Source organism: Amblyomma mixtum, chromosome 10, assembly GCF_055824585.1.
Source record: "Amblyomma mixtum isolate Tamu chromosome 10, ASM5582458v1, whole genome shotgun sequence".
NCBI lineage: Eukaryota > Metazoa > Arthropoda > Arachnida > Ixodida > Ixodidae > Amblyomma > Amblyomma mixtum.
Genome location: NC_143021.1, coordinates 88,162,509 through 88,229,370, shown reverse-complemented (window position 1 = coordinate 88,229,370; position 66,862 = coordinate 88,162,509). Strand labels below are relative to the sequence as shown.

At 46.2% G+C, this 66,862-nt stretch overlaps 1 protein-coding gene across 1 annotated transcript; it reads right to left on the bottom strand.

Annotated features, from left to right (window-relative positions):
* Positions 1–13,151: 13,151 nt before the first annotated feature.
* LOC149326388 (uncharacterized) lies at positions 13,152–62,318 on the bottom strand. Its single transcript, XM_089564559.1, has 4 exons — positions 62,259–62,318; positions 33,671–34,903; positions 21,435–21,729; positions 13,152–13,282 (listed from the first exon to the last, which is right to left on the bottom strand). The coding sequence occupies exons 1-4, from the start codon at positions 62,316–62,318 to the stop codon at positions 13,152–13,154; spliced, it is 1,719 nt and encodes a 572-aa protein (XP_089420685.1).
* Between the last annotated feature and the right edge of the window lie 4,544 nt (positions 62,319–66,862).

Genomic DNA, 66,862 nt, shown 5'->3' with positions numbered 1-66,862 from the left:
TTGGTGGTCGGCACTCGTGTCTTCTTTCTTCGTTCTCGTGTCGGGTGTCGCGCTGAAGCGTCGCGGCGTTCAGCAGTTTATTTTTCCCGCCAAGCAGCACCTGACGCTGACGTCACGTATATGACGTCACTAAAACACGTGACTTTGACGTCGCGTTTTTGTTTTAATTATGACGTCAGTTTTTAGTTGTCCACGCATTTCGAAGACGGCGCTGGCTGCGCACCACAAGCCGCCATGTTTTGAACGTATGGGCTTCTATGGAGCCTACGCTACCATAGTACATCTACCTTGCCCGAACCGCCATGAGGGTTATACAGAAAAACAGCTACCGGCAGCCACCTGGCGGTGACAACCAGTTTCTGTTTCGGTTTCGTTGTGAAAAAGCTTGTATCCTACTTTTTATTTTATTTTTGGTATTTTTATTGCGTATTCAGCCGTATCGGCATCCACAGAATTTGCAGCGATTGCGAGCAATTACCACTGGTAGAAACGCGCGAATTAACGACCTGTTGCTTGCGCTGCGGTTGAAAAATGCATGAGTTCTCACGGGAGTATCGCTTGCTGCTTTGCTCATTCACGAAATTACATGCCGATTTCTGTTTGTATGGGGAAGTTTTTTTTTATATTGATGGGAGATCAGCAAGGCTAACAAAGTACCCAACGTAGCAGTCGTAGAGAGTAGGTTGTCGTAAAAACATGGTGACGCTGTTTGATCGGCAGCACGACGTGAGAGGCGGCAGCGTTGAAACGCGCGTCGAGAGAACAACCTCCATGGTATATGCTTTCTTGAGACTACAGTGAAGGTGTGCATTTTTTATAGTGGAGTTCTCTCATCCAACGTGAAAACCAAATCAATTCTTAGTATGAAATATTCTGTGTAATTTATATCCTCATATTGTGTTTATATATATCTGCATTTCTATTTTGAAAAACAGTGTTGTACTGGTAATTGTGTACCAAGGTGCATGTATAAGAGTGCAGCCTTGTCGAAATATTCTGTGTATATATTTGTATTCGTAACCCTTCTACAAAGAAGCTGTGTGGCCAGCTATGTGGTTAACAATTTGTTAATTGAATTAGTAATGTCTTGAAATGCACGCTCAATAAAATTTTCTGAATGAAATTGAGTGTTCGGATTCAGGCATGCAGGGCTCTGCAAACCTGCAATTTGTTATTTTGTGAACAATGAAGTTAAACTTTTTCTCAAATATTTTGCTAATGATAATCTGAGCCCAAGTATATAAGTCGTTACTTTTTAAAAAAATTTTCTGAAACTGTCAACTCAACAAATGCACGTGTAAAAAAGAGAAATTTGTCTTGCAGTTTTTATTCTAACAGCATAAAGTGCCAAGTGTACAGTCTTTGTCAAAAGTAACTAGGCTGTATGGTTTGCTTCTAGCTTGTATAGTGGAGCCCTTGTGTTATTCCTAAGGATCAAAACGTGTTGGAAGGTAATAAGACCCTCAGTCCTTACCTTTAGCTACCATTCCAGCTTTAGGGAAGCTGTGAGGGATCCACTGTACGAGCTAGAAGCAAACCATGCAGCCTGGTTACTTTTGACAAAGACTGTACGTTTGATGGATTTGACCCACTGAGATTGTTAGTACATTGATGAGTTTCATTTTGTCAACCATATAGGCACATGCATGCAGTATCTGCTGCCCAGCATCGGCCATTCAAATGCAGCCATGGTTTGTGCCATGCCAAACAAGTAGGTACAGTCGTGGGTAAAAAAGATTAGCACACATGACGGAACACCAGAGTGCCGGAATGACAACGCCTGGCACTGCGGGTGGCGGAGAGGCTGATAACGGGAGTGCCGGGCCGTTCCCATTCTACAGTATTAAGGGGGTCTGCCACGGACAGTAAAATTACTGCGGACTGCCACGGACAGCAAAATTGCTGACTAAAAGCAGCGCTATCATCTATTGTTCCCACGAGTTCCTTTTGACAAACCATCGCGGACATAAAAAAACAGTAATAAAAAGAAGCCATCTTTGCTCATGATAACCGAGCCAAAATAAATTCCGCAAGCACAGTCACGTAGGGTCGGCACTTCAACGCTCGGGCGGTGCACGCTTGATAAAGCTTACTTCCTGCCGTCCCCCCCCCCCCCCCCCCCCCTAGGCTGCAAACATGGAAACGGCCCGTTAGGCAGTTCTGCGTACCGCAGCGCCGCGTGGTGAGATATACTAATTCTGATCGCCAGTGATCTGTGCTAATATTTTTTGCTCGCGACTGCACACATCCATAAGCTCCCACCGTGGTTTCCACATAGTCCAGTGTTGCCTGCCAGGCCCACCGAGATAATCACGATGGATACCACCAAGCCCATCCCGTCCCATCGTGTTCACTGAAGTGTCCAGCGTGGTTTCCATTCAGCCCAATATTGTTTACTGAAAGTGCCAGTGCAGCCACCACAATTTCCACTCAATCCAGGGTGGCCCAAAGTCGCCATTAGTGCATCCAGCATCTCTCCCATTCGCGCCACCAGCACCCAACATGGAAACCAACACTTCCAATCAGCCCACCGTTTTCTCCAACTTGGAAACCAACACTTCCATTCGGCCCACCGTTTTCTCCAACATGACTTTTGCTGGAATTTTCAACAGGGAATTCCTCAAATTTGGTTTTAACCGCACTGTGCGTTTTGAAGCACCACTTCACTAGTATCATCAGCTTATCAGAACCATCATCATCGTCATATCATCTTAATCAGCCTGACTACGCCCACTGCAGGGCAAAGACCTCTCCCATGTGTCTCAGATTAACCCTGTCCTTTGCCAGTTGCGGCTACCGTATCCCCGCAGACTTCATAATCTCATCCGCCAACCTAACTTTCTGCCTTCCCTTGCTACGCTCGCCTTCTTATGGAATCCACTCCGTTACCGTTAAGGACCTGCTGTTATCTTGCCATAACTTCATTAATGAGATTTTGCGTGGCATGCAAGGGCACTACCAGTGCTTGTAACCGCAACAAGCCACCATAAACTCGAAAGTATGCGCAAGCGTGGCGAAAAAGTGCCATGTTCTGGCTCCTCCAACGGTTCCTGGCTCCTGCAACGACTCCTGCAACTCCGAGACTGTTTTTATGAAGCGTTTGCTGCTTTCACAGTTCTGCCATGGACTGAAAAATGAAGGAGTATGGTATACGCAACAAATACACCTGCATTGATCAGAGCCAGATAAAGCCATTCAGACACAGAGACCAGAAATAATGGCCTGTTTTCACGTCCCTAAGCAAAGAAAGCGTATGTGTGTGTAGCTACGCTGTTGCTTTCCCCTACTGATGGCCCAGTGGTTTTTCCGTCCACCTCGCCTACGGGAGTTGCGGATGCGTATCTGCAGAACCGCCGAGTGCCACCGGGGGTACAATGGCTACAAGCTTTCCACTGGTCTGGTGCTCAGCATCTTTGGGATAAGACGCTTAGTTATTGGGTCTTTGACTCCACATTCTGTGAAGGATACAGTGAGCTTTGCCAGCACCAGGGGGATTTCGGTCCCTCGCAGCTTGACTTTCCGCATAGGGCGGGGAGGTTGGCCAAAGACATTTTTTTTCCTTTATTTGTTTCTTAGAACGTGTCTAAGGGGGGGCCGAAGCTAAAGGCGTAACAACGCCTGACGGGGCCTCGGCCCCCCAATACAAATTCAGCACAAAAAAAAATATTAATTAATACATTTCGGCAAGCGGCACTGCACTTGTGAATCAAACAAAACATTTGCACATCTGATAATGAAATGTAAATAAATGCATAAAAACACGGTAGTAGCAAGGCTAAAATAATGAACTTTGGAACAGAGAAAGCACAAAATATTTTTTTTTTCTATCTGACTTCCTTCTTTCTAGTTGATAATACGCATGCAAAAACACGCAATGTATTTACAAAGCAAAGGAAAAACCGCTTGAAACCAAAACATTTTTACACTCTTTTTTGAATACAGGAAATCTTTTGTAGAAATCTACATTGAAATCGGTTCTGTTCAACATCTTAATTGTTTGAAAGTTTAATGTTTGTCGTCCATAGTTTGTTCTTATAGCTGGTAGTCTAAGTGTAGGGTTTCGGATTGAATAGCGAGATGAATTACCTGAGGAAGTTGGATAGAGTTTGTATTTATGAATCCATAGAAGTAACTTGAAATAGTACACGTGGTCGGCCCGGAGCATAGAATATTTTGTGAAAAGTGGTTGTGTGGGTAAGTTTCTGATGTTTCCATGGAAGTTTTCGCACATTCTTAACATTCTTTTTTGTAGGACCAATAACCTGTTGTAGTTAGAATGTGTCGTTGTGCCCCATGTTAAGATGCCATAACATAACCTGGAGTAGAATAAAGAGTGATACAATTTTATTTTCAGCCACGTTGGTAATAGACTCTGTATTCTGCATATGCAACCCACTACTCGGGAGAGATCAGTGGTGAGCTTAAGAATATGGCACGTCCATGAAAGATCCTCAGAGAACCAGACTCCCAGAAATTTTTGGTCACTTACTTGGCTGATCAGCGTGTTTTCAAACTTTATATTCATTGCATAGGAGTCTTTTTTATTGATTGGCTTAAAAACGACATTTAGTTTTACTAGTATTTAGTCCTAGCCGATTCATTCGTAACCATTAGAGAGATTAGAAAGGTGAGTGTTAACTGCTTCTTCCAGGGATTCATTTGACTGGGCCTTGAAGAACACATTTGTATCATCGGCGTACATTATTAATTCGGGAGAACTGGGTATTCTTGTTATATCATTAATGTACACCAGGAATAGCAGCGGCCCTAAAATGGATCCCTGGGGAACGCCATTCAGAACTGTCAATCTGCTAGATAACATTTCGTTAGCAGATACACACTGATACCGGCTGTGAAGATATGTTCTGATCAATTCCAGTGGGACTCCTCTTATTCCATATGTTTGTAATTTATTAAGCAGTATATTGTGCTGTACTGTGTCAAAAGCTTTCCTTAAGTCTAGAAACAGACCAAGTGTCAGGCGCTTGTCTTCAATGTTTTCAATTATTTTATCTTTTATATTGATGAGTGCCTGTTCTGCAGACTTATTCTTCTGAAACCCATACTGAGCACTGCTAAATATATGATGTTTTTCAAAGAAGCTCGACAGCCTGACATATATGGCACGTTCGAATACTTTTGAAAACACTGGTAGAACCGAAATAGGTCTGTAGTTGTTAACATCGGTTTCTCCGCCACCCTTATACACAGGAGTTACTTTAGCAATTTTTAGTTCCTCGGGAAATTCTTCAGACTGAAGCATCTTATTTATAATGTCACTCAATATCAGGCTAAGTGTGTTTGCAACATATTTTATGGGTGGAACTTTTATGCCATCGACTCCAGCAGCGACACTATTCGACAGACTTTGAATTATGTTATATATTTCAGTAGGTGTCGTTGGTACAAGCATAATAGATTCGAGTTGCTGCTCTGATACCAGACTGCATATCTCATCACGAGCCTCTTCACACGAGCCTATGGTAATGAAATGTCTGTTCATTTCTTCAGCAACTTCCGTTACGGGAACTCTAACGCCGTCTTTGTAAATGTCTATTATGTCTTGTTGGCGGCGCTTTCTACCCATTACTTCGTTTACGATGTCCCATACTTTCCTAGAATCATTTTGTACATTCATGAACCTATTTTCAAAATATGTGTTCTTGGCCTTTCTTAAATCGGAATTTAATTGATTTCTAAGCTTCTTGAACTCCACAAGTACGCTTGCATCTTTGCATCTTATAAATTCGTGGTACTTTTTGTTCTTTTGCGTTATCCTATTATATAATTCACGAGTGATCCATGGCTTCTTTATTTTCTTGCTCCTTGCTTCATACTCCTGCAAAGGGAAGGCCGAGTTGTAACATCTAGAAAACTTCTTCAAGAAGGCGTTATAGGCCAGATTGGCGTTGGTTGCTTCATATACATCTTCCCACGATTCTAGGTCGATAAGTGCTCTAAATCTCTGAAGGCCCTCCTGGTTGATTACACGGGACATAAACTTTCTAGGACGTAAGTCGCTTTCTATTGGTGAAGAAGTGAGGCAAAAAATTGGCATGTGATCACTAATATCATTGATTATAACTCCAGAAGTGACATGGCTGCAATACGTGTTCGTGATGCAAACATCTATCGAGGTAGCGGAGCCGCAAGCAATCCGAGTGGGCAGTCGTATGGCATTAGTACAGGCATGAAGATTCAGGACATTTTGAAATTCTTGTGCTTCTGCAGTTGTTGATATTGTATTTATATTTACATCACCAAGGATTAGGATGGACGAAGTTGAAGACTGAAGCAAAACGAGTGCATCATCTAGGAAATTTAAAAATTTTGATATATTACTCGCTGGCGGTCTGTACAAAACGCCAATTGCAAAATTTGACACCCTGACAAAAAGGCTTTCAACGTCGTCATCCATCCTTGTCAATTCATGCATAGTTTGGAAATGCAAACTGTTCAACAGATAGAGCGCAACACCCCCACCTCTCTTCCCCTCTCTACTTAAGCTCATAGATTTGTAGCCATCTATGTGGGGCGGTACATCTGTTTCAGACAGCCAGGTTTCAGTGAGTGCTAAGGCATGAAATTTCATTCCGAGTGAACCACGAAGTAATTCGAAGTCATCTATCTTGTTTTTGACACTTCTAGTGTTTAAATGTAGTGCTGTGAATTTTCCCCTGAAATTTTGAAATTTTGATTTGAAATTTTCTGTGTCATAATAACAGCAGTGTATATCGGTATCCTCATCCATGGATAGCCCCATTGCAGATGCCTTTCTTTATGCCTTGATTCAGTTTGAAATTTTTTCAACATCGGACAAGCTGGCGATGCGTATCACATCAGCTTCTTCGTCCTTCCTTGCAAGTATTCTTCCGCCACGAGTGCACACAAACTTCCATCCCATTTTCTTCTTTTGAACGATTGCAGCTCGAAGCAGTTCCTTGTTGAAGGTGGTTAAATGCTCATTTATGAATATTTGTTTGCTGTCTCCAGCGTATTCCAAATCTTCTGTGGTGAGCTGCTTTTTCCTTGCCTTTTGCAGGATTTTGTCCTTCTTTGTTCGTTGCACAAAGCGCACGACAATGTTCTTCTCATGTGGTTTAAACGTAGGCACTCGGTGGCAAATGTCTATGTCTGAATCTGCAATAGGCTCGTCCAGTAAGGTCCCGATTCTCTTAACAACGTCACATACATCTCCGCTTTCTGGAACACCCAGTATCTCTAGATTATTCGACCTCTGGTATTCTTCCAGTTCTTCCAGCTTCTCACTAAGTCGGTGGTTTTCTGCTCTTAGTTCTTTATTCTCTTTGTGCAAATCTTGAAGCTCTTTGCGCAGCTCTTTCATTTCTTTCCGGAGTTCATTTACTCCATCGCAGGCGTCGCTACAATATTTGACGCTTTCCTTTAATGCCCTCAGGTCAGCTCTGAGCTCGCGTTTCATATCTTCCACAGATTTCGTGAGATCTTTCACTTCCTTACTCATGACGGAACGTTTTCGCGGCACAATGACTTAATGGCACACCTAAACGTCAGCGAGAAAAGCAATGCACAAAATATAGCAGTAAGGTTGCTGTGTTCGGCAGCAGTGCGCAAGCAGTAACTTGTTTACAGAATTATCAGAAACATGACACTTTCTCACCTGCACAGAATACAGAGCTGTTAGGTCCGTCGCTTATGCGCACCGCAGCCGAACTGAAGCTCGATGATTTGGGCAGGGTCCTTTTATAGATGAAGCCGGCACCGTCGTGTTCACGTGTCCACTCGACGCTTGTTGTTCATGACAATGCATGGTGTTGTCTGGTCGATGTGCTCGCTGACCATCAGTGATATCCAGGCACAGCTGAAGCTTGATGCTGATGCTGCCAGATCCGGTGGACAGCGCCGCGCTTGCGCAGTGGAACCTCGTATCCCAGGGGCTGCACAGAATACAGAGCTGTTAGGTCCGTCGCTTATGCGCACCGCAGCCGAACTGAACAAGATCCCGAGCTCCAGTGTGGGGGAAACCTTGTGCCTATTAAAAAGCCCGTGGGTACCCGCCGGCGCTAGGGATAGAGCCCAGGCCCTGCTGATTGCGAGCCGGATACTCTACAAGGACATAGCTTTGGTTAAGAGACGGCCACCCTAAGCACATGGCTGTCTTTCCGGGCGATGAGGCCCAATAATATTGGAGCACCAGGCCAGGAGCAGCGGTGCAACGGAGGGCAAGGGGCGGGGGGGGGGGGGGGGGGAGGGGGAAGCGACCACCTTTGTGGGAGGGAGCGTCATAGACACCCCTTTCCAGATGAAGCGCCCTCAGTGGCCGAGCGCCTGGCCGGAGGACATCTGTATCCATTTATGCCGGTGAGTTCTCATCACAGGCCAGGTCGGATGTTTGGAGACTTGCGAGCCTCCTGTGGTGCGGCTTGAGGGTGTTCCGAGTGTTGCATCCTTACACGAAAGGCCGAGCGTCAGGACGGTGGGCTCGCTCGTACCTATTTTACCTGCAGCTGCCCGGTGGCACCCATGACAGGCGTCTCCCATGACCGCGCCAGAAGTACCAAGATTATACCGCCCGTTGTCAGGTGGGGCGCCCAGTACCCTTGTTTGCAACCGTATTGAGAGCCAGTATAGAGCCCCATTCGAGAAGCGACCCCTTATATGGCTGTGCAGAAAGCCAGGGGACGTCTCTATCTATTCGAAAAGCCGGTGGGTTTCCGGCAGCCCTGGCGACCGAACCCGGCACGTCCCAAATGTGAGGCGGATGCTCAACCACAACACCACAATTTGTATTTCATGCGCTAGCACTGACAGTACCCATTCTCCGCATTTATTCGTTGTGTGTTTGTTTCTCTGAAGCCTGCTTCGCGGCAGGCTGTCCATGTGCCCAGTGGGCAACCTGCCGCCTGCCCACTGGACTGTGGCCAAACTGCCGATGTGTACATATAAGGGTGTCCTAGGTAACTTTAGCCAGGGTTTAAAATTGTGCCGAGGCACTCTAAAACTGCGCCACAAAATGCATGTCGCTGGCATTTGTATGGCGAAAGTCGCACTAAATTTTGTATTATGATTAATTGAACAATTAGTCGAGAATAACAACTAACATCGCAAGCAAAGAAGTCAGGAAAAATATGCAATTAGAAAGTTCTAGAACGCAAATGCCCGATTGAACAGTTTCGAACTTTCCATCTAGTACGTGTTATTTTTTCCCGCTCACTGCAGCTGCCCACGAAACAAAAACAAACCACGTGACATGCCAGCTTGTGCGCCGCGATTGCAGTGCTCTCAAATGTTCGCGTACGAAACGAAGAGAGCATTAGGGTGGTGTGCTGTCGCTGAAAAGGTGGAAACCGACGGAGGGGCTGGCTGTGAGATTTACGCAATCGATATGCCTCGCTCGCGCCGGTTTATGATAGCGCCAAGCAGACGCAGCCCTTATGCGCTGGCGTTAAGCGCAGAGCCAGTGCCTGTGCCGCTGACCTGGCACCGTTTAAGCGGCAACACACCCGCCAAATGATCTCTTCGTTGGTACGCGGAACGTTTGTCAGCACTGCAAGAGCTTCGCTCAAGCGCGTATGTCACGTGGTATTTTTTTTTTTGTTTTTGAGGCTGCTGCAGTGAGCGAAAAAAAAACTAATACGTAAGAGATTGAAAGATAGAAACTGTTCAATCAGACGTTTTGCGCACCGTAGTACAACTTTCTGATTGAAAGTTTTTGCATAACCTGGTTGCTTTCGAAGTAGGTTAATTATGCTCAAATCAATTCAATTCTTTATTAGTATCATTTCTTCAGCACAGCACTCGATTAATTATGCAATTAAGCAGTATAAGAAAAGCAGTGTGATTTCCTCCAAACAAGAGCCAGAAACATGCCTTCGTGCATGTGGCCTTAGAGTCCAGAGACATATTTTTAAAGCCTGGCTAAAGTTACCTGGGGTGTCCTGTATATATCTGTACACGTGGCAGACTGCCGACTAGATTGTAAGCAAACTGCCCACCGTAGCTGGAAGCCGTTCGGTTAATCACTGATTGCAAGGTGTTGCTCGATAAAATCAACGTGGCTCTCAAACGCCCCACCGATGGCAGCAGCTACTATCGCAGGGCAGCGGTGCATCGCTTAACCGCTGTGCCACTGTGCCACGAGTGGTATGAGCACTCCCACGAGTCTGTCTGTGAGCATTAGCCAATTATCACTGTCCGAATAACTTCCAACTGTTTGCAATAGATCCGGACACGGGAACTGAAGTGCAAACCGAGTGCTAGTGCAATAGTGCACCTAACCCACATTTGCCCTAGCCACGCTAAATCCTCCGCTATTTTTTTCATGTTGTTTTTTGCGCAACCCAACTTTTAGAAAGAAATCGTGTCTTCCGATTAAATCTCATAACTTTACGCTGTTACTTTTTAACTCGATTGCCTTAAATGTACCATTCGCCTGAAAATACAGCGTCAGCGTTGAGCTACAAATCGGAGGCATGGCTGTGGCAGGTGCCATGCCTGCGATAAATAAATAACGAAATAAACGTTGCCTGGACTCGGATTTGCACCTGCAGCGCCCCGAACACATCAGCTTCGCTGGCCACTGCACGAGCGCACTGCGATATCGCCGCTTTCCTTTTCTTTATTGACTAAGGCTATCGCCGCAGCCGATCACGCCTCGTATTAAACTGCAACACACTCTTGCGCTGCGCATTGCACATCGCCGTGGTCGTCTGCTGATAGTGCTATCAAACTACTCTGCATCGCACCTTCATCAACTAAAGGTTTACTCGATTTGGCTGCACTTTCTGAACTAGTTCAGAGAGTGCAGCACCTCTGTACTCGTTTTTTTTTCAGTGCAGCGCGCGCCCCCTGCACCTCGCTAATTCTTTTGCAAAGGTGCAGGTCTACAAAAGGGTGGAAATTTGGGCTGGTTGGTGCATGATCTTAGGATAAAAAACAGCGCAAACGGGGACGAAGCAGAGAGAGGGACACGACGCTACAGCGTCGTGTCCCTCTCTCTGCTTCGTCCCCGTTTGCGCTGTTTTTTATACTAAGGTGCAGGTCTAGTTCATCGCGAGTTCACAAATTTTCTGAACTGCTTGGCGAGGAAGTGCAGTGAAAGTGCAGCGATGGGCTCTTGCATGCCAAATTCCGAGCAGACGACGATGGTCATTCGTGGTACCGACGGCAGAGAAAAAGACGCTACGATTGTCTTAAATCCTGACGGATCATTCCTGCGGAACGGCAGCGGCTACGTTTATCAGACAGCAGGTGAGTACCGAGGCGCGACTGCCTTGAGCACGGTGTCACCGCTTGAAAAGACAAAAAAGAATAATAATAAACAGCACGCGCGCAGTTTTGAGCGCTATTTATATGTATATTTTCTCTTCGGTGCTCATTTTAAAGTCTCGTATTGCACTACGAAATGTGGTCCCTTGTGTTTTAAGGTCGGTCATGTGCGGTTATAGTGCGCACGTGTGTGTGGTGCGTGCGCGCGCTGTGCAGACATAATTTTGATTACACAAGTGCATCTTTGAGCGGCATTAGTCGCCTCTTTCGATGTTACCAGTTTTTGAGCGACAGCAGACGCTTTTTGTGCTTTATTTAGGAAATAAATTTTTACTTACACACAAACACAAAGCAGTCTCGGTGATTCTGGGCGCGCATAAATGTTGGCGCTCGTCAAGGCAGCTGTAGTCTGAAAAGCTCTGCTGTCAAAATGTGCTGTGAACGAATTTCATTTTTCTTCTGCAGACGGGGAGCGTTACACGCTGGTATTCTCCCAAGAGGCTGCCGGAACACCCCCCTGCCAGGCACCGCCTGCCAGCCCCCCTGCCTTTGAAGCCCCCCTATCTGCTTCGGCCGACCATCCAGATTCTGAGCTGCAAACTGGAGGCCATCAAGAAATCGATTACGACCTTTGGAGCACCCGGAAAACAAAATTTCTTATCAGTAAATATTCCGAGTTAATAGACCTTGTAGGCAAGAAAGGGGGATTTCGGTTAGTTGTACGATTGCACTTTTTGTTTACCTTGCATACCATCCATGTATTGTAGATCAGCGCCTTGAACTTAATTATTTGCTTCATACTCAGAACCAAAAACTTGATGTGGCGGTGGATCACTGACCTTATCAGCGCGGAGTTTGGTGGGAGCCTGACGCTGACACAGGCGGAAAATAAATGGAAATCCCTTGAACGGGCCTACAAAAATGCAAAGGAAAAAAAACAATTCCTCGGGTCATAACCGTGTGATGTGCGACTTTGAAGAGTAAGTTACAGCTATTATATTTTGTCCTATTTTGCTCTTAGCGCTGCTCTGACTTACTGTGACATGCAGGGAGCTATCGGGCCTCCTCGAGAAGGAGCATCACATAAGCCCTCCAGTTGTTCTCGTGCATGAAAGGGCACCACTTTTGTCGCAACCAGGAAATTCGGAGTAAGTGCTGGTTAGTGTGTGATAAAGCGTTCATTATTGAGCATTTGTGAATATGTACTTCTAGCAACACCACCGGTGACCCAACCGAGGACACCGAGGAACCGCCGCTTTCGCTGCCAGCTGCGGTTGAAAGGCCAGCACAGCCACAAAGGAAGCGACGTATTGTGTCGGCTGCACAGAACCTAAGCCGCACTTTGGAAAGGATGGAGGACGGCCGGCAGAAGTGCCACAATGAAAAAATGATGCGGCTGGACCGCCTTATTGATTTGTTTGAGAAGCAAGTTCAGGGCCACAAACCGCAGTGAAGTGAGCGCCAGCGCTACAAGTATAGTACTGTCAGGAGACACCTCCTGTAGAAATTACCGGTATGAAATAAACTTTTTTTCAAAGAGCTCAGGTTCATTCTTGCCATGGTGGTATTCTTGTCAGATTCCTTCGCACTCATTCCGAAGCACTAACAAAAGGACATGCAGATTGCTAAATTCCGCTTGTTACCGGGCCAAATCAACTCCACTCATGACTGAATAATAGTAATGTGTCAAGCAACTAGCCAGGAATGTAGTAGCAGTAATATCCCTCACCTTAACTTCTGCAAAACTTCAGTGTGAACATTCGTTATCGACCAACTAATATAGCATATTCATAGGCAATTTGTTCACCAAAATACTCAACACTTTTGCAACCATCAAGATGACAATGAACACACCATTTGGTAGGGAAACGGAAGTACATTTATTGTTCACTTTAGCACACATCTTAGTACTGCTGCATCGCAATGGCATATCTCTTGGCTTCGGCGGTGTCTACCAAAGTGCGGTCGACATCGTGCTGCACATCTTCATTGCCCACGTCTACCTGCTGTGGCACAGATGCTTCTTGCAGAAAATCTGTCCTCATTGCACAGGTTGTGCAAAACACATCTTGCCATAACTACGAAGCATGCCTGCATTACTGTCTTTCAATCTGCAAGGTACAGCCTTCTGAAACGCTGTTTCAGGAGGCCAAACGAGTTTTCAATGGTAACTCGCTATTGGCTGAGCCTCCTATTGAACCTTTTTTTCCACGACGGAAACGTGGCCTCATTATCGCTATATGGGGTGAGCAGCCAAGGCATTAGCGGATACGCACTATCCCCCAATATGTATCCATCGCTGCACAGCGCAGCAGCATTCCCATAAAATGGGCCCTCTCTCAAAACACGGGCGTCATGCACAGATCCCGGAAATCCGATACACACGCCAAGAAATTTGTTTGCATGATCACAAATGTCCTGAAGAATTATCGAGGGCCATTTCTTCCTGTTATAGTAGGAGTGTGTCGACACATCTGGCCTCCAAATTTCTATGTGGGAGCCATCAATGCATCCCACTGTGTTGCGTGGCCCTTTTCCAGAACTTTTGGCTAAAAAGCCAGCCTTAATGCGGGCGATCTCGGCACCTGTGGGCCAGCGTATGACTTCTCCGCTGATGGAATGTAGAAACTGCACGACTCTCTGCACGCATGCGTTCACCGATGAGTCAGTCACATCAAACTTATCTGCAATAGAAAACATTGACGTCTGCGAACCAAGGTAGGCCAGCGTAATAAGGCACGTCTTGTCTGCGAGGATTTGCGGCCGTCCTCGTGCAGCACTTGGGAAAAAAGACGACGTTTTAAACCGCGAATACAGGCCTTCAAAAGTTTCCCGTGAAAGCCGGAAATGCCTCTTAAATTCCTGATTGTAATATCTAGTCAAAACACCCTCACAGTACATCGGCACACGATTGCGCTGTTCTCTCGAAAGTACACAAGCCACAGCCACGAGCACATCGTCGTCGTCTAGCTGTCCGTCTCCATAAGCTGTATTGCTGCCTCCACATACATGCCTACATTTGGCACGCGCGCCATTCTCTTCGACAGCACGCAGCACTGCAGCAGTAAAAGTATCGCGAACCACAGGTCACCGCAGCCCAACACCTCGACAACGCATGGAAATGTGCGCTCCCCTTTGTTTGTGGCGCGCAATGCAGACGACAAGGCCTGCACTGTATGCATTCGTTTTAAGTAGCAAGTGAGGAGCGTTGGTGGCGCTGGCGTCGTGCTGCACTTGAACCAGCTGAACTGTAGCTGCTCGCCATCTGCACGTAGTCAGAACCTTCTTGGAACTTACCAGAACTAGTGCAAACAGTGCAGCCAAATCGAGTAAACCTTAATATTACTGTTTAAGTGCCGTCGACAGACTTTCCGACGACCCAGAAAAGCAAAACTATGAGCCTACAGCGTCTGAGGCGTCTAGAGAGCTGCGCTTAAATTGCGCATTAGGGAGTATCGTAATCATCTTCAGAATTATTTCATCTTTGAGGACGCGCCATAGTCGTCCCATGTGGTTGGCTTTCCCGCGATGAATCTGCAAACGGCCGGTCACGAGGAGAGGCTCACCCCGGGACTATCCCTGGCTAGTTTCCTTAACTAACAAGAGAGGGCGCATGTGTCGCCGTAGCATGAACGCCACGGACGGCGTGATTGCTACGCGCGCGCGGGAGAGCACACTCTCTCTTGGGCTGGGGATCTCGTCGTGTACTACGTGCCGGCGCAGCTCTCCGTTCTTCACAGGCGGGGCGAAGCCTCGTCGGAAGGAAAGTTCTCCCGCATCTCGTCCCGTACGCCGCGCAGTATCCCCTGCCGTAGCTTGGGCGAACATTCGCTCATAACCGTGCTGGCGAGTCGGACGCCCTCGATTCCTTAGCGCATTTTGGTTGCTGGCTGGTGTTATTGCGGTTGCAGCAATAAATGTCTTCATTGTGTCAGTCAGAGTGCCGTTCCTTGGTTCCCTCAGAGCAAGGCCCGCCGTGGTCGGCGTGCGCTCGGTAGCGTACGCAATCACGAGGTGGAGTCCGGTGGGTTTGAGCAGTGTCAGCCGCGCTTAAGCAGGGAGAACATATCTATCCACCTTTATTAAAACCCCGCATCTGGCAGCCCAACGAGGGTTCTGCTATTGGAACATTGGATGACTGTTCCGTTTTTTTTTTGTCCTCGCTATTATTCCGTACTTCGCAAGTGCTTGGCCTTGTGAAGTTTTATCTCCAGGACCTGCGGCATGCTTTCTTCAGTGCGAGGTGTGTTGCGCTGCAGCATGTCTGAACTTTTCGACATACTCAGCGCATTTTTCGTCAAGTTTTCCGTGAAGTTCCTTCAGCACGTGAACCACATGGTACGCATCGAGGGAACGCGAGGCCTAGCGTCCGTGGAGTTTCCCAGCCCGAAGCGAGCACGGAAGCCGCGTGGGTTGTCCGAGTTTCTGTACATATTTTTCTATGCTGTCTCTTTTTCGACTGGGAGCCGCAGCTCCAGCAGCCGGGTGGCCTTGCGCCACGGGTGCCGCTACGAGCTCGCTGGTATTGCAGCTCGGCACCGGGCGCTCAGACAACGTCTGATACGGTGGGCGCCGACCGCTCAGAAGTTTCTTCGTGCAGTGAGCGGGATAGGACCATCCCGCAGAGTTAACTTCTTCTCGCGGCGGCGCGCACCGCGCCCGCACGTACCGCTGTCTCTTTTCGGGTCTTTTTTTTTGTTGATCGTCGTTGTCACAATGGTAGTGAGGCCTACGGCTTTGCAGAGCTGCCTGCACCTTGTCGGAAGAGAGGCGACCTCCGAGACTCTGGCGCTAAGAGGGGGGGTGGAAATTGCTCCGCACATCTTTTTTTATCCTCGCATGAACTGAGAAGTCTCGTTCTGCTCAAGAAAGGGCTTGGTGCACTCGATCTTTCTCCAGAGACTTCTCATCTTACGTGATCGGAACGTTCTCCCGCATGTCGTCCCTTCCGGCCGTGCAGTATTCCCTGCCCTGGCGTGAGGAACGTTCGCTCCTGACCTTGTTGGTGAGTCGGACGTCCTCGATTTCCCCATTACATTTTGCTGCTAGCTGGCGTTATTGTTTTTGCAGCAATAAATGTCTTGTTTGTGTCAGCCAGAGTGTCGTTCCTTTGTTCCCTCAGAGCAAGGCCCGCCGTGGTCGGCGTGCGCTCGGTAGCGTAAGCCATCACGGAGTGGGTTCCTGGCGGTGTTGAACTGTCTCGGCCTGGAATAAGCGGGGCAGACGTAATTTTCTTCTATTGAAAGCCACCACCCATCCTACGTAATCGCACAATGCTCCAAGAGCCCAGGGGTCGTCGTCTGTTCACGAAGAATACGCCAAATAGCCCGCTTTTTCATTTCTTGAAATGTAACCCGAACAAACGCATGATCCGTATAAGGCTTGTTATATGTTACCAACATGCGCTGCAGTGACAAACCTCAAGAGTGCAGTCTGCACCAGTGAATTTCTGACAACTGCCTATGCTGCGAGAGCAAAACGAACTTTCTCTATGGGGCTCCGCAAGCACTGGCAAGAACTGCGTGAGTGTAAAAGAAATTATTGACGAAACGCATATATGGTCAAAAGTTATTCATGGACAGTAAACAAAAAAGTATGCGTACTACATTTCCCAATGGCAGCCCTTAACCTGGAAATAAATGGAGGAAAAATTCACAACCCCAAAACCGTAGCTAAACAATGTTTAATATCGAAGTGGAGATTTTTGCGTGCACAAAAAGCACTATCGGTCATGGCACGCTCCGGTGAGGAGAGCTTCGGAATAATTTCAGCCAGATTGGCATCGTTCATCTGCTGTAAATCACAACTGAAATAGCATGTCAGAATAAATTTAGTTATAAGCTATTATCTAAATTACATCGGATGGAAGCATTGTCTTACATTTTACCTACACTTCATAGCAACTTAAATACATCAGGAATTGATTTAGGTCGCACTACGGTTTGTAAACTAGGGCACTTTGTATTGCACGAATATAAACAATTAAGATTTTTTCTTTCTTACACTCCTGTATTGTTTAAAAAAAGCAGTTTTGCATTTTCTATTTGCAAAAAAATGTCTAAATCCACATGTCTGCTCCTGTTTTTCCTTGAGGGGGCGACCGTTCGGCTCTGGTCAAGCTGTCTTGAAGCTTTTGCCCACGGCCGCCTCCATCGTTCCTGACGGGAAAATAGAGATTATTTTTATTATTTTGTGGCAGTGTGCGTATACTGCATGGTGATGAATCCGTATAATGTGTTATGAATGATTTCAAGAAGAAAAACTGCGACCAAACTTTGGTGTCTACACTTCTTGAACAGCACAAATAAAATACAAGAGCTGCAGGAGGAGTTTTTTTAAATAAAGCCACGCATGCTAAACGGTTCTATTTCAAATCTACCTCTTGAAATAATGAAACAAGCAAGGAATAGCACAGTGAGAAAAACCACTTGTCATTTATTTGAACTTCATAAGACTTGAAAAAAACAAACATCACTTCAAGTTTGGCAATTTTCCCCGTTTTGTGTTCACCAAATCAAAACGCCCATCTGTACGAACTGCGCTTAGTTCCGTGCGTAACTTCTCCCGCTGCTTGCACATTCGCTCGACTACATCAGGGCGCATCTTCAGCGGCTCTCCCTCCAGCCCACTGGCCTTGTTGCCTGGCAAGGCATTGCCGGCAACAGAGCCCCGAGCGGACGTATTGACGGGCGCGGTTTTGGTGCTTTTCCGCGGCTTGCAGCGCATGGGGGATTCCCCTAAACATTTGACCAACACTGTTCCCACTTCGAGTTATTGATCAATTCGCTCTCGCCCTACTATAAGCTTGCCGTCCCGGTTAGCTCAATTGGTAGAGCGACTGCTCCGGTGAAGCGGTGGTCCCGGGTTCGAACCCTTGACCAGGACGAATTTTTCTTTAACTACGAAGTTTCTGAGAAAGCTGTATAGCTTTCCTTTGTAGCCGTATGGCTGCGCTCGGGTGGATGCCATTGAGTAATTACTCCCTTATTACAAATCTACTCCACCTTCGGGGATTCCCCTAAACATTTGACCAACACTGTTCCCACATCGAGTTATTGATCAATTCGCCCTCGCCCTACCATAAGCTTGCCGTCCCGGTTAGCTCAGTTGGTAGAGCGTCTGCTCCGGTGAAGCGGTGGTCCCGGGTTCGAACCCTTGACCAGGACGAATTTTTCTTTAACTACGAAGTTTCTGAGAAAGCTGTATAGCTTTCCTTTGTAGCCGTATGGCTGCGCTCGGGTGGATGCCATTGAGTAATTACTCCCTTATTACAAATCTACTCCACCTTCGGGGATTCCCCTAAACATTTGACCAACACTGTTCCCACATCGAGTTATTGATCAATTCGCCCTCGCCCTACCATAAGCTTGCCGTCCCGGTTAGCTCAGTTGGTAGAGCGTCTGCTCCGGTGAAGCGGTGGTCCCGGGTTCAAACCCCGGACCAGGACGAATTTTTCTTTAACTACGAAGTTTCTGAGAAAGCTGTATAGCTTTCCTTTGTAGCCGTATGGCTGCGCTCGGGTGAATGCTATTGAGTACTTGCTCCCTTATCACAAATAGACTTCATTTCCTGAAACTCCTTTTCGTGGAGTCGCTCGAAGTTGGGAGGTCTCTTGGCTTTCGAGGGCGGTTTTTTGGCAGGCGTGTGAAGTTGTATGTTGTCTTGTGATTAAGGCTGTCCTGTGTGACTTCCTTCAGGAACTGGCTCGATGTGGTCGCTGGTTTCAATGCGAGCCTGTGTTCCTTCGGGACAACCTGGAAGGAGAAGGTAAGGTTTTTGAGAATGTTGAACTTGGTTGTAGATGAGATTTTGAATCAAGTGTGACACTGTGGGCAGCCCGTAGAATCCAACTTGCTACTCTCGAGTGCAGCACACGAGCAATGCTCTACTGAGCAAGCATAAGCGTGGTCTGACACATCCACCGAGGATCGAGCACAACGCTTGTGTGAAGGTGTAGCTACACAGGCGAATGCCGCACTTTAAACGCCCCACTGCTGCTACGGTTCAGAGTTCTTCAGACGCAATCCAGTCGACTCCGGTAGCAGTTTCCAGATCTTTAGAGGTTTATGCCCTGCCTGTAGCTTCATAGGAGGTAATTTGGGTGCCACAGGCGAAGCAGATATATGCCTCCAAACTATGCTCGATCACTGTGCTGGATTTGTACTGAGAATTACGAGTTAGTCGAATTTCATTGCGCTCGCTCTGGAACGTACACCCTGGAGAGGGGCGACTCGGTGTCTAGAAAAATCATACAGAGGACTCCGCGTGGCTCCAGAAATTATCAGACAGGGCGGTGGGGCTCTGGTGGTGCAAATTTGGCATTTTGCAGTCGTTGACAAAGGCCGAAAAATCAGATAGCCTACACTAGAGGACGCAACACGTAATCTATTCACGACACGCAGTCGTCTGCGTACGCTATGGGCGTCACTTCTAAGGGCAGATCGAAGTTGAAATCTGGTAATACCTGAGGAAAGCCTGCGCGTTATTTTGCAGTCCGCGGAACCACACCTCCCGCGAGGGTAGGAAAGTGCTCTTGTATTTGTTGAAAGCCTGGACACACTGACGTTGGCCTGCATCAGTAGATCACCTCGCTCTAATGCCAAATGCGTTACTTTCGGGTAAAACAGTTTTTTATAAGGTAGGAAAGTTCCTATAAATAAATACAGGCATCGCGACCACCGCCCGTTTTTGCTAGCAGACTGCATTGGGTCAAGTTCTGGAGTGTGGATTCTTCAGGCTAGGCTACGCCGGTATTCACTTTCAAACAGTGATCACTGATTCACTTTTTAAAGCGAAAGCTACCAGGCTCGGGCCAAGCTCATCGGCGCTGTAAATTTGACCTTCATGTGGAGGTGTGTCAGCCATGCGACGTGTCACGTGACTCGCCGCAGGTGCAGCCACGAGCCGCCGCCGCCTCGCCGACCGCCGCCACGCCAGCTGTGTCTACGTGACTAACTACGTGAATCGCCGTAGTCACGTAGTTAGCGGCAGAGATTGACGAAGACGGGAGCGTCGACTGGATCAACGGCGGTTGAAGAATGCCGAAAGGCGGCAGCGAAGAGGTTTAGAGGCAGCCGCTGCAGCTTCGGCCTCCGCCACGACTTCGGCTTCGGCATGGACGAAGAGGTTAAGTCTAACCTGACTTACCAACACGGCATAACGGCGTATAAAAGCTTTCGCTTACATAACCGGGCTTAGCCGTGCTAAGCAGCAGCCATTTTCCATCTTGGCGTCGTGGCTTTGATTCGAGGGGAGCGAAAAAGATTTTAAACTCCTTTTCAGCAATAAATGCGTATTTTCCTGCCGCACAAACACCAACATGGCCATACAATTACCATCGTTAACCTGCAGAGCAACCAATTTTAACAAGCCTCAACAGCGGAGAAAGGGTGTACGAAAACCCAAGTAAAGCGCGGCGCTCGGCAACACGCAGCAGGCGGGCAGCAATAAATCTGCCTACATGCCTTAGAAGGCCAGATTTTGGAACAGTCCATACGTGAAGCAAACGCCTGGCGAAAGCCCTTCTCGCCTGCCTGTTTCAATCGTCCGCTGTAATGGAGAGTAGACAGACGTAGCCAGCACCAAGACGGTGGGCTAACTTCATCTTCAGGCGTATCGTAGCGCAAAGTTGTTGCATAAACCTGCTAATCGAAAGGGCACTATGGTTTTTCGCAGTGCCTATCGCGGCGCACTCAAAACATATAAAGCGCAAATTGCAGGAATGTCGCCGCCGGATCGCTACAGGTCACATTGAACGCCAGAGGCCGTGTCGCCCGTGAACTTAATTTTCTACTTGTGCTTGTGGAGAGGAAGCAGCATACAGTCGCACGTCATCAGAGCGAACTGCCAGCCCCTAACTTTGCCTCTGCTTCTAACACATCTCACTACCCTTGTCACTACGCCTGCCAAGATCTTACAGGCACCGGGAAATTTAGCTCTGAGAAAAAAGCAGAAATAATGCACTTACTGAGGCCTGCTAACTTTGCTCAGTATGGACGGGCATAACAGTGCCTCTGAGCTACCACTGCGTGCAAATTGAATCCTCTATTTATTGACTTGGCCAGAGAATAGTTTAACGCAATGCGAGACACGGAAATTTTCAGCAGGATCATCTGGTGCTCAAAAGCACTGAGAAGAGAAGGATCTGTGGCTAAGTTATCCTTCAGGTCGCTGGCGGGACGGCTTACGGCTCTTCCTGAGAGGTGGACTCCCGCGCGGACGCTCCTCGAAGGTCAGGCAACCCTTGGCTTTGACCGCGATGGTGCTGGTGGTCGCCATCGCCTTGTGCCCCGTGGGTTCCGCTGGACCGAGGCGAACAGAGGCTACCCAGATGACCGCGCTGCCGGACTCGCGAGGTGCACGCAGCTCTTGTGGCAGTAGCCGGACCCTTCTCCGAGATGAATCCGCAGCGCTTGTTGGATTGTGCAGCCACTGCCAGGTCGGTCGCGAGGACCTTGGTGGTGGCACAGAGAGCGGCCTTCCCTGCAGTCAGAAGGATTCGTGAAGATGGCGCTCACTCGATGCCACGGGCAGCACGAGCAGCAGAGCGGAGATGATGATGATGATGATGTCCTCGGGCTGAATGGCACATACCCACGGCGGGGGATTGGCCAGGGTGCATAGCGGATACAAACGCACTGAAGTACAGGGAATGGAGTATAATTAAATCTAAAATTTGGGACACAGAGCTAGAATTTGTACAATACAAAAAATACGGAGAAAGAAAAGTTGTGAATTCACATTCTAGCAGAGGAATCTACCAGATGAAATTATATAATTGTGAATAGAATCGAACACTGGTTTCAGGGCATATCCCTTGGCGCTTGCCCCGAAGGATAAGAGAATTGGAATAGATAGAGGAAGCCCAAGCCGAGCGAGGGGGACCTCGAAGCAAATTCTACGGAGAGCAGCGAGCCGCCTGCAGGAGAGGAAAAAATGTTCTATAGACTCAATTTCGCCACAAGACTCACAAAGGTTGGATATCGAAAGCCCCGATCGGCATGAATAAAGATTTAGCCGCGGTATCCTGCAGCGCAAAAGGGTCATGGACACCTCACATTGCCTCGAACTGCACATCCGCACACTCCAAGGAAATGCCAGGTGTTGAAAATCCGCTGCAGCGAGGAGAGGCTCATGGCTCAAGGTGTGGAAACGCTGGAATCGCTGAAAGCGTGCTAGAGTCAAGTAAATAGTACTTGGGACGAAAGGGACAATAGGACCATCAAGGGCAGACTTAGCTAGAAATCAGCCCTCTCATTAGAAACAATGCCACAGTGCCCAGGGACCCAGTGAAAGCGAACTTCTGAAACATGTGGAGGAATAAAAAATTGAAGGGAACGGCTCATAGGAGTATCACTCGAGGTTTCGAGCGCTGCCAAAACAGAAAGGTTGTCTGAGAGTATAATAACCCGAGTGACACTGCAGGGAATCCTTATTAAGGCCAACTTAATGGCCAGAAACTCAGCTACAAAAATAGGGGTATAGTCAGGGGCCCGAAATGAGTAACTCCAATCAAGAGCCCTTGAGTAAATACCAATAGCGGCCTTTTCATTTTGCTGGGAGGCATCTGTATAGACGGCAATATGGTTAGGAAAATTGTCTACGTACTCCTCTATGAGCCCATTTAACATATTGGCGGGCAGGTTCTTAGCATTCCTTGGGAGGGTGTTGTCAAAGAAGACCGCCGTGTCAGCCCGCCTGTGGTTGACCAGTACTAAAGATCTCACTGATACAGAAATATTTGACAGCAGGGAGTTAGTGAACACCACCTGAGGGAGCTTATACCGAGGCCAGGGAGTACCAAAGAAGAGAGTTGGGTTCGTTGTAAATATAGGGTTAGCCAATCCAGGAACAGGCTCCGAAGACCTTAAAAATGTCCGCACAGTGATTAGCTCAAACCGGGAATTGAGATCAGGTATCCGCGCCTCCAAGTACAGCACAGCATTAGCTACTGATTTAGGCAGACCTAAGCAAAGGCGCAGAGCGGGTCGCTCGATAACAAACAGGGGTTCACGCTTGTACTTTGGGCACCCAGAAAAGAGAACGGAGCCGAATTCAAGGATTGGCCGTACATAGGTCTTATAAAGAAGTAGTAGAGTGTCTCGTCGCATACCGAATTTTTTGTTGCTGATCCTCACCAACCGGCCGAGGGCACGCTCACCCTTAAGCGCAATGCTTCTAATGTGTGGCCGCCAGTCTAAATGCGGGTCATATATTATACCCAAGTATTTTGTTGAATCAACTTGCGGGATGAGGATAGAGTGATACGACAGAGAGATGTAAAGAGGGGTTGCTTGTGGGAAAACAAGGACGGCACACTTGTTCACATTTAAAGTTAACTTTATGCTGTCTAGCCAAACTTCCAGAGCATTTAAATACTTTTGCAGTAATTGGTACAGGATATGAATGTCTTTGGCAGAAGCGAAAAAAGCAATATCATCCGCATACACATAAACTTTGACGGCAGGGTGAATAGGGATATCACGCATTAGTATGCTAAACAATAACGGTGAAAGAACGGAACCTTGTGGGACACCTCTAGACTGGGCGTATGTTGTAGAAGTTAACGTACCCTTAGAACAAAAGAACGCTCTATTCTTCAAGAACTCTCCTATCCACGCAAATAGGTACAAAGGAGGTTGTACATTAGCCAGTTTATGAAGCAAAATGCTGTGTTCAACGCTGTCGTAAGCCTTTGCAATATCTAAAGTAACCAGAGCTGATACCTCATTTTGCCTCATAGCAACCTTAATACGGCTCTCCAAGTCTATGTGCGCGGTCCAAATCGAACACCTTCCGCGAAAGACAATCTGAGCCTCACTGAAACCTTGAAGACTCAGAATATGACTCGTGAGGCGGCTGAAGACTACCCGCTCTACAAGCTTAACCAAATTTGATGTGAGAGCAATCGGCCGAATATTGTCGAGATCAAAACCCTTCCCCTGCTCTTTCAGCAGTAAAATAATTTTCGCTGTTTTCCAATTTTGTGGAATCCAGGCTTTTTCCAAAGACCAGTTCACAATCTGCAAGAGGTACGGGGCAAAATCTTGCATTAGGATTTTAAGCATGCCAACTGTTACTCCGTCAATCCCAGGGGCAGCAGATTGCAAGCAATTAACTACGGACGCTAAATCAGAGGCAGATACCTTAGTGAAGTCTCCACCCAAATGAAACGGGGTTGATGGAAAGGTAGTGCGAGCTTGAAAACGCACAGCAAGGCCTTGAGCTATGGACTCTAGTATATCTTTTTCGTCCCGAGGTGGCAATACTGTGGACTGAGAGATGTGAGAAGAGGGCAGCACATGAGTATGTTCCATGAATCTATAAAGAGACTTCCGATTGACAGGATTAGACAGATAGGTGTTCAGGCTGGCATTGAAATCATCCTTAGCCTTAGATATTGTTCTTTTAAAAGAGGCTGCAAAGAATTTGTAATTTATCCAGTTCTTTGGGCGCTGGTTGTGCGTTAGACTCTTCCATGCAGCTTTCCTTCGACGATAGGCTTTTTCGCAGTCGTCATTCCACCAACTGGAAGGAGTCTTATTTACAACGCCTGACCGGACTGTAAAGACTGCTCGCCGAGAGGCGTCTAACACTGAATTTAATACCAGAGGGCCCCCGTCAGACTTATCGGAGGGGGAAACAGACGAGAGGGCCTCACCTAGGAGGTTCTTGAACAGTGTAGTATTTATAAATTTTTGTGGCGAACCAGTCGCCCTGACTGGACTGCACGCAATAGTGAAAGTGATTGGGGAGTGGTCACTGGACGTACCGCAGTCAACTGTACACCACGAAGATACCGCTGTACTATTAACTGCTAGCGTTAAATCAATTGCTGATCGAGAATTAGCCCTCATGTAAGTTATGGTGCGACTATTGTAACAGCACACGCCGTTTGCTGACATCCAAGACCAAAGTAATTTCCCGCTAAAGTCTGATCTGAAACCCCAAATTACATGATGAGAATTGAAGTCCCCAGCTAGAACTACTCGTCTGCTGATGCGCAGTAACGCATCGAGCTCATCCGTCCTACGGACTCCTGCGGGGAAGTAGATATTTGCCACCGTAACAGGGGCGCACTGCGGAATTATGATTTCAACGGCAAGTATCTCACAATCAGGTCTCATAATTTTGTGAGACACTTTAGCACGATGATACAGTTTCGTTGAAATCAATGTTAGTAAGCCCCCACCCCTGCCGTTTGGGCGATCATTTCTAAAAACGGAGAAATTTTTAATTGCAAATGGGCGATTAGGATTGAGCCACGACTCCTGTATTAAAATAATGTCTGGACTATGTTTTAGTATAAGCTGCTGTAAATCGGGGAATGAAGATGATATAGAGCGACAATTCCACTGTAGAACAGATATTCCCGCCATGATTATTGCTTTAAAAACGTAGCCGCAACAGCCTCTTTCAACACATCTGTTTTCTTTGAAATTCCAGGCGAACTTTTCTTAGTCTTACCATGATGATGGTCAGATTTCGATGGAGAAGAGGAAGCACGACGCTTCTGAGATGGAGTAGTCATTTCAACATCTGACTCACAAGCGTTAGAGAGGGGGACTTGGTCAGAGTCATTTACATCCACGGACGTGGAGGTAGAAGGGGTGGTGTGCTGAATAGCAGCAGTGGCAGAGGAGGAAGGACAGGTAGACGAGTTGAGGTTACTTAAAGCCGATGAAGCAGCCTGCGCGGAAATGACCTGGGACAAGGCGTCGCTGAACGTACTGATCATGCGGTCAAGTACGCCAGCAACAGCCTTCTCCACCGCAGCAACAACGGACTTAGTTAAGGCTGCCTCCACATCAGCAGTGGACGTGCGGGCAATACTTGCGTATGAGCACTGCCGTCTGTCAAGGCGGGCGTATGCATCAGCGCGCGAGCACCTGTCACGCTGAATAATGTCCAAGACGTTCTGCTCATCGGCACGCTTGGGGCAGGTGGGGTCGCCAGCTGTGTGATCAGAGTGGCAAAGACAGCAGCTAAGCGACTCAGAAGTGCAAATATCGTGTGCATGATCACCGCCACAAACGCGACAGCGCGTTGCGGACTTGCAAGATTTGGCACTGTGACCGAACCGCCAGCAATTCTTACATTGTAAAGGACGGGGCTGCAGTGGGTCTACACGGTACACAATAGGCCAAACTTTGATCTCGGACGGACAAGAGTACCCTGCGAATGTGGCAATAACCGACTCCGTTGGTGTTCGAGAGCCTCCAGCCTCTCTGCTGCAGCGGTAAACTGAAAGGATGCCAACACCGGCGTCATGAAAGTCTGCAAGAATTTCCCCTGGTGTAGCGGAAGGATCCACACCGCGTATAATTCCTTTTACGCAGGCTAGCTGCTCTGGAATGAATACCTTCACCGGTAGTGAGGCGAAAGAGGTGCACTGCAGCAAATCAGCAACGCAATCCAAGTGAGCCGATTTGCATAGAATTCCTCTCTTGCCAAATGGTCGCACCTCCGAAATCTCAAGATAGTGGCTGGTAGCTGCCTTCAGCTGCTCCTGGATCAATCGAGAGTTTTTTATTTTAATTACTCCATCTCCTACAGGGACCAGCGCCACAGGGATTAGCTTTACACCGTTTTGACTAAAAGATGGTAACGGCAGATTTTCAGCCGGTAAACTGGCGAACCAGGTTACCGGACCTGAGCCCGGGGAAGACATAGCCATGGCGGAAAACCTACAAATCCTTCGAACCTACATCGAAAGGGGGAAAGACCTGGCCAAATCCCCCACTCGCGGAACGGCCTCACCAAAATTTGAAGACGGCCAGAAGACGCAGAGGCAGTCCGTGGCAGAGCAGCACCAACGGGGAGGAGAGGGAACAGCAGGACTCCGTGCTTGATGTGCGGCTGGCACAGACAAAGATCGCCACTTCTCGGGTGCTTTTCGGGAGCGTTCTGATGGCGTTCCGATGGCGCCTGCCGGCAGCGCGTCTCCGTCGACGGATCAATGAGCTATCGCAGAGCACCTCTTCTTGAGGAAAACGAAAGGCGGTGAGTTTCTTTTTCCTCCCTTGCTTCCTCTTATTCTCCGCGCGCCGCCACAAAGAAAAACATCCATTTTGGTGCGAGCTCACACACAGACAACACTTTAAAACTGCCCGAGAAAGTATGGCTTTTATTAATTCGGGCTTAAATATGGAACACGGAAACGCAAATTTGGTGCTTTTATGCGTTGCAGACGACGCTGAACATCAAAAGCAGAAGCTTCATAAGCCCGCGCAACCAGTTTCCTATATGTTTGCCGCGATGAATATCGACAAGGAATGTCCTTGAACGTGGGCGCTCAGTGTTCATGTTTCTCCGCAGTGCATAGGGAGAGAGAAAAACGTTTAATGCATAAAATGGTTGGTTGCGCCCTTATTCCAGAAGTCCAATGTCTTTTGCCGCCGCTGTTGCCCGGTTCACTAGCGGAAGCTCTCCTTCAGAGTGTGAGCTGGAACGCACAACTTCAAGTCATCAGTTGTTGGGTTACTGATTCTTTGTGTAGCTGGGATTTTCTGGCATGCCCATATCATATGGTATAAGTCAGCAACTTCACCGTACAAGGCTCAATGCGGATCGTACTAATTTGGAGAAATATAGTCGAACTTTACAGGATATATATAAGTATTGTAGTGCAATTTCCACAAAATGAACCCATTCTTCCTCTTCAGATTTTTCCCTGCGCGCCCTGTTCAGATCAAATGAGCACGTCCTTGCAGTGGACAAAACAACGGCGCTCATGAAGCAGTCGACCACCCTGATCGTTGAAGCTCTTCGGCCTCGGCATGGCTAGTGCACCGTCTCTTGTGGTGCAATGGAACTGCGGTTCCTTTGCTAATAAGTCATCGCAAGTGAACACCCGCCTGCGTGGCGGAAAACTCAAGGCGTGGGCCTTCCTTCTTCAAGAGCACAATTCCCTTCCTCGCCTCTCTGGTTTCTGCGCGTACCATTCTCTTTCCATCCCAGATCGTCGCTGCATCGTTTCCTCCCTCCATACCGGTAAATCTGCAATTTATGTTCATCGTTCTATACACCGTACACCGATCGATCTTTCACGGTGGTGCAACACTCTCCAGGAGGTCGTTGGCCTTCTTGTAAAACCTGCACATCTTTCTATGGCTGTCCGGGAACAGTATATCCCAACCTAGGTTGGATTCATTTCCTTCGTAATAACTACTCGGGGGCCCCAATTTTAGTTGGCGAACATTTCAACGATGCTCACACTTCGTGGGGCTACCCTTTCTATTCCTGTCGGGGTGCTCACATTCATGGCACCTTTCTAGACCATTCATTTCAACTAGTAATTCAACCGCGAACTTCAACGCGGCCATGGGGTGGTCCGCATTCGCCTGATTTGTCTTGGTGGTTGGGCCCCGGCAACCCTCGTTGGTCTGCTTAACGAGATACTTGGGGCAGTGATGAGAGCTCTATTTTTACCTCCATCACAACTTCGCGTCTCCGGAAAATACGCCGTAGCATACGCTTTACATCATGGGATTGCGTAAGCGCAGATAATCGGTCGTACATTGAGCCCATGTACTGTTCTGTCCACACTCTCAGCTGCTCTGTCCACTCACATTCCCATCTACTGTCAATGAAGATGATGCGAACCCGGACATGCCCCTTCTTAATCTCTGGCCTCTTCCTTGCCGGATGGATCATTATGCCTCTCGTAATTCCGATGACCCTTCAGCTTCTCCAGCCCTTCATCGGGATACTGTACGTGCGCGGCGCTACTCAAAGCGACGTAGCAGCAACGCTGGGCTGCATGGTGTGCCCGCCTCTCCTTTAAACAGGGTAGCAGACATCTTTGGCGGGTATTTCACGCCATGGAACGCACTTCTCAAGTAGCTGGTTATGCCGAAAGCATTCGCATGGCTATGAATGTTGATTAAGATTCATTTTCACAGCAAGCAGCCCCTCAGTTTTTCACACATCATGACTGACTTCCTACCCTTTCGCCCATATTATCGATTGCTAGGCCCCCGATGAGGTTACTACAGATTTTATCATGACAGAATTGCTGGCCTCCATAGGTCGCCTCAAAACTAGCACTGCTCCCAACTCGTTCTTTCGCAATTTGGAAGGACCTGCTCTACAGTCCCTCCTTGGTACATTCAATGAGGTGTGGCATTCTGGAGTTATTCCTGCAGAGTGGAAACATTCTATCATTGTCCCAATGCCCAAATCAGGTTAGCCGCCGGCTTCTTTTTTGGCCCTCCGCCCTATTTCACTTACGTCTACTATCTGCAAGCTTTAAGAACACATTCTAGCCGCTCGCTTGTCATGGTGGCTGCAATGGAATGATTGTTATCCGGAATCTCAAACTGGGTTCCTCCCTCAAATTGGAACTGAAGACGGTCTTGCTGTTTTGGCTACGGACGTACTTAACCATTCTCCCCATAGTCACCTTGTTCGAACGGCGATCGCTACTCACATCACAAAGGCCTATGACAACGTCCTTCCCTCGGCAATTCTTGGCACCTTTGAATATTTCGGTCTCCTACGTCGGTTTCTCCTTTCAATTCACCCATTTTTAACAAACACAACCTTCAGTGTATGTGTCCATGGGAAGCCTTTTGGTCCCTTTACCTCCTACCGCGGTGTACCCCAGGGCTCCGTCCTCGCCCTCACATTATTTAAAGTAACTTTTATAGCTGTCGTCCGAGCGTGAGGCAAACAGAGCACGCAAGATGTCGCTTCAGCTTCATCGTTTACAGAATCTTCCTCCATGGTCATACTGTCAACTCACAGACAATCGCTACTCAGCTTCGACGCCGATATCAGCGCGCATCTGCCTTCAGGGTGCATAATATACACCCATGCATGACACACAGCACTACAGGGATTTACCGGTGTTTACGGTCCCTCCCATCCTCATTTTACTTCCCGCGCTACATATAGCGCGGATATTTCCTCCCCCCTTGCCTTCGAGCTTCAAGCGATACACAATGCCATTGCCTCCCTTCCACTCGTACCAACTTTCGATATTATTCACATTTACACCGACTCGCTTTCCGCCCTTAAGCAGCTGATGGCTGTCCGGTGCTCATTCCAATTTACACAATCCATTCACCAACTTTGCACAAAATACCCCTGTCTTGTGCGTATACACTTGATTCTTGGCCATGCCCAAGATGCGCATAATATTCACGTGGATGCAATGACACACCTTGACACATCAGACATCCCGCCACCTTCCCATCTTAATTCCCCCAGATCCGTTCCTGTCCCTTCTTTCCGAGAAATAGTCTTTGCACCAGCGAACACGCGCTCTAATTCCTCTTTGTCCGTACCCTCTCCCTGTGATGTCACTCGGGAGGAGGAGGTATCTATGCGCCGGATTCGGAGCGCCTGTGACTCCTGCTGTGCGACATCGGTGCAGCATAACCATGGCGCAGTACGGATTCTTTGGCTTCGGGCTTTCCTTCTGGGCATTCGTTTTGTGCAGTGAATTATTTTAGTTCCTTTTTTATTCATGCATTTTCATTTCCCAGCTAAATCTTAGCAGGGACTGTGCGGATGTTGAAATTTCCGGTTACGAAACAAAAAATTGCTTTAGATGTCTAATATCTTTTCAGTATGAAACAATATTTCAATTAAAACCTAGTTGTCTTTCAGTTGTATACGTCAATATTAGAAGCGTCATCCCAAAGCGTGATTCTCTTATCAGTCTCATTGCCACCACCGATAGTAATAGTGTATTAACTGAAACATGGTTAAACTCTTCAGTTTGCAATTCAGAATTACTTTCTCCCTTAACTAACTTTGATGTATTCCGGCGTGATCGTTCAGGTAAATGTGGTGGCGGTGTCCTTATCGCCGCACATAGCAACCTACAGTGCACTAGCCTTGACACCTCCTGTCCACTTGAGGCTGTTTTTATCTCCTTTTCCGCCACTTTCCCAACCACAACTACAGCAGCATTTTACCGACCGTCAGATACTGACAGTTCCTTCAATGAGCATTTTCATAACGCACTCGAGGATTTAACTAGGTTACGCCCCCATGCCCCGATAATAATTGTTGGAGATTTCAACTTCCCCGCTATAACCTGGACGGATAAGACGCTAACAACAGCGAAACAGAGTTCTGAAAGTAATTTCGTAAATTCATGTCTCACATTTGGTTTATTGCAAATGGTTCACTTCGCAACCAGGCAAACGCATACATCAGCTAACATTCCCGACATCATCCTCACGTCACACCCAAATAACTTCTTGTCGGTTTCGCAGCTTCTCATGCTTCTCATGCTTCTCAGCTTCTCATGTAACGATTCATGCAACTTATGAATGCCACGTTCCACATTCCGATAAAATTGAGAAGAAAATTGCCTTGTACGATAAAGCCTATTACAGAAAAATTATTGAAGCACACTGTGAGTTTTGTAACTGGTTACTAATCTATTTATTTATTTATTTATTTATTTCAGGTTCCTTCATGGCCCTTGGAGGGCATTAGAGAAGGCAGTGAGCAGTTTACAAATACGTACAGAATATATACACAACGGGTTATTTAAAACAATAGCTAACGCGCGTATTTAGCAGCATCATTACACAAGATTTCGATTTTTAGAGAATACAAGTAAACAATATTGCAAAAAAGTATGAAACGCGAAAAAACTTTAGGTTTGAGAAACAAAAGTATACAAAGTAGTGTTAAGGCATAAGGTCATTTAGAAATACTCATAACACAAGCTATAATACAAAGCAATGACAACACAGTTAGCAACAGTAAGCGGCATAAATAAGGAAAATGCATGTTTAAAATTGGCGAAATCGCTGTATACAGGATAGCAACGTGAAAATAAATAAAATGACCATTTTATCTAATCTACGACAAAATGATCCCGCAACCGTTTTTTAAATTCTTCAATGTTGTTAGTAGTAAGTAAGGCTGCAGGTAGGTGGTTCCACTCCGATGACGTCCTGGGAATGAAAGATGCCAAGCAAGCAGTAGTGCGGCAGAGTGGGATGCCGACCTTCTGCGGATGATCAACGCGTGATGAAATGTATGTAGGTGGAGTGAACAGTGCTCTTTTTAGGTATTCATTCGTGTGAAAAATTTTAAAGAAAAGGCTCAGTCGTGACACTTTTCTGCGCGTCTCAAGGGGTGGTAATGACAATGCATTTTTCATGAGTGTCACGCTATGTGAACGATTATAGTCTGAAAAAATAAAACGGGCTGCTCGATTTTGTACAGCTTCAAGAGCTGTTATCAATGTTTTAGTTTGCGGGTCCCAAATTGAAGAAGCATATTCTACCTTAGAACGCACCAAAGATTTATAGAGTGTTAGTTTGACAGAAGAAGAAGCGAGAGAAAAATTTCTTTTTATGTATCCCAGCATGCGATTAGCGTTGGCGACAATGTGGCTGACATGATCATTCCAAGTGAGGTTTGGGGTTAGATACACACCAAGATATTTAAACGATGTAACTGGTGCTAAAGATGTATTGTTAATAGAATAGACTGGAGTATTAGCCATTTTACGACGTGAGAAGCGCATCACTTTGCATTTAGTTTCATTAAGGGTCATTCGCCATTTAGAGCACCAGATAAAGACTGCGTCCAGGTCAGTTTGTAGCAATTCAACGTCGTTAGAATTCTTAATCACATGGTAAACAGCACAGTCATCAGCAAAAAGTTTCATAGAACAGAAAAGGTTGGAAGGTAGATCGTTAATATAAACAAGAAAAAGTAAGGGACCGAGCACCGATCCCTGCGGCACACCAGATGTTACTGCAATTAACGAAGAGTTGTGATTGTTAGCGTGCACGAATTGTGATCGGTTCGTTAGAAAGGATTTAATCCACGCTAGTACGTTAGGGTCAATATTCAGTTTGCTGAGTTTATAAAGAAGCAAGCTATGGGATACTTTGTCGAATGCTTTACAAAAATCTAGAAAGATACAGTCGACTTCACAACCGCGGTCAAGAAAACATTGAATGTCATTAGTTAAAGTGAGAAGCTGTGTTTCGCAAGAAAAAAATTTACGAAAGCCATGTTGCATAGGGGTGAAAAATGAGTTGTTTTCAAGAAACTTTACCAAGTGAGAATATATGACATGCTCCATGATTTTGCAGCAAATGCTGGTTAACGATATTGGGCGGTAGTTAGCTGATGAGTGCTTGTCACCAGATTTGTGGAGTGGAACCACCTTAGCTATCTTCCAGTCTTCTGGTAACCTGCCGAGCTCAATCGACTGTTCGAATATTTTAGATAATATGATAGCGGTGTAAACTTTAGTGTTCTTCAATATTTTAGTGTTAATATTGTCAGGGCCACAAGATGAACTCAGTTTTAGGTTGTCAATGATATTAATGATACCAAAAGAATCAAACCTTATCGGATCCATTGGAAACTCAATGTGATATTCATAATCAGGGAAAGTTGCATTAGAAGTGCATGAAAAGGCTTTACCAAAAGTTGCATTTAGAATATTAGCACAATTAGTAGCTGGAACAGGATTTGATTGGGAGTCGTGAAGTGAAATGTCTGATTGGTCTTGCTTATTTATGATGCTCCAGAATTTTTTGGGATTGCTAGTCAACATTGAAGGCAATATCACATTAAAAAAGTTCTCTTTCGTTTCCTTCAATGTTATTTTGTAGCTTTTGCTAATTTCTTTTAGCTTCGACCAAAGCTCCGGTTTACCGGAGGACTTCGCTTTCCTAAAGATTCGTCTCTTCCTATTATCGATACGTTTTAATTGCCGGTTATACCACGGAGAATGAAGGTTCGTTGTGATGTTTATCTGTGGGATGTGTAAATCTATAAGTTCATGCAGTTTATCCCTAAACAAACACCAATTAATGTCGACTGAACGTTGATCGAAGTTTGTTAGAAAACTGTCGAGAAAATGCTCAAGGGCCTCATTTATAGCTGAGAAATTAGCCTTGCCGTAATTGTATATAACTTTCTTTTTACTTCGCATTTTGAATGACGGTAAGTTCAATTCGACTGCAAGTAGAGAATGGTCACTTATTCCTGGCAAGTAATTAATGTTGGAAACTAAATGTGGCGCATTTGTTAGCAATAGGTCCAATGTATTGGATGTGGAATCTGTCAGTCTTGTTGGCTGAGTAATTACCTGTGTTAAACAAAAGTCGGAGCAGACCGATATAAAATTTGATGATTCTGAAGTACTGGCTCTTGGGCTAAACGTGGTGCATGTCCAGTTAATATCAGGAAAGTTAAAATCGCCAAATAAAAGAATAGGAAGATTGGGAAATGTAGTGGTAATAATGTTTAGGGTGTCGTGAAGATCTTCGCAAAACCCGGAAGGACTCGACGGCGGTCGATAACAAGCACAAAATACTAGCTTTTGAAGACCAACTGTGATTTGAACACAAGTGAATTCGAGCGGAGTGGCAACATCGAACGGCAAGCATTTCAAGTCTTCAGAAACAGCAATCAGTACCCCACCCCCTCGCCGAAAAGAACGATCACAGCGAAATACCGAAAAGCGTTTTTTAGTGCAAAAGATTTCTTCGTTTCGAACGGAATCACTTAGCCACGTTTCTGTTAAGATAACGATATCAGCGCAAGTAGTGTCAGTAGCGGAGGACAGTTCATCGCGATTTCTAATCGCACTGCGTATGTTCGTGAAAAGGACAGTGACGTTATTAGGCCCTTGTGGTCGTTTGTGCGATTTATCTGTTAGCTATGAAGAATCAGTAGAATCAGTAGAATCAGTACGAGAGTTTGCGATCTGTGCAGCCGAAGCATGTGTGTTACTTTGTTCTCTGACACTACTGGTGACTGGACAGTACACGTAACATTTGTTGTTCAAGAGAAGCTTGTTGTAGCGAAGCTTAAACAATTTTCCTGGCGCGGTTTGCTTAGCAAATTCGATTAGTTTTTTCCTAGCGTGTAAAGTGGCTGGGCAGAAGTCTTCAGAGACTACAACGTCGGACTCTTTCAACTTTGATTTAAAGCTAAGCACTTTCTCCTTTGATTTATAGTTTGTAAATTTAACAACAATTGGCCTAGTTTTATCTGGCTTAGCTATACCAATCCGATGTGCTCGGGAGATATCACTGGTAGCAGTATCTAACAACGATTCCTGAAGAAGCACATTCCTAATTTTATCTTCGGATTCCTTCCATGTTTCACCTGCCACATCTGGAATACCGAAAAACACCAGATTGTCCCTCCGGGATCTATCCTCAAGAGCATTCAATCTGGCTTTCAATGCTTCATTTTCTTGTTTTAGGGCGTCGGTAGTAACTGTCAATGAGGATATGTCATCCCGACAGGAATCGAAGCTTGACAATTTGGATTCAACTGAACTGAGCCGAGTCGAAATGTTGGCAACTGTTTCATTCAGCTCCTGCTGATTAGATTTGATGCTATTCATAGAGTCAAGGATTTGGGACTGGCCTTGCTCAATTTTAGTTGAACGGACTTGCAAGTCGCGCAGGATATTAACAATTGAAGCGTAATCATCTTCATGTGCCGGGCCTTGCAATTGGTCATTGTTGCCATCACCTCTTTTCGGCCCAGGATTCAATTCAACGTCACCCGAAAGCAACAATCTTAACACAAAGAGACATTCATAAGCATTCTGCATAAGAACTTGTGGGCATGGGAGGACAACAAGAAAAACATCATCAGAACGTTTTGAAAGCCCATAGCTCACCTGGAAAAGGTAGAAGCAGAGCGCGTTTTTCAGTCTCATTGTTGCGTCACTCCCACGCCCACTGAAGTCAGTTGAAGGGCGGCAAGCGTTTATATGCAGGGCGGTGGCAGTTGTCGATGTCGGTGCGGCTGGTAGTTCACGGTGAGCCATGAAAACTTGCACCATGGTGGCGTTCCACGGGGCATCAGAGAGCTTGAAAATTCCTTCTGGTTTGTCTAGAAGTTGTGTCGAACCAACTTGGCTTTGACACTGCGGTGAGCTTGCGCACGCACCCAGGAAAGTTGCGAACTGGAAAAGGTAGAAGCAGAGCGCGTTTTTCAGTCTCATTGTTGCGTCACTCCCACGCCCACTGAAGTCAGTTGAAGGGCGGCAAGCGTTTATATGCAGGGCGGTGGCAGTTGTCGATGTCGGTGCGGCTGGTAGTTCACGGTGAGCCATGAAAACTTGCACCATGGTGGCGTTCCACGGGGCATCAGAGAGCTTGAAAATTCCTTCTGGTTTGTCTAGAAGTTGTGTCGAACCAACTTGGCTTTGACACTGCGGTGAGCTTGCGCACGCACCCAGGAAAGTTGCGAACTGGAAAAGGTAGAAGCAGAGCGCGTTTTTCAGTCTCATTGTTGCGTCACTCCCACGCCCACTGCCTCCGACTTCCACCAGCGCTCCGTTGACACCAACTCGAAACTTTTTAGAAACAAAATGCAAGCTCTTATCCATGCGCATGTACCTACTGTTACAGTAGCCGAGAAAATGCAATTCCCATGGTTTGGTAAGACTCTGAGCCGTCTGTATAAGAGAAAAAAACGATTATTCCGCCGTGCGAAAGGGGCTTGTAATACAGGAGCTTGGAACAAGTATTACGATGCCGAAAAAACATTTGATTCCTTGGCACAAGAAAGAAAGCGATCATTTTATTCATCTACCCTGCCTTCAATGCTACGTAATAACCGAAAAAAATTCTGGAAACTTATTAACACCACTTATTCCAAGCCCTTGACTCTGCTTAACCATGATGGAACCACTGTACCAGACCAGGACGCTGCCCGAGTTTTGAATTCAACATTCTGCTCTGTGTTTACGCGTGAACCCGATACCACCTGGCCAGTTTTTCCGTGTTTTGATCACCCTTTAATGCCTGACCTAATATTTGAACCTCGCGGAATCCTGAAACTTATTGAATCACTCAAACTTACTTCTTCTCCTGGTGTGGATGGAATTAATGCCAAAACATTAGTTAATACCAAGCACATCTCAAGTGTCATTTTATCTCATATCTTCTATCATCATCATCATCATCATCAGCCTGACTACACCCAATGCAGGGCAAAGGCCTCTCCCACGTGTCTCCAATTAACCTTGTCCTTTGTCAGTTGCCGCCACGGTATCCCCGCAAACTTCTTAATCTCATCCGTCCACCTAACTTTCTGCCGTCCCCTGCTATGTTTACTTTCTCTTGGAATCCCATCCGTTACCCTTAAGGACCAGCGGTTATCCTGCCTTCGCATTACATGCCCTGTCCAAGCCCATTTCTTCCACTTGATTTCAACTAAGATGCCATTTACCCGCGTTTGTTCTCTCACCCACTCCGCCCTCTTCCGATCTCTTAACGTTACACCTATCATTTTCCTTTCCATAGCTCGCTGCGTTGTTCTTAACTTAAGCTGAACCCTCTTTGTTAGCCTCCACGTTTCTGCCCCATTGGTGAGTACCGGTAGGATACAGCTGTTGTATACTTTTCTCTTCAGGGATATTGGTAAGCTATCATTCATGATCTGAGAGAACCTGCCATATGCGCTCCACCCCATTCTTATTCTTCTAGTTATTTCCCTCTCATGATCCGGATCTCCGGTCACTACCTGCCCTAAGTAGACATATTCTCTTACTATTTCCAGCACCCCGCTACCAATAGCGAACTGCTGTTCCCTTGCTAGGCTGTTGAACATTACTTTGGTTTTCAGCATGTTAATTATTAGCCCCACCCTTCTGCTCTCCCTGTCTAACTGATTGATCATGCTTTGCGTTTCTTGTCCTGAGTGGCTTAGCAAGGCAATGTCATCAGCGAATCGCAAATTACTCAGGTATTCTCCATTAACTCTTATCCACAACTGTTCCCATTCCAGCCTCCGGAATACCTCCTGTAAGCAGGCAGTGAAGAGCATTGGCGAGATCGTGTCTCCCTGCCTGACACCTTTCCGTAGTGGAACTTTATGGAGAACTATAGTAGCTGTGCAATCGTTATAAATATCTTCCAATATTTTCACATAACAATCTTCCACACCCTGATTTCGCAATGCCTGCATGACAGCTGAGGTTCGCACTGTGTCAAATGCTTTGTCGTAATCAATGAAGGCTATATAGAGGGTTTGGTTGAATGAAATCCAAGGTTGTCCTGACTCTATTAGCGATTACCTTAGTAAATACCTTGTAGGCAACGGACAATAAGCTGATCGGTCTGTAATTCTTCAAGTCCTTGACGTCTCCTTTCTTATGAATTAAGATAATGTTAGCGTTCTTCCAAGCTTCTGATACTATCGAGGTCACAAGGCATTGCGTATACAGGGTGGCTAGTTTTTGTAGCAAAATCTCGCCTCCGTCCTTCAACAAATATGCTGTTACCTGATCCTCACCAGCTGCTTTCCCTCTTTGCATCGCTCCTAAGGCTTTCTTTACTTCCTCCTTCGTTACTGGCGGGGTGTCCCATTGCTGTGCTCGACTGCCTCCCTCAGTAACTTGGTGATTAGATTCGCTACTGTATAGATTTGTGTAGAACTCTTCGGCTAATTCAACTATCTTACCCATATTGCTGAAGACATTGCCCTGTTTGTCTTTTAGCGCATACATCTGGTTTTTACCTATGCCCAATTTTCTCCTCACTGATTTTACGATATCTTCCAACAGCCCCTTTATTGAAGCACTGTTCCACAGGATTGGAAGGTAGGCAAGGTCACTCCAGTCCCGAAAAAAGGCCCTTCACCGTCACCCAGTAATTATCGTCCTATATCTCTCACTTGCGTTTGTTCTAAACTAATGGAACATGTAATTCACTCGCATGTCGTAAACTTTCTATAATAATTTCTTTCATCCCAACCAACATGGGTTTCGTAAGGGTCGCTCTTGTCACACTCAGCTAGCCTTATTCATTGATGATCTTAATTCTAGCCTCGATAATAACATTCCGTTGATGCCATAATTTTAGAGTTTGAAAAGGCTTTTGACAAGGTTCCTCACAAACGGCAATTTTTAAAATTTTCGTGTCTTAACCTTGATATGCACATATATGAATGGATATGTGATTTCTTAACTAACCGACAGCAGTTTGTGTATGTTAACAATACCGCCTCTTCAAGGTCTCCCGTATTTTCTGGTGTGCCTCAGGGTACTGTCTTTGGTCCCCTACTCTTTCTAATATATATAAATTATATCGTTTCAAACATCTCATCTTCCATTTGCCTATTTGCCGACGATTACATTATTTACCATACTATTAAAAATCACGCGGATGCTCATGCGCTCCAAACTTACCTTTCACACATAGAAACTTGGTGCAAAACATGGTTAATGTCCCTGAATGTGAAAAAAACTTAATGAATTTGTTTTCATCGGCGACGCACTTGCCCAGCTCCTTGCTACGTACTTTGCGGTTCCGTTATTTCTCCGACATCGATATTTAAGTACCTGGAATTAACCTATCGCATGATCTTTCTTGGTCCACCTATATCACTGCCATTAGTAATGAAGCTAATCGTGTCCTGTCTTACTTACGACGTAATTTGCCAGTAGCTTCCTCGTCTATTAAAACTCTCGCCTACATAACGTTGGTTCGTCCCAAGCTGGAATATGCATGTGCAGTTTGGGACCCTCAAATTTCTTATCTAACTAAAGCACTTAAATCAGTGCAGAACCGCGCAGCTAGATTCATCCATTCAGACTACCCTTATCATTCTAGTGTGACTGCCATGAAGTCAAAAGCTAACCTGCCTGACCTCGAGCTGCGACGCAAAATCTGCCGACTCATCCTTTTCCACAAGTTTAATGACTTATCACTGACAGATCTAAAACGAACTCATCACGTGTCTCCTTGCACCAGTCACAGCAAAGCCGTTTATCCCCCCCCCCCCCCCCCCCCCCGCGCACGCAGCACTGCGCACCTTCATTCCTTCTTTTCCCAGACCGCAGTAAACTGGAATGGCCTGCCTGTCGATGCCGCACTCCACACCAGCCCCGTCCATTTTAAAAAAGCCATTGAAAATGTTCTGTTTTAAACCGCATGTCATTCATTTCCCATTCATTTTGTGTATTGTTTCCCCTTATGTAATACCCCTATTCAGGGGCATTTGAGGTGTACAAGAAATAAATAAATAAATAATAAGCATCTAACCTCCGAGTAAATCGTGTAAAATCACCGCTTGGTTGCTTTTAATTTCAGCGGCACTGTTCTTCAGCACCGGTCCTCCCTCGAGCATTGCACAAGGAGAACCATGTAAAGGCATGAAGCGTCTTAGAGCTAATTGCCAAAGCACTCAGGAATTCCGTGCTCTATACCTTGGCTATTAGCGTACACCCTCCTGAAATTTCCTGGCCGGATTTACCACATCGCTATTTACCACATCGCGTGAAGCAAAAGTTACATTCTGGATAACAGCAAGAAAGGAGGTAAAATGGGGAGAAAGCAACGAATGTAAGCAGCTTTGTGGCTTTTCCTCTGACACATGAGCATCCACACATGCTGTCGAGTCACCACATGGGCGCTTGAATAACAAAGTAGCAGCGTTTTCCGTCAAAGCTAACGCAAACATGTTGTGATAGGAGGCTGATCAATTATTATGGCTCCAGGGACCATAATCAGGGTGGCTGCTTTGAGTGTCCCCAAGAACAGGCGCTGGCAAGGTCAATCTCGGCACCCGCTCACGCCTAGAAATTCCCGGGAGACCGCTCTCGATACACCGTGGAAGAAGCCCGTGGCCCTTGCTGCATCTTGTTGACAGCTTCAACGCGGATACCTTTTTTTTGCGCTCAGCATCTACACAGACCTAGAATTCTTCTTGAGGCAGTTGCCCTTCTTCCTAGCAGTCAAAGCTCTTCTCAGAGCTGATTTAGGAACTAAATGGTCGCCACCTTGCGTATCGAGTGAAATAATTGGTTTTGTCATGGTTGGCCGCAATATACATGGTCTGTTCTGAAAGTAGGAGGACTGATTTTTTTAAACAAAATTTATTCAAAAGAATACTACAAACGATTACAATTTTTCAAGGTAGCACCCTTCCGCACCTACTCGCTGCTGCCAATGAGTTTTACAGTTTTCGTACGCCTCTAGGAACTCCTGGTCCGGAATGCTGTTTAGCTCCCTCGTCACGGCCTGTTGAACCACCTCTACCGATCCATGATGTTTCCCCTCGAGCGTCGATTTTATTCTCGGGAATAGAAAAAAGTCTGGCTGGGCCAAGTCGAGGCTGTAGGGGGGCTGAGGGAGCGTTGCCGCCTTGTGCTGGGAAAAAAATCGGGGTCCTCATTCAGATGATGAAGAAGATCCTACCGGTTGGCCTTTTCCTCCTCTGACAATACTCCCGGCACCAACTTAGCGCACGCTTTCCTCATGGATAAGTTTTCTGTCACGATCTCAAAAACTTGGGTTTGAGGAATGCTCAAGTCATCAGCAATCATTTTGATACTCATTCTACAATCACTGTTAAGTAAATGTTTCCCTCGCTACACATTTTTGTTGGTCTTGCTGTTCGAAGGGCGTCCGGAGCGGTCGTCGTCTTCCACTCTTTCCTCACCTTCTCGCAACAGCTTGTGCCACTCAGAAAACATCTCATCTACCCATGCCAGTTTCACCGTAGGCCTCCTTAATCATGTCGTGAGTCTCTTTGCCCGTTTTACTAAGATTTACACAAAATTTGATCGCGTATCTCTGATCCAGTATAAACGCTCTATGATTCTGCGTGACGAGACGTTTCAACAGGGGTTCACAGTACAAGCGACCTCCTCTCTTCAACGGCCGAGAGCCGACTGCCGATTTTCCCCAGCGTTCCCAATATCCCCCTTCAACGATCCTGCCCGCGCAGACCACCTCTCGTCCGCGCGTTCGCCCACGAAAAAACCAGTCCTACTAGTTTCAGAACAGACCCTGTACATTGGCTTTTTGCTACCCTGGACTGTGTTCAGGCTTCTAGCTATCGCGTCTTGCAGCAGTCGTGTCTTGCTCTCTTCCACCCGACGCCAAGAACGAGAGAGTTTGTTTGCTTTACGTGTGTCTCTCACAGCCGACAGTGCTCAGGTGCTGTCGTGCTCAGGCACATAAAACAGAGATGATGCGGAGCGGCGCATGTGGGCATGGCATTGAGCCGAGCATTGTAGGGTGTGCTGAACGTGAACAGCATGATCTACGCGCCACTTCAGAGGCACAGACGAAGTTTTTACATCGCTTCTAATTCATAAATTATTTACAACGACGAAGACTTGTGGTCGCGCCGTGGCTTGAACCTGAAGGACAGAAGGAAAAAATACTGAGTTACTCTGACGCATTTCCAGTGAAATTAGGCGATGCATTGTTCAGAACATTCAAGAACCTATCTTTGCCCGGCACGGCATGATTTCCAATTCTAGTTCACAGATTGAAATGTCTAACCTTAAATGCGCAGTGCTCTTACGATCACGAAGCACAAATTCTTAGAATTTTTACAGACGATCACAAAATCCTAAAGTGATTAACATCCACATTCTCGTATTAAAACATAAAAAAATTAAATTGCTCGTTTGTTATCTGCGGTATAAACTCTTCGAGTAAACATTTGCGTGTAGCTCTCTATGCAGCTCAAGTCGGAGGCATATTATTGCGCACTTGAGCAACAGTGAAGCTAGTCTAATTCACCAGGACGCGCATTTGTGTCACATGACGTCCGACAAAACTGGTTGCATACAATATTTTCGTCAAGCCATCGAATTCACAAAGGGCTTTAACAATACAGACTTCTAGATTAGTTGGTGTGTATTTATGATAGCGGCAGAAAAGCGAGAAAACTGGAAGCACGAGAAAACATATTGAGAGGACAATCATGAAACCTAACGAGGAAAAGTGGCGAAAGCAGCTGGAGTTACCCTAGACGATTGCTTTGATGCCTTTACTGATTTAATCGAAGCGCCACAGATGCGACAGAAGTTTCCTTGAGTGAAGGTGGGCGAACGTGGGTGGCGCCTCTGGAAGATGGAGGTGGGGCAGGGGGGGAGGGGAGGGGCCGAGGGTGTCAGCATTCTATCTAGGGAGGTGAGACGGAGAAGTGGGTGGTGCAACTGGTGGGCAACAGGCTTTCGTACTGGATTTAGTATCCGACTTCCGGTGCTAGATGCCGCTAATGGAGGGTGAAGGCGGGCAAGGAAGCAGAGGCAGCTTGATTGAGGTGCCGCAGTGAAAGGAAGATCACATTCGCACATTGTTATCTTCCTTTTTATTTCTTCTTTCGACCAGTTTGAGCAGATTTACTGCGAAAGCGGTACGAGTGTAACAACGCGGAAATCCGGCATCTGTTTTTTATGTCCGTCTGTAGCATCGGACAGTGAAGACCCCACCCGACAGAAGTACCGCTCACCAGCCATGATCCCACAACACCCGCCCAAGTAAGCGGATGCATGCCGTTGATTTCCTATCCACTCTACCCCTTGCCACTTTTACGTTCCAGATGCGCCAACCACCTCCCACTCATTCAAATACATTCTCCAGAATCGCTTCCCACCAAGAATCAACTTATCTCCATCCTTCACTAGGCCTCCACAACCTCCAAGCCAATAGAGCAGCGGAACAAAAAAAAAAGCGCCAGCTAAATCGCATTCCTAAACAGAGTGGGAAAGCCAGCTTAAATCTAGGAGGACCATCCACTAGCCACCTTCCCAACCAAACCTCTAGGAAGGGGGCTGCATGCACCCCCACTTTCCACTTAGACCCCGTCCCCCGTACCTCACCTCCCATTCCTGAGGCGCCACCCATCTCAGCCTACCTTCACCGTCCGAAAAAAATATGCAGCTTGTGTGAAGCCGCGGCTAAGAATAAAAGTTTCTAATTCATCTTGGAGGGTAAATCAAACTGGTATTTCAGCTGTCTTGCATCAGGTTTCTTTCTCCTCACTTCTCTTCACTTTAATACCTTAAACACCCTCGTAAGAGGGTATTACATAAGGGGTGGGGCACACAGAAATGAAAAACAGAATAAGTAACAGATAAGTTGTAATTTATACAAATATGAGATTTTCACTGAGCAAGTACACGCGTGATTCTTTCGAGGAACAAAGATTGGCATGTGATAGAAGCAAGTTATCGGGAAAGGCCTCTTGTATTGACAATTTTTTGCACTTTTTAAGCTGTACACTCTCATACTCCTCTTGTTCCGTGATGTGTTTGAATAGACCTGTCGGAGGCACTGCTAGCACTTCAACACCATTGGGTATTTTGTAAAAACATTACTTCGCTTGAGCTGCTTCTGTTCACGTTGCTAAAGAAACTAACTTGTGCACTTTTAGGACCTTCCGTTCCTCAACTGAAGCTGCTTCAGTTCAGGGCTATATAAATAGCTCATCACAGCGCCGTTAGTTAACGGAAACACAAATTTCTAAAGAACAACCGGCAATTTTGCGTCAGTTAGCGCTGTGAATTAAAGTGTAATACCTTAACATCAGTAGCGGCTCTAAGAAGCAGATAACTACTAAATAGCCATAGAGCGCACCACGTGACCTGTTTCATGACAGGACTGTTAATATATTAATATAATCTTGTGCCATCACCTGTCTGGTCCATTAAGCGACCTGCTCAAAAATCTAGAAGTCGTAGACGCGGGCAACCGCCAACAGCAGCAGCCACTACGTGGGTGCACCTGGCAGAACCTTTGGCGTGTCCCGTCCCCGCTGAAGTTGCGCGGCGGGGTTGTCCGCAACAGGGACGGAAGCCATGCGAGCAGCCCACCTACCAGGGAAGGGTACGGGCACCCGATGGCCGCAAAGAAAAAAAAAACCTTTGCCCCTGAGAATGTTTGAAATTGCGTTTAATTTACGATATTGGGCGCCACTGTGCTCGCAGGTCCTGGAAGATCGCGCCTTTGGGCACCAAATATCTCAGACGGGTGTTTTTCCTTCCAGGGTCCTTGATGGCAAAGGCGCAACATTTGTGTTGTGTAGCTGCCCTCCTTTGTACATAAACACCTGATTTTCAGATGCCTTTGTGTCACATTGCGTCACAGTGTTACACTGAAATAACTCAAGGCTCCGAGTCCTGCGAAGGTAAATGAGATAATCAGAAAACATATAGAGCAATGGGAATCGTATAGAACAAACGCGAGTTCGAGTTATTTAGGTTGAATTAACAAGTGTAAATGGACTTCGGCAAGGCATGTAATCTACAGCATTCACAAACCGCAGCATTCATGACCGGTGGTTTGATAGCGAAACAGAGTCAGTATAAAGAGAGGACGATGTTGTCAGTGGCCGCATAAAGTCGTTGCTGGAGAATTTGCGACGATAGCGCCTACCAGCAATTGCAAAGCGCAGGATGGCCCTGTTTCGATAAGTCGGATAAGGTAGAGACGGTGATGATAGCAGTGACCGTTAAAGTTAGTCACTGCTTGAATAACGGCTACCTGTTCAAGCAGCGCAGGCACTGAACGCATATTGTGTGAATTTGACGCGACAAACGGTTGCGTTGCGGCGCTCGTCCATTTCCGTGCCGTGGTTAGGAGTGTCTGGCATCCTTGTGTTGAATTTTTTTTTTCTGCATGAGTAGTAATGAATAGTTTTTTTTTCTCGCATCAAAGCCGCAGTTCCTCCACGTCCGCCTCGTGTAGCAGCAGGGGCGCCATCCACGGCGGCCATCGGGTGCCCGCACCCTCCTCTGGTCGGCGGGCTGCTCGCATGGCTTCCGTCCCTGTTGCGGACAACCCCGCCGCGCAACTTCCGCGGGGACGGGACACGCCAAAGGGGCTGCCAGGTGCACCCACGTAGTGGCTGCTGCTGTTGGCGGTTGCCCGCATCTACGACTCCTAGATTTTTGAGCAGGTCGCTTAATGGACGGCACAGGTGATGGCACAAGATTATATTAATATATTAACACTCCTGTCATGAAACAGGTCACGTGGTGCGCTCTATGGCTATTTAGTAGTTATATGCTTCTTAGAGCCGCTACTGATGTTAAGGTATTACACTTTAAATCACACGGCCGCCGCGGTGGCTCAGTGGTTAAGGTGCTCGGCTGCTGACCCAAAAGACGCGGGTTCGATAGCGGCCGCGGCGGCTGGAATTTCTTTGGAGGAGAAATTCTAGAGGACCGTGTACTGTGCGATGTCAGTGCACGTTAAAGAACCCCAGGTGGTCGAAATTTCCGGAGCCCTTCACTACGGCGTCTCTCATAGCCTTAGTCGCTTTGGGACGTTAAACCCCATAAACCAACCAACCAACTTTAAATCACAACGCTAACTGACGCAAAATTGCCGGTTGTTCTTCTAGAAATTTGTGTTTGCCGTTAACTAACGGCACTGTGATGAGCTATTTATGTAGCCCTGAACTCAATGAGCTTCAGTTGAGGAACTGGAGGTCCTAAAAGTGCACAAGTTAGTTTTTTTAGCAACGTCAACAGAAGCAGCTCAAGCGAAGTAATGTTTTTACAAAAAACCCAATGGTGTTGAAGTGCTAGCAGTGCCTCCGACAGGTCTATTCAAACACATCACGGAACAAGAGGAGTATGAGTGTGTATAGCTTAAAAAGTGCAAAAAATTGTCAATACAAGAGGCCTTCCCCGATAACTTGCTTCTATCACATGCCAATCTTTGTTCCTCGAAAGAATCACGCGTGTACTTGCTCAGTAAAAATCTCATATTTGTATAAATTACAACTTATCTGTTACTTATTCTGTTTTTCATTTCTGTGTGCCCCACCCCTTATGTAATACCCTCTTACGAGGGTGTTTAAGGTATTAAAGTGAAGAGAAGTGAGGAGAATGAAACCTGATTCAAGACAGCTGAAGTACCAGTTTGATTTACCCTCCAAGATGAATTAGAAACTTTTATTCTTAGCTGCGGCTTCACACAAGCTGCATATTTTTCTCGGACGGTGAAGGTAGGCTGAGATGGGTGGCGCCTCAGGAATGGGAGGTGAGGTACGGGGGACGGGGTCTAAGTGGAAAGTGGGGGTGCATGCAGCCCCCTTCCTAGAGGTTTGGTTGGGAAGGTGGCTAGTGGATGGTCCTCCTAGATTTAAGCTGGCTTTCCCACTCTGTTTAGGAATGCGATTTAGCTGGCGCTTTTTTTTGTTCCGCTGCTCCATTGGCTTGTAGGTTGTGGAGGCCTAGTGAAGGATGGAGATAAGTTGATTCTTGGTGGGAAGCGATTCTGGAGAATGTATATGGATGAGTGGGAGGTGGTTGGCGCATCTGGAACGTAAAAGTGGCAAGGGGTAGAGTGGATAGGAAATGAAGCGTATGCATCCGCTTACTTGGGCGGGTGGGGTGGGATCATGGCTGGTGAGCGGTACTTCTGTCGGGTGGGGTCTTCACTGTCCGATGCTACAGACGGACATAAAAAACAGATGCCGGATTTCCGCGTTGTTACACTCGTACTGCTTTCGCAGTAAAGCTGCTCAAACTGGTTGAAAGAAGAAATAAAGAGGAAGATAACAATGTGCGAATGTTATCTTCCTTTCACTGCGGCACCTCAATCAAGCTGCCTCTGCTTCCTTGCCCGCCTTCACCCTCCATTAGCGGCATCTACCACCGGAAGTCGGATACTAAATCCAGTACGAAAGCCTGTTGCCCACCAGTTGCACCACCCACTTCTCCGTCTCACCTCCCTAGATAGAATGCTGACACCCTCGGCCCCTCCCCTCCCCCCCTGCCCCACCTCCATCTTCCAGAGGCGCCACCCACGTTCGCCCACCTTCACTCAAGGAAACTTCTGTCGCATCTGTGACGCTTCGAGTAAATCAGTAAAGGCATCAAAGCAATCATCTAGGGTAACTCCAGCTGCTTTCGCCACTTTTCCTCGTTAGTTTTCATGATTGTCCTCTCAATATTTTTTAACGTGCTTCCAGTTTTCTCGCTTTTCTGCCGCTATCATAAATACACACCAACTAATGTAGAAGTCTGTATTGTTAAAGCCCTTTGTGAATTCGATGGCTTGACGAAAATATTGTATGCAACCAGTTTTGTCGGACGTCATGTGACACAAATGCGCGTCCTGGTGAATTAGAGTAGCTTCACTGTTGCTCAAGTGCGCAATAATATGCCTCCGACTTGAGCTGCATAGAGAGCTACACGCAAATGTTTAGTCGAAGAGTTTATACCGCAGATCACAGACTAGCAATTTAATTTTTTTTATTGTTTTAATACGAGAATTTGGATGTTAATCACTTTAGGATTTTGTGATCGTCTGTAAAAATACTAAGAATTTGTGCTTCGTGATCGTAAGAGCACTGCGCATTTAAGGTTAGACATTTCAATCTGTGAACTAGAATTGGAAATCAAGCCGTGCCGGGCAAAGATAGGTTCTTGAATGTTCTGAACAATGCATCGCCCAATTTCACTGCAAATGCGTCAGAGTAACTCAGTATTTTTTCCTTCTGTCCTTCAGGTTCAAGCCACGGCGCGACCACAAGTCTTCGTCGTTGTAAATTATTTATGAATTAGAAGCGATGTAAAAACTTCGTCTGTGCCTCTGAAGTGGCGTGTAGATCATGCTGTTCACGTTCAGCACACCCTACAATGCTCGGCTCAATGTCATGCCCACATGCGCCGCTCCGCATCATCTCTGTTTTATGTGCCTGAGCACGACAGCACCTGAGCACTGTCGGCAGTGAGAGACACACGTAAAGCAAACAAACTCTCTCGTTCTTGGCGTCAGGTGGAAGAGAGCAAGACACGACTGCTGCAAGACGCGATAGCTAGAAGCCTGAACACAGTCCAGGGTAGCAAAAAGCCAATGTATATTGCGGCCAACCATGACATAACCAATTATTTCACTCGATACGCAAGGTGACGACTATTTAGCTCCTAAAGCATCTCTTGGAAGAGCTTCCACTGCTAGGAAGAAGGGCAACTGCCTCAAGAAGAATTCTAGGTCTGTGTAGATGCTGAGCGCAGAAAAAATGTATCCGCGTTGAAGCTGCCAACAAGATGCAGCAAGGGCCACGGGTTTCTTCCACGGTGTGTCGAGAGCGGTCTCCCGGGATTTTCTAGGCGTGAGCGGGTGCTGAGATTGACCTTGCCAGCGCCTCTTCTTGGGGACGCTCAAAGCAGCCACCCTGATTATGGTCCCTGGAGCCATAACAATTGATCAGCCTCCTATCACAACATGTTTGCGTTTGCTTTGACGGAAAACGCTGCTACTTTGTTATTCAAGCGCCCATGTGGTGACTCGACAGCATGTGTGGATCAGCTCATGTGTCAGAGGAAAAGCCACAAAGCTGCTTACATTCGTTGCTTTCTCCCCATTTTACCTCCTTTCTTGCTGTTATGCCGAATGTAACTTTTGCTTCACGACCGAACGTGTATATTCAGGTTTCGAAGGACATGACTGTTTTAGAGAAAATGGTAGGCATTTAACATAGTGTAATCGAGTAGACGTGCGAAAGCAGGTGCTCAATCTTGCTATCTTCTCCCATATGCTAGTGATGGCGCTACGCTCCTCCGAACTTCACCACCTGCCTCCCTTTGGCTCCAGCTTGCGCGATGCTCCTCCGAACTAACCGACCTAGTAGTGGTTTCGCACTAAAACGCCACTGTTAGTAGAACACTTGAAAATGAGTGGCTCAAATCATAAAACGAAAAATAATCGTAAAATCATAATGATAATAAATAAAAATAAAAATACTAAATTATAATAAAGCTGGTGTTAGGCTATCACATTTAAAAACCTGCATAGCCTGTCAGAATGCACACCAACATGCGGACGAAAATAGCGATGTGGTAAATCCGGCCAGGACATTTCGGGAGGGTGGACGCTAATAGCCAAGGTATTCAAAAATTCAAAGACTAGGAAAGGGTTCGTTGGCAAGGCCGGTGGGCGCGGAGAGGACGCACGGCGGCGAACGTTCACCATGCGTCTTTTCTTTGTGGCGCAGGCTTTGCTGCTTTCGGGCAATGCATCAGCGTTGTTTCACATCACGCCTACCACACCCTTGGCAGGCTTCAGCGGGACGCAAGCTGGGAACCATTCCCTTTTCAGCGACGACACAGTTACTATTCATAATCAAAGCTGGAATACGTCATCAGGATGGCAGACGTCATCAGGATCGACGCCTATAAAGACTGCATCGACAACAAACATCGTCAGTGGGCGCGGAGAGGACGCACGGCGGCGAACGTTCACCATGCGTCTTTTCTTTGTGGCGCAGGTTAGTTATTGCTCTTCCTTACGTAGTGACGATAGATTGCTTGTAGTCCTCCCGTGCCCACGCATGTGTTTGAATATTGCCTACAACTGTTTCTGTTCCTGTATGCTGGTGTTGTGTGGGGATATCGAGGAAAACCCTGGTCCCCCACTGGAGGAAACTTATCTCAGAATTATTGATGGACAACAGGCCATTAGGGCTGACATTGCAGACATCAAAGCATGCCTTGAACGCACTGAAGAAATCGTGTCTGGTTTTGGTAGGCGTCTGATTAACCTTGAAGTAAGCATCAATGAGTTGAAATCAAATGGGGCGGGGACGGAGCAACTAAACGCTTTCACAGCTAATGTTAAAGATATCCTGAGGAACCAGCACGTAATATTTCCCAATTTTGAAGACCGTGATCGGAAATCTAACCTTAATGTTTTTGAGATTTCAGAGCTCGAAAATGAATCTGAACTTGAATTGCAATAGTCAACGATGTTTTCAAGCATAGATTGGGAGTGACCTCTTCTTCTATTGCAAAAATTCAAAGACTAGGAAAGGGTTTGTTGGCAAGGCCGGTTATTTTAAGTTTTCACAACTATGCAGAGAAACAAGAAGTTTTGCGAAATGCCAGGAAGCTGAAAGGAACTGGAATAAGTTTGCGGAATGGTTACACCGCTGACACGCAGCGCAAACGCAAGCAGCTGTGGGAAAGTGCTAGAGCAGATAAGGCAGCCGGGAAAAAGGTGTCACTGAAACACGGTAAGCTGCGAATTGATGGCAAAGTTTACACGTGGGATGAAAAGACAGGCTCTCGCCGTTTGGTTCCTGATTTGTGCACTGCGCTTTCCCAAAGCTAGCAACGAAAGTCACACCAGCTCCGTATGATTTCTCTGAATGCTAGAAGTATAGTTAATAAGGTGAATGAACTTGAACACGTGTTACTGCTGTATGATCCGCACATCTGCGTGCTAACTGAAACCTGGTTGCACGATATGATTAGAGATGATGAGATTATACCACCAGGATATAAAATGCAAAGAAGAGATAGGGCTTCCCGTGGTGGGGGAGTAGCGATCATTCTAAAAAACAGTATTGATGTCTTTGAAATCGACCAGTTAGAAGACCATGAAAGTTTGTGTTTGAAGGTTTCTATTTGGGGGAACACGTTTGTTCTTTGTGCAGTTTATCGTGCGCCGGACACGGATGATTCGTTTTTGAGCACGCTATACGATTATTTGCTGAAATTTCGTGGTAACAATATAATTATTACCGGTGACTTTAATTTGCGGTCTGTTAACTGGAGTGACTTGAATTATGGCCTCTCTTCGTCTAATGATTTCATTTTAGATATGATGTTCTCGCTCAATCTTGAACAGATTGTGAATGACTGTACACGGGGATCAGCGATCTTGGACCTGTTGTTTGTGAGCGAATCGTTCAGTAATGGCACTGTTCACGTAGAGCGCGGGATCTCCGACCACAAATTAATATGCTTTTGCGGGAAAATCACTGGTGATAAGACCGATAAAACCGTTAAAGTGATAAGCTTCAGAGATTTTAGCAGAGCTGATGATGTCGCTATTCTTGATTATTTGGAATGTCACCTTAGCTCTGTTACCAGTGATGTTGAGGGTTATTGGACACAATTCTGCAATGCAGTTATGTTTTGTATTGACAAATTTGTTCCGCTCAAGAAAGTAGTTAAACGCAGTGAAAATCCTTGGATTCATCGAGAGATAATTCATGTTAAACGGAAACTTAAAAGCCTTAGGAAGCAGCACAGGACAGGAACTCCACTCTTTGAGTCATTAAAAAGCAAGATGGCAGACAAAGTAAGAGAAGCCAGAAATAGCTTTTTCAAAAACAGGCTTGAAGAGTTCATAAGGTCGGACCCATCAAAGTTCTGGCGCCGTTTGAATCCTTCCAGGCACGAAATCACGAAGATAAAAATTGACGAGATGACTATAACAGACGCTAATGAGATTGCAACGCATTTTAACAATTACTTCCAGAGTGTCTTCACGAAGCTAGATGATTTTAAACCTCAGTGTGTTTGTAGTAATGATTATTCTTCTGTTTGTAGTAACGAACTGATAATTACTCGCGAAGGAGTTTTAGCAATGTTACTTAAACTTAGCACAAAAAAATCTTCCGGACCCGATGGTGTTCCGAATTCATTTCTTAAACGCTACGTGGAACAAATATCTCAATACTTATCTGATATGTTTAACTTGTCTTTGACAACAGGTGTTATACCGTCTGATTGGCTTAAGGCTCGAGTTGTCCCTATTTTTAAGAAAGGTGACTGCCAATTAGTTACCAATTATCGCCCTGTTTCTTTGACGAACAATTGCTGTAAGTTGTTAGAGCATGCTATTTTTTGTTATATTGTAAAATTAAAAAAAAACCGTAATATTTTGACAGCTTACCAACATGGTTTTAGGAGAGGTATGTCTACTGTTACCCAACTTTTATCTGTAGTGCATGATTTTCAAGAGTTCTGGATGCTTCCGGACAAACAGACGTCTTATTTTTTGACTTTAGTAAAGCATTTGACAAGGTGCCTCACGGAAAATTATTGTTTAAACTTGAACCGATTGGACTTCCCTCTTTTATAATTCAGTGGGTGCATGCCTATCTTACATATAGGCAGCAATTTGTAGCAATCCAGGACTCTTGTTCAGACATGCTGCATGTGACTTCAGGGGTTCCTCAAGGCAATATCTTGGGACCCCTGTTATTTTTAATCTATGTGAATGACCTAGTGGATATTGTTGAAAAGGATGTAGAGGTGAGAGTGTTTGCCGATGATTGTATAATTTTTAAAGAGGTAGTAAGTGATTCTGACCACTTGTCACTTCAAATAACTGTACTAGCAATTGCAGACTGGTGTGAGCGCTGGGGCATGGATATTAACCCAAACAAAACCGTATTATTAAGAATCACAAGGAAAAAAGCCCCCAGATTTCACAGTTATATACTTCACAATCATCCCATTTTAGAAGTAGAAAGCTATAAGTACCTCGGAGTAACCCTCACGAACAAACTTACTTGGTCCACTCATATCGCTGACATCTGCACATCAGCAGTAAAGAAATTGTGGTTTATTAAAAGAAAACTCAGAAACTCTCCCGTGAGTACCAGAATCACTGCATACAAGGCTTGTGTTAGATCCCGACTTGAATATGCGGCAGCAGTGTGGGACCCGCATAACAAGAAAGACATTGCTCAACTGGAGCGTGTTCAGCGAAAAGCAGTTCGTTTTATTTATGGGAAATATAGAAGGATAGACTCTCCAACTGCATTAATTCGAAAGAGTAATTTACAGTTCTTGGCAATAAGAAGAAAAGTTACCCGTCTAGTACTGCTTCATAATTACATGTCTGGAAATCTGAAGGCACATCTTCCTGATTGTGTGAAGTTGGCGAGCACTAGGAGAACACGTCATGTACATGAGCAGTCATTAGCACCAATTTTCGCATGAACTAGTGGGTTTAAGAACAGTTTTTTTTTCGAACACTGTCGCGGAGTGGAATGGCCTTCCTTCGGGTCTATGTAAGTCTAGGAATTTTGAGAAGGAGCTAAAGAACTTATTGTATGGCTCCTAGTATCTTGCTTGGTGGCTCTGGATTTGCGTCCTGTTTACTGACTCGCGGTGTTGTAGCTGATGCTCTATTAGAAAATTTTTTTTAGTTGTATGCCCCTCCTGCTTGGGCCAACTCTGGCTTGCAGTATACTGAAATAAATAAATAAAGCACGGAATTCATGAGTGCTTTGGCAATTACCTCTAAGACGCTTAATTCCTTCACATGGTTCTCCTTGTGCAATGCTCGAGGGAGGACCGGTGCTAAAGAACAGTGCCGCTGAAATTAAAAGCAACCAAGCGGTGATTTTACACGATTTACTCGAAGGTTTGATGCATATTATTTATTTATTTATTTCTTGTACACCTCAAATGCCCCTGAATAGGGGTATTACATAAGGGGAAACAATACACAAAATGAATGTGAAATGACTGACATGCGGTTTAAAACAGAACATTTTCAATGGCTTTTTTTAAAATGGACGGGGCTGGTGTGCAGTGCGGCATCGGCAGGCAGGCCATTCCAGTCTACTGCGGTCTGGGGAAAGAACGTATGAAGGTGCGCAGTGGTGCGTGCGCGGGGAGGATAAACGGCTTTGCTGTGACTGGTGCGAGGGGACACGTGATGAGTTCGTTTTAGATCTGCGAGTGATAAGTGATAAAACGTGTGGAAAAGGATGAGTCGGCAGATTTTGCGTCGCAGCTCGAGGTCAGGCAGGTTAGCTTTTGACTTCATGGCAGTCACACTAGAATGATAAGGGTAGTCTGAATGGATGAATCTAGCTGCACGGTTTTGCACTGATTCAAGTGCTTTAGTTAGATAAGAAATTTGAGGGTCCCAAACTGCGCATGCATATTCCAGCTTGGGACGAACCAACGTTATGTAGGCGAGAGTTTTAATAGACGAAGAAGCTACTGGCATATTACGTCGTAAGTAAGACAGGACACGATTAGCTTCATTAGTAATGGCAGTGATATAGGTGGACCAAGAAAGATCATGCGATATGTTAATTCCAGGTGCTTACATGTCGATGTCGGAGAAATAACGGAACCGCAAAGTACGTAGCAAGGAGTTGGGTAAGTGCGTCGCCAATGAAAACAAATTAATTAAGTTTTTTCACATTCAGGGACATTAACCATGTTTTGCACCAAGTTTCTATGTGTGAAAGGTCAGTTTGGACGTCATGAGCATCGGCGTGAGTTTTAATAGTATGGTAAATAATGCAATCGTCGGCAAATAGGCGAATGGAAGATGAGATATTTGAAGCGATATAATTTATATATATTAGAAAGAGTAGGGGACCAAGGACAGTACCCTGAGGCACACCAGAAAGTACGGGAGACCTGGAAGAGGCGGTATTGTTAACATACACAAACTGCTGGCGGTTAGTTAAGAAGTCACATATCCATTCATATATGTGCATATCAAGGTTACGACACGAAAGTTTTAAAAACGGCCGTTTGTGAGGAACCTTGTCAAAAGCTTTTTCAAAGTCTAAAAATATGGCATCAACGGGAATGACATTATCGAGGCTAGAACTAAGATCATCAATGAATAATGCTAGCTGAGTGTCACAAGAGCGACCCTTACGAAACCCATGTTGGTAGGGATGAAAGAAATTATTAGATAATAGAAAGTTTACGACATGCGACATGCGAAAGTTTACGACAAGTTTACGACATTCCATGTTCCATTAGTTTTAGAAGAAACGCAAGTGAGAGATATAGGACGATAATTACTGTGTGACGGTGAAGGGCCTTTTTTCGGCACTGGAGTGACCTTGCCTACCTTCCAATCCTGTGGAACAGTGCTTCAATAAAGGGACTGTTGGAAGATATCGTAAAATCAGTGAGGAGAAAACTGGGCATAGGTAAAAACCAGATGTATGCGCTAAAAGACAAACAGGGTAATGTCATCAGCAATATGGATAAGATAGTTGAATTAGCCGAAGAGTTTTACACAAATCTATACAGTAGCGAATCTAATCACCAAGTTACTGAGGGAGGCAGTCGAGCACAGCAATGGGACACCCCGCCAGTAACGAAGGAGGAAGTAAAGAAAGCCTTAGGAGCGATGCAAAGAGGGAAAGCAGCTGGTGAGGATCAGGTAACAGCATATTTGTTGAAGGACGGAGGCGAGATTGTGCTACAAAAACTAGCCACCCTGTATACGCAATGCCTTGTGACCTCGATAGTACCAGAAGCTTGAAAGAATGCTAACATTATCTTAATTCATAAGAAAGGAGACGTCAAGGACTTGAAGAATGACAGACCGATCAGCTTATTGTCCGTTGCCTACAATGTATTTACTAAGGTCATCGCTAATAGAGTCAGGACAACCTTGGATTTCATTGAACCAAACCCTCTATATAGCCTTCACTGATTACGAGAAAGCATTTGACTCAGTGCAAACCTCAGCTGTCATGCAGGCATTGCGAAATCAGGGTGTGGAAGAGTGTTATGTGAAAATATTGGAAGATATATATAACGATTGCACAGCTACTATAGTTCTCCATAAAGTTCCAATACGGAAAGGTGTCAGGCAGGAAGACACGATCTCGCCAATGCTCTTCACTGCCTGCTTACAGGAGGTATTCCGGGGGCTGGAATGGGAAGTTGTGGATAAGAGTTAATGGAGAATACCTGAGTAATTTGCGATTCGCTGATGACATTGCCTTGCTAAGCCACTCAGGACAAGAAACGCAAATCATGAAAAATCAGTTAGACAGGCAGAGCAGAACGGTGGGGCTAAGAATTACCATGAAGAAAACCAAAGTAATGTTCAACAGCCTAGCAAGGGAACAGCATTTCGCAATTGTTAGCGAGGTGCTGGAAGTAGTAAGAGAATATGCCTACTTAGGGCAGGTAGTGACCGCAGATTTGGATCATGAGAGAGGGAAACAACTGGAAGAATAAGAATGGGGTGGAGCGCATATGGCAGGTTCTCTCAGATCATGAATATCCCTGAATATCACCAATATCCATGAAGAGAAAAGTATACAACAGCTGTATCCTACCGGTACTCACCTATGGGGCAGAAATGTGGAGGCTAACAAAGAGGATTCAGCTTAAGTTAAGAACAACGCAGCGAGCTATGGAAAGGAAAATGATAGGTGTAACGTTAAGAGATCGGAAGAGGGCGGAGTGGGAGAGGGAACAAACCCGGGTTAATGACATCTTAGTTGAAATCAAGTGGAAGAAATGGGCTTGGACAGGGCATGTAATGCGAAGGCAGGATAACCGCTGGTCCTTAAGGGTAACGGAGTGGATTCCAAGAGAAAGTAAACGTAGCAGGGGAGGGCAGAAAGTTAGGTGGACGGATGAGATTAAGAAGTTTGCGGGGATACAGTGGCGGCCACTGACAAATGACAGGGTTAATTGGATAGACATGGGAGAGGCCTTGGCCCTGTAGTGGGTGTAGTCAGGCTGATGATGATGGAAGATATGAGATAAAATGACACTTGAGACGTGCTTGGTATTAACCAATATTTTGGCATTAATTCCATCCACACCAGCAGAAGACGTAAGTTTGAGTGATTCAATAAGTTTCAGGATTCCGCGAGGTTCAAATATTAAGTCAGGCATTAAAGGGTGATCAAAACACGGAAAAACTGGCAAGGTGGCATCGGGTTCACGCGTAAACACAGAGCAGAATGTTGAATTCAAAACTCGGGCAGCGTCCTGGTCTGGTACAGTGGTTCCGTCATGGTTGAGCAGAGTCAAGGGCTTGGAATAAGTGGTGTTAATAAGTTTCCAGAATTTTTCTCAGTTATTACGGAGCATTGAAGGCAGGGTAGATGAATAAAATGATCGCTTTCTTTCTTTTGCCAAGGAATCAAATGTTTTTTCGGCATCGTAATACTTGTTCCAAGCTCCTGTATTACAAGCCCCTTTCGCACGGCGGAATAATCGTTTTTTTTTCTCTTATACAGACGGCTCAGAGTGTCACCAAACCATGGGAATTGCATTTTCTCGGCTACTGTAACAGTAGGTACATGCGCATGGATAAGAGCTTGCATTTTGTTTCTAAAACGTTTCCAGTTGGTGTCAACGGGGCGCTGGTGGAAGTCGATTAGTAACCAGTTACAAAACTCACAGAGTGCTCCATTAATTTTTCCGTAATCGGCTTTATCGTACAAGGCAATTTTCTTCTCAATTTTATCGGAATGTGGAACGTGGCATTCATAAGTTGCATGAATCGTTACATGGTCGCTAAGCATGGGAAGCTGCGAAACCGACAAGAAGTTATTTGGGTGTGACGTGAGGATGATGTAGGGAATGTTAGCTGATGTATGCGTTTGCCTGGTTGCGAAGTGAACCATTTGCGATAAACCAAATGTGAGACATGAATTTACGAAATTACTTTCAGAACTCTTTCGCTGTTGTTAGCGTCTTATCCGTCCAGGTTATAGCGGGGAAGTTGAAATCTCCAACAATTATTATCGGGGCATGGGGAGGGGGGGGGGTAACCTAGTTAAATCCTCGAGTGCGTTATGAAAATGCGCATTGAAGGAACTGTCAGTATCTGACGGTCGGTAAAATGCTGCTGTAGTTGTGGTTGGGAAAGTGGCGGAAAAGGAGATAAAAACAGCCTCAAGTGGACAGGAGGTGTCAAGGCTAGTGCACTGTAGGTTGCTATGTGCGGCGATAAGGACACCGCCACCACGTTTACCTGAACGATCACGAGGGAATACATCAAAGTTAGTTAAGGGAGAAAGTAATTCGGAATTGAAAACTGAAGAGTTTAACCATGTTTCAGTTAATACACTATTACTATCGGTGGTGGCAATGAGACTGATAAGAGAATCACGCTTTCGGATGACGCTTCTAATATTGACGTATAGAACTGAAAGACAACTAGGTTTTAATTGAAATATTGTTTCATACTGAAAAGATATTAGACATCTAAAGCAATTGTTTGTTTCGTAACCGGAAATTTCAACATCCGCACAGCCCCAGCTAAGATTTAGCTGGGAAATGAAAATGCATGAATAAAAAAGGAACTAAAATAATTCACTGCACAAAACGAATGCCCAGAAGGAAAGTCCGAAGCGAAAAAAATCCGTACTGCGCCAGGTTATGCTGCACCGATGTCGCACAGCAGGAGTCACAGGCGCTCCGCATCCGGCGCATAGATACCTCCTCCTCCCGAGTGACATCACAGGGAGAGGGTACGGACAAAGAGGAATTAGAGCGCGTGTTCGCTGGTGCAAAGCCTATTTCTCGGAAACAAGGGACAGGAACGGATCTGGGGGAATTAAGAGGGGAAGGTGGCGGGATGTCTGATGTGTCAAGGTGTGTCATTGCATCACGTGAATATTATGCGTATCTTGGGCATGGCCAAAAATCAAGTGTATACGCACAGGACAGGGGTATTTTGTGCAATGTTGGTGAATGGATTGTGTAAATTGGAATGAGCGCCGGACAGCCATCAGCTGCTTAAGGGCGGAAAGCGAGTCGGTGTAAATGTGAACAATATCGAAATTGGGTACGAGTGGAAGGGAAGCAATGGCATTGTGTATCGCTTGAAGCTCGAAGGCAAGGGGGGAGGAAATATCCGCGCTATATGTAGCGCGGGAAGTAAAATGAGGATGGGAGGGACTGTAAACAGCGGTAAATCCCTGCAGCGCTGTGTGTCATGCATGGGTGTATATTATGCACCCTGAAGGCAGGTGCGCACTGATATGGGCGTCGAAGCTGAGTAGTGACTGTCTGTGAGTTGACAGTATGACCATGGAGAAAGATTCTGTAAACGATGAAGCTGAAGTGACATCTTGCGTGCTCTGTTTGCCTCACGCTCGGAGGACAGCTATAAAAGTTACTTTAAATAATGTGAGGGCGAGGACGGAGCCCTGGGGTACACCGCGGTAGGAGCTAAAGGGACCAAAAGGCTTCCCATGGACACATACACTGAAGGTTGTGTTTGTTAAAAATGGGTGAATTGAAAGGAGAAACCGATGCAGGAGACCGAAATCTTAAAGGTGCCAAGAATTGCAGAGTGAAGGACGTTGTCATAGGCCTTTGTGATGTGAGTAGCGATCGCCGTTCGAACAAGGTGACTATGGGGAGAATGGTTAAGTACGTTCATAGCCAAAACAGCCAGATCGTCTTCTGTTCCAATTTGAGGGAGGAACCCAGTTTGAGATTCCGGATAACAATCATTCCATTGCAGCCACCTTGACAAGCGAGCGGCTAGAATGTGTTCCTAAAGCTTGCAGATAGTAGGCGTAAGTGAAATAGGACGGAGGGCCAAAAAAGAAGCCGGCGGCTAACCTGATTTGGGTATTGGGACAATGATAGAATGTTTCCACTCTGCAGGAATAACTCCAGAATGCCACACCTCATTGAATGCACCAAGGAGGGACTGTAGAGCAGGTCCTTCCAAATTGCGAAACAACCAGTTGGGAGCAGTGATAGTTTTGAGGCGACCTATGGAGACCAGCAATTCTGCCATGATAAAATCTGTAGTAACCTCATCGGGGCCTAGGAATCGATAATATGGGCGAAATGGTAGGAAATCAGTCATGATGTGTGAAAAACTGAGGGGCTGCTTGTTGTGAAAATGAAGCTTAATCAACATCTATAGCCATGCGAATGCTTTCGGCATAACCAGCTACTTCAGAAGTCCGTTCCATGGCGTGAAATACCCACCAAAGATGTCTGCTACCCTGTTTAAAGAAGAGGCGGGCACACCATGCAGCCCAGCGTTGCTGCTAAGTTGCTTTGAGTAGCGCCACGCACGTACAGTATCCCGATGAAGGGCTGGAAAAGCTGAAGGGTCATCGGAATTACGACAGGCATAATGATCCATCCGGCAAGGAAGAGGCCAGAGATTAAGAAGGTCCATGTCCGGGTTCGCATCATCTTCATTGACAGTAGATGAGAATGTGAATGGACAGAGCAGCTGAGAGTGTAGAAAGAACAGTACATGGGCTCAATGTACGACCGATTATCTGCGCTTACGAAATCTCATGATGTAAAGCGCATGCTGCGGCGTATTTTCCGGAGACGCGAAGTTGTGATGGAGATAAAAATAGAGCTCTCATCACTGCTCCAAGTATCTCGTTAAGCAGACCAACGAGGGTTGCCGGGGCCTAACCACCATGACAAATCTGTCGAATGCGGACCACCCCGTGGCCGCGTGGAAGTTCGCGGTTGAATTACTAGTTGAAATGAAAGATCTAGAAAGGTGCCATGAATGTGAGCACCCCGACAGGAATAGAAAGGGTAGCCCCACGAAGTGTCAGCATCGTTGAAATGTCCGCCAACTAAAATAGGGGTGCCCGAGTAGTTATTACGAAGGAAATGAATCCAACCTAGGTTGGGATATACTGTTCCCGGACAGCCATAGAAAGATGTGCAGGTTTTACAAGAAGGCCAACGACCTCCTGGAGAGTGTTGCACCACCGTGAAAGATCGATCGGTGTACGGTGAATAGAACGATGAACATAAATTGCAGATTTACCGGTATGGAGGGAGGAAACGATGCAGCGACGATCAGGGATGGAAAGAGAATGGTACGCGCAGAAACCAGAGAGGCGAGGAAGGGAATTGTGCTCTTGAAGAAGGAAGGCCCACGCCTTGAGTTTTCCGCCACGCAGGCGGGGGTTCACTTTCGATGACTTATTAGCAAAGCCACCGCAGTTCCATTGCACCACAAGAGACGATGCACTAGCCATGCCGAGGCCGAAGAGCTTCACCGATCAGTGTGGTCAACTGCTTCATGAGCGCCGTTGTTTTGTCCACTGCCAGGACGTGCTCATTTGATCTGAACAGGGAGCACAGGAAAAAATCTGAACTGGAAGAAAGGGGTCATTTTAAGGAAATTGCTCTAGAATACTTATATAATCCTGTAAAGTTCGACTATATTTCTCCAAATTAGTACGATCCTCATTGAGCCTTCTGCGGTGAAGTTGCTGACTTATACCATATGATATGCGCATGCCAGAAAATCCGAGCTATACAAAGAATCAGTAACCCAACAACTGATGACCTCAATTTGTGCGTTCCAGCTCACACTCTGAAGGAGAGCTTCCGCTGGTGAACCGGGCAACAGCGGCGGCAAAAGACATTGGACTTCAGGAATAAGTTCGCAACCAACCATTTTATGCATTAAACGTTTTTCTCTCTCCCTATGCACTGCGGAGAAACATGAACACTGAGCGCCCACGTTCAAGGACATTCCTTGTCGATATTCATCGTGGCAAACAAAGGAAACTGGTTTCGCGGGCGTATGAAGCTTCTGCATTTGATGTTCAGCGTCGTCCGCAACGCATAAAAGCATCAAATTTGCGTTTCCGTATTCCATCTTTAAGCCCGAATTAATAAAAGCAATACTTTCTCGGGCAGTTTTAAAGTGTTGTCTGTGTGTGAGCTCGCACCAAAATGGATGTTTTTCTTTGTGGCGGCGCGCGGAGAATAAGAGGAAGCAAGGGAGGAAAAAGAAACTCACCGCCTTTCGTTTTCCTCCGCTCTGCTGCTCGTGCTGCCCGTGGCATCGAGTGAGCGCCATCTTCACGAATCCTTCTGACTGCAGGGAAGGCCGCTCTCTGTGCCACCACCAAGGCCCTCGCGACCGACCTGGCTGTGGCTGCACAATCCAACAAGCGCTGCGGATTCATCTCTCCGGCTACTGCCACATGAGCTGCGTGCACCTCGCGAGTCCGGCAGCGCGGTCATCTGGGTAGCCTCTGTTCGCCTCGGTCCAGCGGAACCCACGGGGCACAAGGCGATGGCGACCACCAGCACCATCGCGGTCAAAGCAAAGGGTTGCCTGACCTTCGAGGAGCGTCCGCGCGGGAGTCCACCTCTCAGGAAGAGCCGTAAGCCGTCCCGCCAGCGACCTGAAGGGTAACTTTGCCATAGATCCTTCTCTTCTCAGTGCTTTTGAGCACCAGATGATCCTGCTGAAAATTTCCGTGTCTCGCATTGCGTTAAACCACTCTGCCGAAGTGAATAAATAGAGGATTCAATTTGCACGCAGTGGTAGCTCAGAGGCACTGTTATGCCCGTCCATACTGAGCAAAGTTAGCAGGCCTCAGTAAGTGCATTATTTCTGCTTTTTTCTCAGAGCTAAATTTCCCGGTGCCTGTAAGATCTTGGCGGGCGTAGTGACAAGGGTAGTGAGATGTGTTAGAAGCAGAGGCAAAGTTAGGGGCTGGCAGTTCGCTCTGATGACGTGCGACTGTATGCTGCTTCCTCTCCACAAGCACAAGTAGAAAATTAAGTTCACGGGCGACACGGCCTGTGGCGTTCAATGTGACCTGTAGCGAGCTTCGGCGACATCCCTGCAATTTGCGCTTTATATGTTTTGAGTGCGCCGCGATAGGCACTGCGAAAAACCATAGTTCCCTTTTGATTAGCAGGTGTATGCATAACTTTTGCGCGACCACCAATCTCCCACACCGCTCTTTGTGAACGGGGGTACAACCACCGCTTCTTGTAAGTGGTACTCAGTACTTCCGCTTAGGGGGGGGGGGGGGTTACTTTTCTGAAGGGTCTCAGGCTGTGAGGGGCGCCGTATTGTAGCACTGCGGATAATCTCGACCAGGAGGGTTCTGTAACTTGTGCTGACACCACACATTACACTGGTCTCTAGCATTTCGCCTCTTTCGTACTGCGATCGCCGCTGCCACGATCGAACCCGCGTCTTTAAACTTCTTAGCCGAGCACCCTGAGCTACCGCAGTGGCACCATACTAAGTGCATCTGCTCAACAATATAAAAATGATTGCCGATTTGTTTACTTTGCTGCACTGACGCAGTAGTCTAGAGAAGAAGGAAAATGGTGGCATCTCTATCTCTTACAGCACAAATTCAGGGGGCACTTTGACTGTCTAAAGTGCGTAGGGGCGAAAGCATTTTCCGCACCACTTTCGCTGCTTCTGCGGCACTGGTGCCGTCACATATAATTGAGTACTAATTACTAAGTGATTATAAATCGCTAATTAATGGTTAATTACTGATTAATGCCGGAATACTAATTAACTGCTAATTAACGACGCTTAAGCTTATCCTTTAGGCGTGGAACGCGACAGCGAGTTGTAGCGCTGTCAGGGAGTCCGCGGAACGCCACCACCCGTTCGGCGCGATGCCTTGCCCTTAGAACGCAACCATTTTTGAGGAAAGGAAATGGCGCAGTAATTCTCTGTCATCTCGGTGTACACCTGTACCTCACCGTAGAGGAAGGGAGGAAGTGGGAGTGAAAGAAGAAAGAGGGGTCGTAATGAAGAAAATGAAAATTGTATTTGATGATAGGAAATTACGCATTTACTGTCTCACATATCTCAGTAGATACTAGTCGAAAATTGTATTTGAGGAAAGGAAGTTGCGCAGTAACTGTGTCACATATTTCGGTGGACACCCGTCAAAATTCGCGCGCGTTGACGTCACGACAATTTAGACCGATCTAAAACGCGGACAAATACGCCTTGCTCGTCGGTAAATTGTTTTTTGATGAAAGGAAATGTACCTGTCTCTCATATCTCGGTGGACACCTAAACCTCGCCGTAACGGGAAGGGAGGAAGATGGAAGTGACCGAAGACACCGTATTGACTAGACGCACCTTTGTTCATTCCAAACCATCGAGCTGGCATGGTGGAGTGGTAGCGTGCTCGACTCGCACCCCGGAGACCGGGGTTCGATTCTCAAGCTCGGGCAATTTGTTACTCGGTTTTATTTATTTATCTGGTCTGACTAGAAAGGTTAATTAGACTAATTGGTTAAGTAAGCAATTAATTAAACTCAAACTTGCTTGGAGCATCACTATGCGATCCCTTTAATTGGTTGCTTGGTTAGTAGCCAGAGTACAATTGGCCCCGTTTGAAATTCACGCACTGTGACGTCACGACCGTTTCGACCAATTGAAAAGCGTGACATTTCTGTCGACAGCTCCTGCTTACAACGATGAGGCATTAAAGGCTTCCGCCTTAATAATGAATGCCGGTGAGAAGGGTGATCTCATTACATAGCTGAAAATGTATATTCATATGACAGGCAATTTAAAAGAGGACAGTGGGGTTGTGATTAGTCAGAGCGAAAGTACTTGTGTTTGTCGTCGCACAGATGAGAATTCATCTCTATATAAGTACTTCATTGCGAGGCCAACCGCAGCATATATGTTTGTAACACTTACATAACGCGGTTGAGCTTGTGCCATTCTCATTGAGAGAGGGCAATGTTCTGCGTTTACCGTTTACGTCATTATTTCATCTGTTCAAATTACACATCATCCTAGGACTCATCGTTTTAATTTTACAAGGACGATTCTCTCCCGGGTTGTTTTCTTTGAGCCATTTTCTTGTCGTCCCTTGACGTCTCAGGCGCAGTCACCGACGGCACCTGGGCCCCTTGTATCTAGCAATGCGAGCGATCGCCGCCGCCAGGGGGGTCCAGCAGCTCCAGCCTGAAAGGCGTGCAACTGTTGCAAGGCTTTCGGTCGCGGTGCTGCTGCTGCTGCCCCTTCCGTCCATCTACGTAAGTTCTGTGCTTGGTGTGGTTTATTGGAGTTTAACGTCCCGAAACAACTCAGGTTTTGAGGGACACCGTAGTGAAGGGCTCCGGAAAATTCGACCACCTGGGGTTCTTTAGCGTGCGCTGATATCGCACAGCCCACGGGCCTGTAGAATTTCGCCTTCATCGAAATTCAGTCGCCGCGGCCGGGAACGAACCCGCGTATTTCGGGCCAGCAGCGGAGCGCCGTAACCACTCAGCCACCGCGGCGGGGCAGTTCAGTGCTTAGTACACGACCTTTCGTAACGGTCTTTCGCGCATAGTCGCGGTTAAAAACCTCCACGAGGTGCAAGAGAAGTATGAGGTGCTATGTAGCTACGTTTTATGTGGTGAGAGGCGTGGTTTTCTGAAGACGCGGCTAATGAAGCGCGTTCTACTCCCACTTGGACAAGCAGTGCTGGCATGCCTCTCGCAAATAACAGAGCTCTGGGCATTGGTAACTGCCGAGACGTCGTGGAGCCTTTGTCCGCTTGCTTGTTGGAGAAGTAAAAAGTGCGGAGCGCGACATATGAGGTTTCCACACTGTATTCTTCATCTGCGACGCCGGGTCATGGAGTTTATAAAAGAAGCGAGGTGGATTTAACAATTCTAGCTTTGAAAGTTACGTGTAACACTAAGGAAATGCGTAGACAAAAAATAGTTCGCATGAATTAAGGAATCGTGCCTAGTCGGCAGTCCTTTACTAAATCGGCACGGTTGACGCAGATATTCATTTTTATTCAACCTAGCGTTCAGACTGGAGTACGCAAGTTAGAAACGGTATTTGCGCAAAATCAAAAGGTACAATTATTTAAAAACTTTTTCTTGTCTCGTATGTTTATGTTTAGAAATAGTGGGTCTCCTTTTACTCCGTGCGCTCATTTGCGTTTAATTTCATTTAAAATGCGTGCACGAGTAATGGTGTCATCAAAGAAATGAGCTATCCAAACATGCCATTCAGTGCTACATTTGTCCAGGAGTCTACAAAAAACCCCGAGGTTCCAATGGCGTGTGGATGTATAGTACAAAATTCAACTTATTTTTGTCAGTGCGGATTCCATGGGATAGAAATGAAAGCGGTGGTGGCGGGTAGGTGGCGGCCAGTCAGATGGGGAGGTCTGCGGTGATTAACTGACTAGGACTGACTTGGGTAAGGGTAATTAGGGACCTTTAGAAGAGGCCTTTGTCCGGGACTGAATGCAACGAGGTGGGTTACGATGACGACTTGCCGCTAGAACTTTAGGATTTCGGGAACGCGCATTCTGTTTCTTGTACATAAAGGATCGTTAACTCTCATGTTGCTTGGCTAAATTCTAAATTGAACACTCTCTCCCGGCCATGATACCCATGCTACTCTGTTGTTGGCTATTCTAATGATTAGCGGTGCAGGTGAAGCACTTTGGTGTAAAAGGCTGATATTCTTGTTACGCTTTGTTAGCGGCCAAATGTGTGGAATAGCTTTTCGCGTACACTACACTTATCTTTTTTGCTTTTCAACGAAATCAGAGAAGACAGATATTAACCGGAGAACACGTAGAAGAACAAGCTGAAAGAGGAAGTGAAACG

Bases quoted from the DNA above. Each gene is read 5' to 3' on its own strand.
- LOC149326388 (XM_089564559.1), bottom strand. From the start codon at position 62,318: ATGGCGCTCACTCGATGCCACGGGCAGCACGAGCAGCAGAGCGGAGGA. The intron at 34,904-62,258 runs GTGAGTTTCTTT...GATTCTTCATAG, and splicing joins GCGGAGGAAAACGAAAGGCG to CTAACAGATAAATCGCACAA. The intron at 13,283-21,434 runs GTAAGCCGTCCC...CAATGAGGACAG, and splicing joins TCCACCTCTCAGGAAGAGCC to ATTTTCTGCAAGAAGCATCT.